Source organism: Lampetra fluviatilis, chromosome 30 (assembly GCF_964198595.1).
Source record: "Lampetra fluviatilis chromosome 30, kcLamFluv1.1, whole genome shotgun sequence".
Taxonomy (NCBI): domain Eukaryota; kingdom Metazoa; phylum Chordata; class Hyperoartia; order Petromyzontiformes; family Petromyzontidae; genus Lampetra; species Lampetra fluviatilis.
In genome coordinates, this window is record NC_136304.1 from 11,482,717 (window position 1) to 11,554,805 (window position 72,089).

The following is a 72,089-nucleotide window of genomic DNA, read 5'->3' on the forward strand; positions in this document are numbered from 1 at the left end:
GTGTACTTGCCGAAGACTAGTACCAACGGGGTCAAGATCGGCTTCTGTGGAGGAGGCTCGTGAAGGACACTACTGGGCAGTTAGAGGCAGTCACCCTCCAGCAACAACGGAGAGCAGAGAAGCGACGCTCACAACAACGTGCGGAGCACCGGGCGGCTGAATGCATCAAGTTGGCACAGTAGGGGTTACAGCCGTTGCATCTGCCAGTCATCTCAGCCAACACATTGCACCTGGGTCTGTCCTGTGACCTTTCAGCGAGCCTTCGACACTTCACATGGCCTCAAAGTGCAACTAGCCTGCCACAGGAGCTGTTCACCATCACTTAGTGGCGAATAGCGGGTAATGGTACTATCAAGAAGGGCCATCCCCCCTCCCATTCTATACATGTGTAGTGACTGACTCAGAGACATGAAGAGTAGGAGGCACTGTTTATTAACACGGCCTGACAGTAACACTTAGTAACTACAGTTCCCAGTCAGGACAGCTGGTAGACTGCCTGACTGGCGACGCCGAGATGGTGAAGACGACGGTGAAGACTCCAGCAGCACGACGGGATCCCACTCCATACGACAGCCTCGAGGTCCCCTCCCGGGGCCCCTCTTATACTGTCAGTGTGGCCTGGCTCCGCCCCCAGCCACGCCCCCTTGTGGAACCTCCTAGCGGGTTCTCGATGTGCCCCTTCCGTGACCTTTCTCCTCGATCCCTCTCTGGTCTATCACGTGGCCTGCTGTCAGTCAGGGCTGCTGTAAGCTACAGATCCCCTTCCCTGCCAGCAGCCAGCGCTATGCTGCTATACGTGACCGATTCTATGTCACTACACACCTGTTATTGACAAAGGGGAGTTTTTTTTGTCTGGTACTTGTAGTCGGGGGTTTATAGCTACAGCTCACCGGTGAGTGATAAGAACTATAACCGATAAACTGCTTTCATAATCTATTACCGGTAAAAGGTGCAATTCCTGCAATGTCCTGCTCACGTCACTCGCTGCTGGTGGAAATGCCTCTACTACTCATTCCGTACCTGTCAACCCATACGGTTTACTCCATATTCTTGTGCAGGGAAATAGAGTTTTCAGGTCCATATGGCGTACAGCCGTTTCAATACGGGCAATTTGTTTTGTCTATTTGCGTTTCTCCCTTTTTATGGGATTTTGTAGGACGAGCACTGATTCATAAGGGCACGGGGTGACCAATAAGGTCTGAATTGGTCTGTAATAGGGGAGGCACTGGTGATAGGTATGTCATTCACGCTAGCCAGGTGTGTTGAAACAAATTTTTATTTTACCAGGTAAGGCCCACTGAGCTATACATAGCTCTATTTCAGAAGAGACCTGGCTATCGTAAATGTTAGGGGCCGTCCATAAATGACGTGACTCGATTTTGGACGATTTTTGACCCCCCCCCCCGCCCCCCATCGTTACATGGCGTCACAAAAAGTCAGACCCCCCCCCCCCTCAAATATGACGTCACAAAGCTCTGCCCCCCCCCCCCTCAAAAAATAAAACATGCTTCAAATCGCTTGAAACTATTGTCATTGTAGTGCGTATTTAATGTGCCGCTGCACTCTGATGTTGTAGGAGAAAACATTTATTAAAAAGTCTATTTAATTAACTAGAACGTGTTTATATTTATTTAAAGTTGCGCATTTTGATGTGACGTCACATTTCTCAACCCCCCCCCCCTCCTCGTCACACATCGTCACAAATGTCTGACTCCCCCCCCCTAGGTGCGTGACGTCGTTTATGGACGGCCCCGTAGTTCAACGAAGTGGCTTATCGTGTGGATATTTATAACAGCAGCTAAATACTCTAATCACGCGACGTTAATTCTAAATGTTGATGGGAAAACCCGGAGGACCTTGAGAGATACGCAAATTCCAAATATACAGGCGTCGTCAGGGTCGGGATCGAACTCACGATCTCGAGGGAGATGACATCTGGAAGGGTTGGCCGTACCCACACTTTACCCCATCACCACCACCCAACACCACCATCCATCACCACCACCCATCACCACCACGTGCGCGTTGCCCCCAAGTGTGCCGACGTCATCCGCAACGTCACGAGGCACAAGTCGCAGCGTGGCTCACGGCGACGTCATCCCCCACCGCAATTGCGGTGGGGTGGGGGGAGGGCAGCCGATGACGCGGATCCAGGGGCCGGCCTAACGTGACGTCACCCGCGCGCGTGACGTCACGCGAGGAGTGTTTGTGTCGCCCCCACCCCGCGCCGAAGGAGGACGAAGCCGCAGCCTCGGGCGTCGTGGCCGCCGAGCAGAGAGAGGCTCTCCCCGCAGCAGCAGCAGCAGGAGGAAGAGGGACCGAGACTACGACGCGCGCTCTTCGCGTGTCGCGGATTCACGGTACGAGGCCACCCGCCCCGTCTCTTGGCCGCCTCGATGGCAGCTGAGCGGGCGGCGCGGTGAGGCGAGCGAGGAGGCGGACGTCTCCCGCGCGGCCCGGGGGGAGCCGAGAGCCCCCCCGGCTCCCCCGTCCACCCGCGTGAGCCACTTAGACACCGGGGGCCTTGAGACACCGGGGGCCTTGAGACACCGGGACCCTGGGACTCTCGGGCCTAAAGACCGGCGGGGGGGTGGGGGCCGGGCTGAGACACCGGGACTGGGGGGAGTGGGGGGTGACGTTGAGGGGTGACGTTGAGGGGTGATGGGGGTGACGTTGAGGGGTGATGGGGGTGACGTTGAGGGGTGACGTTATGGGGGTGATGTTGAGGGGTGACGTTGAGGGGTGATGGGGGTGACGTTATGGCGGTGACGTTGAGGGGTGACGTTGAGGGTGACGTTTAGGGGTGACGTTGAGGGGTGATGTTGAGGAGTGATGGGGGTGACGTTATGGGGGTGACGGGGGTATGCGCCCAACTTCGTGGCGCAGCGTCACTGAGTCTGCACGTCTTGTGCGGGAATCGCGCCAGGAGGCCTGGGGCCGGCGTTTTCCGGCATCGTTTTACACCAAGATCACTGCAGCGGTCTCGACTCTTCTGTGCCACATCCGCAGGATTGCGGCCTGTTATCAAACGAAGGCACCTGGCTCACCTGGCGGCCGCTGGACACGTGTCGGGGCCCTCCACAAACCTCCTGGGCGTCTGTGGAAAAAGAGCTTTAGAGCTCGTCGAATTCTTCCAGTATAAAGATTCTTAACTTGACACTTTCTGATGCGTGTCAGACAGACATATACGTTGTAACTGTGTTAAAGATAACGTGTTAGTTTTGCGAGCCTGATTCTATTTAAATGTTTTGTTCCATGCCTCGCCAATAATGTTGTCTTCCGTCAGTTTCCAACGCGGCTGGAGCGGAATGTCGTGATTTGGTTTTGAAGAGTTTTGGAGCAAGTGGCACTTCTTCCATCTCGCCTTCGGGTTCCGTAACAAAACGATGGAGCTGGCTCACAGTCTGTTGCTCAACGAGGAAGCCCTGGCACAAGTGACCGATGCCAAGAAGCCCATATTTGTTTTTGAATGGCTCAGGTTCCTCGACATTTATCTTGCCACCGCTAACAAGGTACGTATCGGGTAACATTCTCAAACGGGGTGTTATTATAGTGTTGTTGTTCAAGACCGGTGTGTAATTGAGTGTATGCGATAATTATATATATGGCTTTGAACGTTTGCAACATTAAAACATCGTGGGAGTTGCTAAGCGTTGAAATTGTATTTACACTCCAAATTATGCATTTGGAAATGTAATTTAATTTGCACCATCTCTGAACTTCCTGCAGTTTTTGAGCACATTTTTGTGTCGTCATCAGTATTTCTTTCCAGCCTGCACACATTTGCCTGTTGTGATGGTTTTTTTCGTTTACAGCAAGTATTTGATTTCAATCTGAGTTTGATTCCCTGCCATAGATAACGTCAGTGATGAGTGGTATCTAAATCTAGTCATGGGTCTGCGAGGCCAACTCCGATGTGAACGGGTACAAGTACTGTATAGGACATGCAGCTGTGGTGGTTCTGGCCACGCCACGCCTCTGCGCACTGTGACAGGTCTTAAATCGGTGCTTGCTGACAGCATTTGCTCGAATATTCGTTATGAGGCTATAAAGGCGAATCATTTGTCTTGTATAGTGTTTGTGCCTGTAGGTGTGTGTGGTAAGTGGTAGTGCAGCGGTTAGTGCGCCATGCTACGAACCCGGCGACCCGAGTTTGATTCCAGCTCACGGCCAACACGAGTGACGATTATCTGAATCTGTCCTGGGCCTCCCCTAGGTTGACTCAGCCTCAAATGAGTGGTGCGACGTGTAAACATCGTCACTGGGGAGACAATGTCGGCCGGGCATGGAGCAGGCCACCCACCCCTTCGTGTACCGTTCCAGTCTCAAAAGTGCTCGCTAACAGTACTTGCCCCAACCTTCTGTTAAGGCTTTACGGGGTGGGTCTTTGTATGTGGTCATTACAACTGTGCTGTGCTGGATGGTGTGTGCTTGGTGGCTTATGCTGAATGGTGTGTGGTAGATGGGTATTCGCGAGGGTGTGTACTGCAGGTGGTAGATGGATGATTCTATCTATGTTAATGTATCGATCTTAACTGTACGATGTTAAAATTCAGATTCAACAAGATCCATAATTCAGTTATCTGGTATTTGGCAGGTGAAATTCTTGAATAAAACATAAACCTGTTATTCTGTTCATCCCAACATTTAAGTTATATTTTTATGACCGACATATGTTCCATTTAGATTACAATTATATGTTACGTGCATATTGTGCAGTTTTTGCACATTTTAACCATTTACATTTGGATCGGAATAATGGTCACCAACAAATATATTCTTTTTAAACGCTGCAATGATATTGAACAATGTAAAAATAGAAACCCATGTATTAAGAACAATGAACATTTAAATCAATATTAATAAGTTAAGTCTGTGCAACATACCTCACTCAAAGAGTTGAACAAAACGAGTGATGCAATTATCATGAGAGAGAATGTCAATATTAGATTTGACAAAGATAAACTACTGACGAAATATTACATTTTAATATATATAAAAGAGCGATTGATTTTAGGACATAATGGAAGTTAATTTATGCCTGAATTGTGAGCATAATATATAAATCCATCAACCATGAAGGTTCTATCTTGCTTCATATTTTTTGGAGAAAGTACAACTGATACTGAGTTAAAGGAAATGTTCCATCACTTACTGAAAATTTTAATATTTTTGTATTCACAGATAGACACAAGGCAGAACCAGAACCGGCTGGTGGAGCAACTCACCAACTTGATGAGCGAGGCCCCTGGGCCACCAACTCGTAGACTCATCGCTAAATCTCTGTCCACCCTCTACAGCATTGGCGACACGTTTTCAGTCTTCCAGACCATTGATAAATGCAATGAAATTATACGCAGCAAAGATGACTCGCCCAGTTATCTGCCAACAAAACTGTAAGTCGTTGATTTGAAAAAAATATATATTGTTGCACTGTTTTGGTGTGCATTTTATAATCCTGTTAAATTAACCTCATGGTGGTACCCCGGGGTGCCATAGTACACCCCGGCTTTCGCATAATGTCCGTGATGCAGTCACTGTTAGTCTGTTGATGGTCGGCGATGCGGCAATCTTACTCATCTGGACGAGCTGTACACGATGCGCTATTCAAAGTTTAATTTTTCGATGACGTATTTTTTATGCTAATGTTTTGCGTTTTCACATCGAGGAGTAGCACTCATTTTGGATTGATTGGTACCCGAGTCGCGGAGTTAAGTACATCCCTTGAAAAAATAGTGTCTCAGAAAAAAATATTTAATTGTCTTGGCCATTTTGCATTATTTGGTACCCTGGGCTACAGCCATAATGATCAAATAATAAATACCTAAAATAATGAAGAATTATGTCTTCAGTTACGTTGAAATTTTAAACCTGGATAGATTTTTTGTGGACCAAACCATTCAGCTCCACCCCCAACCCACACCTCGGCACACATTTTACATATACAGCCTGTCACCACACACTCCCTTTACCACAGCTCTCACCACACACCCTGCCATTCCTTACCTCGCATATGTCACCATACACTCTTAGCCCCGGTGCCAAGCTCAATGCAAGTGTCAAGTCAATGAGGGATCACGGCAGATGTGATGCATCTCTAGCAGAATAACAATGAACTGGCCCAGGGTTCATAGTCAATTTCACTTTGATTACCTCAACTACAGAGCGTTATATGTTTCGTTACTGGTTAAAACCAGGAATGTATATTTTTTTGTTTAGTTTCAGAGTAACAACTTCAATTTAGTTTTGGTTGATGAAAAATATCGTATAACTCTTGTTTTCAGTTAATTTGACTTCCTGGTTTCTAGGCATCAATTGGGTAATTTTCTCGGTATGTTCCTGTTTTAAACATATTGGTACAGGTAACTTGGCTCCCTCTCTGCTGCTATTATTGTATATTGCCACAATTTACATTTGTTTATTATATGACATTGTGTTTGTTTTATATAAAGGGTTGGTTTCTGTTAGTTACCTCCCATTCCTAAGCATAATGAATATTGTTTCTGAGCAGTAGTTCGAAGCTCTCTTTGGGCTTTCCTGAATCTTGCAAGGTGACAGTAAGTGTAAAATGTAGGCACTGATATTGACCGGTCACCACAGGTCTCCCTTAAAGCAGAGGAATACTGGTAAAGTCACGTAGATAGGTTTAAAGAAAATAACAAAAAACAAAAACGATGACGTTTCGATCGCAACACAAGCAGTCGTCTTCAGGAAAAGGGGCCCTCTTCCCCCACCCCCTTTTTTACGAAAGCTTTAAGTCAAGATTTCAGAGGAATACTGTTCATCTTAGCTAGTTTAATGTTTACATGTTTGACTAATGCAATATCTGCCACGATTATTTTTACAATGTTGTCGTTTTATTATGAACGATGTGTTCCTTTTTAGATCTGCTGTTGCCTGCATTGGAGCCTTGTACGAGAAGCTGGGCCGCATGTTGGGGAGCTCTTTCCCAGACACGATTGGGAACCTCATCAAAGCTGTTAAGAGCGCAGAGGTGCAATATTAACAGTGACTTTAAATTGCACACGTCACAGATATCTTGTCAGCATTATCTATGCTTTAATGGCTATTGTTTGAATGCTATTGTTTTTGTATCACATGATTAATATGCTATTCATACCGTCACTGAAATTTGATAGGTATGTGAAGTGTCCAATTCATCTTGGTTCTTTCGGTAAAGTCACGTAGAAGGGAAGTAATAAAATAATACAAATAAAACATAATAAAATAATGTATTATTTTATTTAATTAATTGTTTTATTACTTCCCTTCTACGTGACTTTACCGAAAGAACCAAGAAGATGAATCCCTGCAGTCACGAAAGCTTTAAATCGAAATGTCCAATTCATGTTTTTTTTATTGTAGTCTCTAACTGTGGCTTGGTAGAGTAAGATAACACCGTGGTCATGGTTCCCCTCACAATGCTGCCACTGCTACACATCTCTTGCCCTGCATTTGTGTGCATAGCCAATCTGTTTAGAGGCATGCCACTCTTTGCTGGCAGGTTTCTCAGCTGCGCATGTTTTATAAATTAGAGACATACGATACCTCTTTAAAACCACTACCAAGCACATGCAAGGCTAAAACAAGACTCAGAATGCAGGTTCCAAGACCGATTCCTGAAGTCACGGCTTGTAATACAAATGTTATTTTACTTGTACTATATCGTGGAAGTACTGAATTGCAATTGTAATCGGATGTATTATATGCCACAGCCGTGTCAAACATTGAGTTTGTTTATCATTTCAATAGTAGACCCTTGGTTAACAGTGACATCGGTTAATGTTTTTCGGTTAACATTGCGCCCTCCCATAGGACCCCCATGGTTTCGACAAATCGTAAAAATATTGATTAACCATACGTTTATGTTATGCACGCAGGCGCCAATTTCGACCAATCAGAGCGCTCGTAATTGGGCTGAACCATGCCCTCAGCCAATCGGCGACGTCCATATATGAGCGTTTATACCTTGACTGTCTTTGTTTACATTACGTGTTCTGTTTTAGCAGTGGAAACAGCTCTCTCTTCGATTAACAGTTATTTCGGGTAAACAGTAGTTTTCGAGGGACGGATTAAAAAACGTTAACCGGAGGACTACTGTATACACACAATTTTTATTATATTGAGGCCATTTGGTGGCCCAGGTGACACAACTGCTTAATGTGGCAATCAGAATGGCAGAATTTTTGAGGAAAAAAGTGGTTTAAAGGGACATTATGAATTCCTTCTTTGCTCATTTAATTGAGGTGCGTGTCGTCAATGTTTTGTTGTATTATCAGTCGCAGGGTCGAAGTGAGATTATGATCAGCTTGCAGAAGATTCTGAGTGGTCTTGGTGGAGCAGCAGCTTCGTGTCACAGGGACATTTACAAGTCGGCTCGTGTTTGCTTGACTGATCGCTCAATGGCGGTTCGGTGTGCAGCTGCAAAGGTATGTACTCTATGTGAATGTGTAGCAGGTAACCGAGTCTTTATAAGCATTTATTTCCACGTGTTATGATTACCATTGTCAGCAAATAAACAACGCAGTTGTCAGCACTACCTTAAAGGAACAAAAATATAATCTGTGGCGTTTTTTGGCAATGGCCCTTCATAGCACATCAACAAGGGGTCATTGCCTGAAACTTCAACAATTATATATGTTTTTGTTTTCAGCAGTGTAGCTTACAAGTGTGAGATATTTTATTGCATATTGTGCCTGTGCACCACTGCCAACGCAGCATCGCCAAATAATGAATTGCATCTGCAGTGTCTCCTGGAGCTCCAAAATGAAGCGGTGTTTCTTTGGAGCAGTGAACTTGAGAACATGGCGACAATATGCTTCAAAGCGTTAGAAGGATCCAATTATGATGTCCGAGTAGCTGTGTCTACACTCCTTGGCACCGTCTTGGCCACGGCTGTTTTACCCAAGCATGCGGCAGGTAAGGAAGCTTTTTTTGCTTAATACTTACAACTGTAGGCGTTTCCATGTTTGCTACTTAAACACTTTAGGACCCTTTGTTAACCCACCGCTGGATTTTTGGAATTTTGTTTTCACGTCTTATTGACGATGGTGATGTTTAAAATCAGTCTCTATTATCACTAAATAAATACTGCAGAGAACAACACGTTGGAAAGCTTTATAACATCCATGCACATGATGTGTGTTCCTTGTTACTACATTCAACTTGTATCCATCTGAGTGAATTGTTTCATTTATTGATTCCAAATATGATCTATTTTGGGACTCCCAGAAGATATTGGCTGTTGATGGTTGGGTAAATTTTGCCGGGTAGAATTAATATTTCCAATAGCTCTGTTGGCAAAATATCTTAATCACAAATGGTTCGATGATAAGCTGATATATTATATTATAACAAGAACTAAAGACTAGCACAGGGCATCTCCAAGACTAGGTTGTACAGGTTCTCAAACAGTATAGGTTCAGGTCATCACTTAGTTGTTGCATAGATAAGACAGGAGCTGGCAGTCAGGAATCTAAGTAGGAAGTCAGCCAGAAAAGTTTTTCTACTAGAGTATGATATTTAGGGATTTTATTTGCAATTAGCCATCACAAAAATAGTTGGTTGCTTAAGTTGGTGTTTTGATTTGTCCTGAGATCCACGAAAAATACTTGGATCACTATCCATGTATCCACCACTGCTGGTTTATCAGAACAATGCAATAAACAAATGTTTTAAATATAAAATTATTTACATTTGAATGAATCGGGAGGAAGAATGAAAGGGGCTGTGAAGAAGTAGATGGAAGATTGAAGCAGAAGGAGGCACACAAACCAGAATGACACTTTTAATTGTGTCCACACAAAAAATGTTGCACAATAGTTTACTTAATCTTTGGGTCTTTCGGTAAAGTCACGTAGATAGGTTCAAAGAAAAATTACAAAAAACTGACGTTTCGATCGGAACGCAAGCAGTCGTCATCAGGCTGAGAAAAGAGAGGAAAGCTGCTGAGGCAGACTGTTTTAAAGGTTTGAAATTGGTGTAGCCCAAGGGTCATAAACGAAGTGGGCGGGGTTATTGATGTTAATGTAAGAAATGAGCATGTTAATGTTACATCGGAGGATGACCTCCATGACGAGCGCGCGGAGGTGGCTAAGCTGTGCGCGGAGGTGGCTAAGTTGTGTCTGCGGCAGTAGTTACATTGGGGAAACTAAGCGACATGTCTCGAACCGTGTTCGTGAACATGAGGCAGTTCTGAAACACGGTAGGACCAAACACCTCGGCCGTGGCTGATCATTGTTTTAATGCAGTGGGCTCACATGAAATTGATTTCTCCAAGACGAAGGTACTCTGCAAACCCACAGGCTATCAACAAAGATTCGTTCATGAAGCCATCCATATTTATAGACACAGACACAATTTCAACCGAGAAGATGGGTACAAACTGAGCAATCATTGGAAGGACGTTATTAACCAGTTTAAGTCATAACTGGCTGTGATGTTTCCATCTTGCCTACCGATGTTAGTTATTTGTGGCTCTGATTTTACATGAACAGGTAAAATTTCTCAGCCACCTCGTGCGCCGACGTGGCTGCGGCTCTGCGATCTTACATTACATGCTAACGTCTCTCACGTTAACATAGCCACCTCCGCGCGCTCGTCGTGGAGGTCGTCCTTCAATCTACTTACATTAACATAAATAGCCCTGCCTGCTTCGTTTGACCCTTGGGCTACACCCATTTCAAACCAGTCTGCCTCAACAGCTTTCCTCTTTTTTGCCTTATGACGACGGCTTGTGTTGCGATCGAAACGTCGTAGATTTTTGTTATTTTTGTTATTTTTCTTTGAACTGATCTACGTGACTTTACCAAAAGACCCAAAGAATATGAATTACTGCAGTCACAAAAGCTTTAAGTCAAGATTTAATAGTTTACTTGTAATGGTGATGCAGTGGCAAAGGATGCGATATTGCATGAGGATAATATGTATATTTGACCTGAAATTTTTTTTTCTCATTTGCAGTGATGAGGCAAAATGTACGCAAAGCAACCCTGGAGGAGGTGTTTGAACTCCTGGCCACAGGGTTTTTGCGTGGGGGCTCTGGCTTCCTGAGAAGTGGCGGAGAGATGCTCAAGGGTGGAGGCTCCATCCCTCGAGAAGTCCGAGTTGGTGTCACCCAGGTGTGCTACTGGATTACCGTGGTTAAATTTGATTTGTTACACAGATGAATCCGTTGAGCCACTTTGCCCGGCTATTTTACAAGGAGGAGATGCGTGGTGCGTGAGCACGGCGGCAACAAAAAGCGGTTTTAGTAAATGCCGGTTTTCATAGTTGGCCACCAACGCGCTCTGACGATACACAAACGAACACCGTTCTAGTGCTGGGACTTCAACTTGGACAATTGATGAATGATGTAACTCTTAAAACAGGGGCGGGGGGGGGCGCACTTCTGCGAGCCTTCAACATTTTTCGAGAGTGAATGACCATAGCCCTGGACATTTCTCAAGTATTTTATTGTGTCTCATCTGCCACTAATTTCCAGGCTGCCATTTGAAGTCGAATCTGAAATGTAATTAACGTACAAGTAAACCCTTGGTGTTCGTGGGGATACGTCCTTCGAGATCGGCGCAGATATTTAATCCACGAATATTAATACTTAAAGCTTCCGAGGAAAATAGTGTTAGGGGGCATAAACGTATCTAATTATGTTTTTAAACATATAAACTGTATATATATATTAATTTATACATGTGATTTTACTTACCTTTAATAATGATCATAACCATTTTTAAGTGCTAAAACTTATGAGGCTATTGGAGGGAGTTGGAGGATCTTGGTGGTTCTTTTAGGTATTTGGTGGATTTGTTTCGGGGACCTTTTGGATGAAGAGAGCCCAGTCGGTGATGCCGTCTCTGGATATCCAGGGAAGACAGATTTCAGTTGATGTACGGGTTTGAATAATGAGTTTAATGGGGTGCATCGAGGGCAAAATGGAGAGCAAAGTGGTGTAGCGGAACAGCACGTTTCAGGGTAGATGTGGTAAGCCAGGCAGTAGATGGTGTTACAGTAATCAAATATGGGCAGGATGGTGGCATTTATAATGAGCCAAGAATGTCTGTGTGTCCAGCGCGTGACATCACTCTATGTCGGCCAGCCCCCCTCATTAATAATCATGAACAGATGACGTACTCCACATGGACCCCCCCCCCCCTCATTAATAATCATTAACAGGTGACGTCCTCCACATGTAGCACCCCCCCCTCATTAATAATCATGAGCAGGTGACGTCACTCCACATCGAACAGTCCCCTTCATTAATAATCATGAAAAGATGACGTCTTTCAAATGGACCCCCCCCCCCGCCATTAATAATAATAATTAGTAGGTGACGTCACTCCACAACCCTCACTACAAAGGCAGAACCCTCACGTCACGTGATCTCCGTAACACTCTTGAGACAAAAAGGACGTCATGATAAACAAGGGATTATAACCTTTAAATGAAATAAGTCTGTCACCACGGTCTTACAAATTGCACACAAATTGATGCAATGAATATCACATCGCGGTCTGCTTTTTGCTTTAGATTAAGTTTCAGATTTACTGAAATACACCCGTCCCTGGACGGGCAAAAGGATAGTTAACTATATTCAAGCAGAGTTGAGTTAACATCACTAGCCCCGGCCACTTCTTTATGACCCTTGGGCTACACTCATTTCACGTCGTGATTTGTTTTATTTTATACCTACATGACTTTACCGAAAGAACCAAAGAGTATGGATTCCTGCAGTCACGAAAACTTCAAATAAAAATCAGACATGTGATATTGGAAATAAACCTATTTTTCAACGGTTTTATTTAACTTGTTTCTCATTTTAAATTCAACTAAATGACTTTTTTGCACATCATCCTTGGTAGTAATGGTACAATGATATTTCAATGTATTGCGTGATAAATGTACACTAAAGTGCTTGTGTAATGCTTGTGATGTAGACTTTACAATAACGTGGTTGATTTTACGTAATTGAGTAAAACAAAAAAAGTTAATTTTGTTTTCGCAGGCATACGTTGTGTTTGTCTCGACGATGGGAGGACCGTGGCTGGAAAGAAGCTTCCCCACATTTCTGATGCACATCCTGGGGCTCGTGGCCAATCCGAGGGCAACTCAGAACCATGTGGAGGCCGTCTACTCCCGCCGCTGTGTGTCCTTCATTCTGCGCTCCACTGTGGGGACCCTCCTCGGAGAAAAGGCTCAGGTGGCGGCAGCCAAGGATATCTGCCAGGCCATTACAAAGCAAATGAAAGCACTGGGTAGGTAGTTGTGGAGCATTCTGATACGCTTCTTAAAATCCCGTACAATGTTTTTCTTTTTATCATTTGCCTTGACTTCATTAAAACTTAACACATTTGTGCATAGCACTACATAAAAAGGAAATATATAATAGGTAACGTTTTTGGTATTGTCCCTTCTTTATAGCACACAGATAGCACAGACCAGAGATAGAGTAGATAATATTTGAGACTGCAATCTACACAATGGGGCTCTGATAAGAATAACAATTTAAAACAGTTTTAATTGGCATATGAATAGTTGCCTGTATTGATATATTGATATTCTTAGGTTTTTTCGGTAAAGTCACATATGTGACTTTACCGAAAAAACCTAAGAATATGAATCCTTGCAGTCACGAACGCTTCAAATCTAGAATTGATATATTGAGTAACACACTCACAAAATAAGAAATGTATTCACGCACAATTATTTGTATTCAAAGCAACATACAATTTTGCTTGCACATTGCATTATGGGTAACCTTGTTGAAGTGGTATATCTTTTTGAAGAGGCCTATTGTCTACTTCATTAGCATTTTAGTGATTTAATCTATCCTCAACAATCTGATCCTCAATCACTTGGAGTTATTTCTTAGTTGTCATCAGAATGGCTTCTGTCAAGCACGGTCTACAAGTATGTATGTATGTATGTTGAACTTCTTTCACGTCGTACATAACCAACCGTGCTCATTGGAGGTGTGGGAGAAGGACAACAAACTAAACACAAAATGCAGTTTTAAAGAAATGAGTTTTATATCTAGATTTAAAAGTACATAGCTTCAGTGGCATCCGAATATCAGAAGGGAGAGTGTTCCAGACGGCCACAGAAGCGCATCTGAAATGGCGCGATGCGGTCACCGTCTTTGTCCGATGGAATCGCTGAAAGCTAGCTCATGTGACTTGTGTTTGGAGTGCAAGCCTTCAACATTTTTCGAGAATAAATTACCATAATCCTGAATATTTCTAAAGCATTTGATCGTGTCTCATCTCCCACTAATTCCCAAGCTGCCATTTGAAGTCCACTTGAATCTGAAATGTAATTAACGTACAAGTGAAACAAAACACAGGCAGTACACTTTTTCCCAGTAACCCTTGGTATTCACGGGGATTTGTTTGTGGAGAACGGCACAAATTTTAAATCCGCGAATATTAATACAAGGAAAATAGTGTCAGGAGGCACTAACGTATTGAATTACTTTTAAAGATATAAACTGTACGTATATATTAATTAATACATATGATTTTACGTACTTGTATTATAATGATCATAAACATATTTCAAAGTGCTAATATCAACAAAGACATTAGTAAATCAATATTATATTAGAGTATGTAATTGCAAAAATTGTAACAAGGAAAGCACTTGCATTGTTAATCAGTGCGGCGGACAAAGACCGACTGATGGAGAGTGGTGGGGGGCAACGTTCGCGCTCTCGCCGCTCTCACGCGAGCACTACTACTTGTTGGCCGCGAATATTTAAAATACAACCACGAATTTCTAATCACAACGACTGCGCAATAAATTTGTCGTGGAATACGCAAAAGCGCGATTGTACAACCCGCGATTATTAAGGGTTTAACCGTATTCGACCTTTGACCTTTTTGTTTTTTTTTAAGATGCAGCGGCGAGTGACAGCAACACAGACAACAAGGCAGGCTCCGTGGACATGTGTGCCTCCCAGCACATGCTCGTGTGTGCACTGCAAGAGCTGGGCAGCCTCATTCTGGGCCTCAGTGCCACAGCTGCTCCCTTGGTGCAGGAGACACACACAGGTAATATGCATTTTTAAATGTGGGAAACTCGTGAAGAGACGTGGAGCTAAATATATTGTACGATATCTGTTGCTGTGTTTGTTATGTTTTATTTATGTTTGATTTTCGGAAATCTATTTAATACAATTGTAGTGGGTAATCAGGAGAGCGAGACTTACTGGAGGCAACACGTTTATTTATAACGTTAACAGACCCTAACACAAAGGGGTAACGGCCACTTCCACCCGATACACTACGGAGGTATCTCCTCCGGACTATCGTGCCCTCACACTGGTTAAGTTTCAATCCTACACTGGTTAAGCTTCAGCCCGACCCTAGCCAGGGGTTCGGGTCCGGTCCTCTGGCTCTTCTCAGGGCAAGTCTTCGGGTCTTCAGTGGGCAGCTCCAGGTCTTCAAATGCTCAACAGCCTCCGGACCCGTTCAGGGGTCCGGTTTTTATATCCGTTCCCGGTGTTCCCGCCCCTGGCCACGCCCACCTTCTAGATCCTTCGAGAAGGTCCTGGGCTGGCCGTACGACATCCCATAAGCCCCCTTGGGTTCAACCGGAGTACCATGGCCCGGCCTGCTCCGGGCACTCTTCTGCACCCTGTTGACTGGGGGCTGGCATTGCACTCGGGGAGCAGTGGCATCGCCCCGTAATGCCACTACACAATTATTGAGTATCAGTTATCGACAATTATTCAGTAACATATTTAACGTATCCTGCATTATTGACAACATTAAATTATCAAATCAAGAGGTATTAGACATGTTCAATTATCAAGCATGATTATGCTGCATTGCAATATGTTGTCGATAAACTACTGTTGGTGCCAATTTAATTGACAATATAAAACACGCAGCTATTTTACATGTTCAATTCTGGTTGGCGAGTGTGTATGTTGCCGATAATTGAGGATATATTCAATACTCTTTGTTTTTTTCGGTAAAGTCACGTAGGTAAAGATAAAATAAATAAAAAATGAAAACAAGTAAATGTAGTTGTTTTCATTTTTAATTAATTTTATTTTTACGTACGTACGTGACTTTACCGAAAAAACCAAAGAGTATGGATCCTTGCAGTCACGAAAACTTCAAATCTAGAATATATTCAATACGTTAGTTAAATATATTGTCGGAAATTAAATATAAAAAGAATAATCACATAGCAGATAATCCCATGCTTTAGCTATGTTTTATGGGCAAGTTTATGCAATTTCAGAGTTCCAGGTGAAATAATAGTGATTCATAGAATATTTATTCTTAAGCTCACAGTGCATGCAATAACTTTGCATGTTTAAGAGGCAATTTTTTTCAATTAATTTCACTCAACTTGAATCATGGTCCTGGATTTCCAGTTTTTATTATTACTCTACGTAAAGTAGAATAGTGAATGAGGCAACATTATTCAGCATATTACCATATTTGATCTCTACCATAAAAATGTTAAAGAAATATTTATGTATGTTGAATTTCTTTTGCACCATACGCAGCCAACCGTGCTAATCGGAGGTGCGATTATTGTACCTAAAATCCGTTTCTCTTGTTCTTTTGATGGCATATCTTGAAGAAATCTATATCTAATGAACCCTTGTCCAATTCCAGGTGTTGTGGATACAGTAATTTCTGTCCTGCTCCATCCAAGTATATCAGCACGCTTGTCAGCAGCCTGGTGTCTCCGCTCTGTGTCCATCGCATTACCATCTCAGCTGACTCCTCTGCTTGAGCGATGCACAGAATTTATGAACAGCTTAAAGAACTCTCCAGATGCTGTTACAGGATACAGCTTTTCCATTGCAGCCCTACTGGGCAGTGTGCAACATTGTCCTTTGGGAGTTCCTCACACAAAGGGAAAGGTAACACTTTTGTAATATTAATAATGTCATTCATTCTAAAAGTTTTAAGATTTTAAATATCTCCATATTCTCTGAAAATTGGTGAATACAGATGTTCTTGTCCAACAGTCCCATAATATTGTGGGGTTTTTTTTGGACAGTTTCATTAAGGACTGTTCAGAGTACGTTGGAAAACCTGTGCATATGAGGGGAATAACAGTGGTTCACACGAATGGTAGAGCAACCCACATGCAGTACTGTCAGCTCCTGGATACCTTGGGAGTTCTACAAAGCTACGTGAGCCAACCCTTGCTTCCAAAGCATGCGGCCAACTCACTTGGCTCTTACTGCTTGTCTACCTGAGCCAGACAGATAAAACATTTTGGTAACATTTGATAATTATCAATAATTATCACATTTTATAATCATAATTAGCAAGGCAGATAGGACATGTTTAAAATGTTTTTGGCTATGAGACCTTTACCAGTGGCAAAATATAGTAATAGGTTTTAACCCTTTCAACTGGTACAAAACTTGACACCTTTATACAAGGCATCATGTTTCATCATCAGAGTTGTTTCTTTTTGTTTGCATTTTGACTGCTTTTGTTGTGGTTATTGCAAACATGATGCCTTGTATAAAGGTGTCAGTTTTGTACCAGTTGAAAGGGTAAAACCTATTACTATGTTTTTGGCTGTGGAAAAGCTGTCTTATTGTGGTTGGTTTGTAGGTTTACAAGGTCTGATGAGATTGGGTGCATTTTAGGCTAATGTCAAATCAACAAACCTGCGAACTAGTAGAGTGAGCAAGCTTTACTTAGTTTTTCCACTCTTCATATTGCACATTTTCAGGTTTAAGAAATGACAATTTCTTACTGGCATGTTTGCATGTGTGCTATGGAAATAGGACACGATTTGTTCTACAGGGCATTGTTATATGCTAAACGGAGAGGTAAATCAATGAACAAGAAGAGTTAATTAGGGAACTAGACATCAATATTACAGATCCCATGTCCTTGTCTGTAACAGGATTTATAGATATAATGATCACACATCAGACAAGTATGTAAATTTTATATAGAAAACATTATTTTCATTTATAACTAGAGTCTTACAGATTCTGAATGTGATCACTTCTCAAGATTATGAGCAATATAAATATAAAAATGAAACATGTCTCGAAAACACTCAACAATGAAGTCCCAGTACAGGAGTCTTATTGAAGGCTTGCGACTAAGCAAACATTCCTGGATAAAGGGCATTCATGTTAGTGTGCATAGAGATGTAAGCATGTATTGTCTGTTCACAGATATATTTGTACATTTACGTCAGCTTTCAACGTTTAAGTCCTACCTCTGTGTTTTGCAGATGGTAATGAGCATAGCAGAGGATTTGCTTCGCACAGCAACGCAGAACAGCCGCTTGTCTCTGCAGAGAACCCAGGCAGGGTGGCTTCTCCTGGGCGCCCTCATGACATTGGGTAATCGATCAGCAGCACACATTTGCACATCACTATTGTACGTGTTACCTGGTAATTATTAAAACATCATTTTCTGTTCATTGTTTGGTGGGTGGAGGTTGGATGGAACATAGGAGTTGGGTTAGGATGAGGGTGGATAGGCCAAACTAAGGAGGGATGGTAAAGTGTGTGTTAGAGTCTTGTTCTTGGCTTCTGCAATAAAGCAAGGTCTGAACGCACGCCACGGCCCTTTCTACATTGATAATTTTTATTCAAATTGTTTGCAAATATGGAACAGCTGCCATTGATATAAAATCATATGAGTGGCTAAAGCAGTTATCCATTTCTCATTGGGAGGACCAGACTCCCGATGTACCTTGGTCTCCGCCCGACATGGGATTTGGCAGCCCTTCGTGTAGCCAATGCCGGCTGTGTTCGTTTTCCTCAGCAGAATGGCATAAAAATTGAGTGTGAATTTTGGCGATACGTTTTCCCCACTGGTATACACTCAACCAGTGCAATATTTTACCCAAACTCCAAATTGCATTTGTGGTTCCGTAATTTTCTTTGATGAACTAACCACTCCTTGCCGTCTAAGATTGTTCGCTGTCCCAATTACATTTTGTTAAATAACATGCATGTACTTTTGCAGGGCCGTCAGTTGTGAGGTATCACCTCCCGAAGATGCTGCTCTTGTGGCGCAATGTCTTTCCGAGATCTCCAAAAGAGATGGAGGCAGAGAAGACCAGAGGGGATTCCTTCACTTGGCAGGTCACCCTAGAAGGCCGTGCAGGAGCACTGTGTGGTACGAATCACATGGCCAGTCGTGTGCTATAGTGCGTTGTATTCTGTCTCATTTTACCGTTCAAAATTCGTTTAAACCTGTAGGGGGAATATTTACCATATTTACGTGGAAATATTTTCTAATTGCTCACATCGAACAAACGCAAATATCTTCACTTTGAGCTTTCGTGACTGCAGGAATTCATATTCTTTGGGTCTTTCGGTAAAGTCACGTAGATAGGTAAACTACGACTTTTCGATCACAACACAAGCAATCGTCATCAGGGTAAAAGATCTTATAGGTAAGTGGAAACCCTCCCCGTAGAGGCGGTTGAAACACAAATATGTTGTGTTTAGAGGCCGATAAAAAAATGTCACATGTCCTTCAGTGAATATATATATTTACCCTGTATATCTAGAAAACAACTCATTGCAGTATTTGTGATAATATGTAACCTAATTTTAACTAACTATATCAAAATATTAAGCCACGACACATTTGCCAACAAATGTGTATAAAATTAGACGAGTGGACAATATTTCTCAATACATTTGTCCCTCTCACGGAAAAGTATTTTTTACACAAACCAACAGCCCCATGGCCTGGAGTTAATGTCAGCAGTATTGATTCACTACAAGCAATCTCGAGACCGGTTTCAACATAGTGTCTCATTATTAGAGTCTGGCTTGCTCTAAGCATTGCTGGTGAACTGCTGAATGTTAAAAGCAAGGACCCTCTTTTAAGATATGCATCCTCGTGCATTGCAAAATTATGTTATGCATGACTTGAATTAATCATTAGCATCATGGAAAATTGTGTAAAATATACTTACATTTTGTATGTAGAGTTATAAATATATGAATGAGACATGTCCTGCTTATGTTATTTATATTCTTCACAAAGACACGAATGATTTTCTGAGTTATGTAAGTATTACATTGTTTTGTTTTGAACTCTGACCCATATCTTAAAGAGAACATCCTTGTTTATAACATCTAGCAATTAACTTTCATTAATTAATGCAAGCCCAAATGTATATTAAGTAATGGATCTTGTTTCGGGTGTCCTTTAGATTATTATTTTAATTCAATAATACGTCCGATGCGCCCTCCGGAAGAATGTTTTTTGTCAGTATTTATTCAAACGCTAGACTTGTTTTTATCTCTCAGCATGTTGAATCGTAATACCAGTTTTGCATATTCATGTTGGCTTGCCAGGAGAAGGCAGTACAGAAAAGTTTGGACGAATTTAATTTGTTCCTTCTCTGTGGGATAGCCTCACACGCTCAGGATTTGTCCCTGGTCCGGTTTCCTCGCACACACATATAAACACTCATTAATCAGCTGAAACATCTTCATATGAAGAGGACCACAGAGCTTGGTGCTGGCTCGGTGCCTTCCAGCTTGTCTGTTGTTCCTCAGCAATTTTGACTGCAATTTGCATGATCAACACTAAATTAAACTAAACTAAACATTATGATTAACATTCGACCATTTATTGTTGAAAGTTGTTGATGTTTACTCTCTCAGCCATGCGTAGCTTCGTTGCACATTGTGGGGAGCTGCTAACTGAAGATGTCATCAGGAGACTACTCAACCCGATAGAGTGTGCCATGCTCATGATGACGCAGTAAGTGACAGATAGATTTTGATTCGGTTAAAATGTGTCTTAGGACTGTTGCTGTAACATCTTAGAATGTCTTTTGCATGAGTGGTTATATCAGATTGGTATTTCTTAACGCCATGTTCCATATTTGACATTCAATTGCGGTTACAGCAAATATTTCACCCTCCTGGCAAACTCATGCCCACTTGCAGGCTGGTGCCAAGTCTCGTGGTCCACCGAGTTAAGCTTCCATTAGGGGGTCCCCTATGCTAAAATTATGCGCTTTGAAACATGTTTTTATGTTATGGATGCAAAATTTATTTTAATTCAACTATGATTATAATAGTTATTTTATAGCAATGACCAACATTGGTATGGGGTGTTTAAATATCAGCTTCATAATGAATATTGTGCCGACTCAAATTTAACAATGATTGTGTTTGTAGAATTTTAATGACAATGCATTTAGTTGATAAGATATTGACACTAACTTTATTTAAAGCTGTCCCTGAACATATATGTACCGGCAGCGTGGCTAAATTATCTTCCTGCTTTTTTTTCAGCATCCCATCTGTCATCAAGACACATGGTGCACACCTCAAGGCCAGTGCAGCCATGGTCAGGCTCAGGCTGTATGATATACTGGCTCTCCTCCCACCAAAAACATACGAAGGTAAATAGACTTGTTTACCGCAAAAGCTCTGGTATCTGGCACTTGACCATCCGAAATTCTCTCTTTGCCGGCATCTGTCATAGACGGCAATACAAATCTTCCCTCACAAATCTGGAAAAATTCCGACAGCCATCCAGCATCTTGCCATGCACTTATTATAGATCTCTTGTTTGCGGAAGCTTCAGGATGCTGCCGAGTTGTGGCGCTAGTGGCAGTCTGTACATACAGTACTGTACTACTGTATCCTGTACTCTAACAGCCCCACTGCTTCTCTGCAATTAACTTAGAATGCTCTACAACTGGCTGGTAAGTACCTCTGTAAAAGAGTACGTAATTTCTTATAGTTACAATATAGGCTTCGTTTCTTTCTTGAATAGTTTTATTCACTTGGAAAATTTGGTGAACCATAAGTATAACTTGTATAACCGGCATATTTGATTAACCGACACCCTCCATTCCCCATGGAAGCCGAATAACAGAGAATTTGCTGTATATGACCATACAAACGAAAAATTGCACGATTACAGCCGACAAGAGCGTGAGGTGCGGACATTTTTGGAACGTGCTCCTCTGAAAATAATGCAGTAGCGTGCAATCTACACGTAACATCTTCTTGTTGCAGGGAGCTTCAGCGCCTTGCTGCGTGAGCTTGTAGCAGAGTTTACTCTAACCGATAATGCTGCCAACACAACGACATCACTCCTACGCTCCCTCTGCCACTGTGACGACAGTGTGCTGCTGGGATCTTGGCTGCAGGAAACTGACCACAAGCTCATTGAGGATCAGGTAAAGGAATACATAGAGGGCAGTACCGATCGCCTTTGTCATCGCGCCTTCACCAGTTCCCCACCACCACACCTAGCCTCACGACTCTACCCTTGCACTGAGGCTCACGGTAGAACCCTACGCAGCAGCAGTAGCGTCGCTCAAAATCTGCTTTGGACACCAAGGGGGTCTCGAACTGTTATAGCCTCACGTCACTCTACACTGCACGACTATACACTACACTATACAATACTATACACTACACTAAACTGTTACAGTCTCATGTCGGTTCTCCGCTGTCGTCGCCTCAGTGTGGAACTGTATCCATTTGCACATCTGCAACATGAAACGCACTCTGACTTTGAAGAAACATCTAAAGGCCTATCTGTTTGGTCAGGCTTTCCAGCAGCCCTGAGCTTGGCTCCATGCCGTTGAGTTGTTGACTTTGTCTGCAAAATGTGCCACGTTATAAATGGCATTATTATGAAGGCTTTTAATAATGCCATTCTTTTATACAACAATGCGCAACAAATGCTGATCTACATGTCATAGCCGTGCATGTTTTGAGCATGCTCTTATCTTTCTTCCATGTCCCAATAACTTCCCTCAATTCATTTTAACTTATTTGTGCCTTTATTGCTCATCAATGCTCTCACTATACTCGCTTTCTCATCAGCAATAATGTTTTTATTATCCCGTGTTGTTTGACAACTATATCAAATGTTTGTATCTTGATATAACAAGCACACATTAGCACATTGGATAATACTATATTTAATGTTTAACTATTATGATGTACTTACATGGGATAATCTTGTTGATTGATGATGTTTGCATTTTCTTCTGCTTCACTGAATGTTTCAAGCTCAGAGTGTTAACAATTTTAACTCGGCTCAATTAATCTGGCCAGGTGGCTCAGCGGTTGAGTGAGTGGATTGCAATCAGAAGGTTGCGAGCTCAATTCTACTTTGGATTGACTCAGCCCATCATCCCACCAAGGTTAATAGATGAAGTTTCATATTGTGGGTATTTTTACAGCAGTTATCCTATGGAGAGACTCAACCTGCCATCGGAATGAGGAATTTCCACAACAGGAGATGATAACTGCCTCTGCTCATTTGATTTGGAATCACTTTGACGTCTGATTGTATGAATATTGTAAATATATATAAAATATGTATCTATATATCTGTTGTGTATTTTAATTTATACTGTTAATTTTATTCTGTTAAGTTGCAGCCAAACAGTGCCTCTGGCAGTGGTGCGTTGGAGCATGACCCCTCATCCATTTACCTGCGGGCGGCGGAGGGGGAGGCCGTGCCCGGGCCGCTGCCGCTTGGCGTGTCGGTGATCGATGCCTCGGTCGCTCTCTTTGGGGTCGTCTTTCCACATGTTTCCTTCAAGCACCGGTATACTGCCTTCTCTCTTAACCCTTCAATGCATCGTACTATATTTGAATAAAAGTTTTGCTGGCCAGGGCTGATGAGGGGGCGCCACGGTGGTGAGATGTTAACTGCCTCGCCTGGTATACAGGTCGTTGGTTCGATCCCAACCCTGATGCCTGCTCTATAGTCGGAGTTTGTGGTGTGTCTCTCTCTGTGGTGGTGTGGATTTTTCTCCGGATCCTCCGCTTTTTCCTTCCACATTTATAATCATGCGTTAAGAATATCTGGCTGTTATAAATTTCCACATAAGCCACTTTGTTGAGCTATCATTTGTGGCCAGGTCGCTTCTGAAAAAGAGCTGTATAGCTCAGTGGGCCTTACCTGTAAAATTCGAAAATTTCTTAGGTTTAAAGAGTTTTGTTTATATTCAAAATAAAATGTATGGTCAGGCCTCAACATCCGCGTGGGTTAGGTTCTTGAAAATCTGCACGAAAGTAGAATTTGTGAATATAGATGCTCTGTGAGTATAGGTTTTTCCCTTTTTTCTGGCAACAAAACAGGTGTTAAGATATTAAAACACCAAACTGAAACCTTTTACAAGGAATCATGTCTGCATTAACCACAATACTTGTGGTCAGAATGCAAAAAAAACATACTGATAATATATGCATTGTCTTTTAAACTGATTGGTCCACACCAGAGACAGCTGTCTCTGGATGAAAGATTCATGTAAGTTTTATAACTTGTTGTAACTAGCAGATTACACAATCATGTGGTGTTTGGTTGTGTGCCATTGACGCTACAGTTCTCAATTACTATGGATGTACCCTTGCCGTCACATTTTGGGGTTTGTATTACTGCAGTGATGTTGGAATCATTAACGCATTAATGCCGTTTCGTTTCAGGCTGCAAATGTTGGAACACTTTGCTGAGTGCATCAAACAAGCCAAGGGCATCAGACAACAAGCAGTACAACTAAATATATTCACAGCTGTGCTCAGCGCCCTTAAGGTACTACATTTACGATATTACGACAACTTGTCGAGTGTACATATTTGACAAAACAGACGAGCCATTGTCTGACCGCAAACTGGAATGCGTGGGGCACAGCCTCGTGTTACCTTGTATGCTTGAACAAGTGCGGTGCCTTTAGCTGACTCCTGAAGGCAGAGGGAGTTTTAATGCTTTGTATGTGGACCGGGAGAGAGAGTTCCAGATGAGTGGAGCAGTCACACAGAAACACCGCTCAGCCGAGACATTTTCTGATGGACCGAGTTATGCTTTTAAATGACTAATAACTACCTCATTCTCAAATTTTAAACACAAAGTTATAAAAATGCACATTTTGCATTATAAGTGTGCAGGCAGATCTATTAGAACGCGTGGGGGGTTACATTCCTGGAAAATGCCGTGTTGGGAAAAAACGTGTTTGACAAATAATAGGCCTTAGGGGGAAAACAGGGTTGCGTTCTGCACAATTTCCTCTCTTGTTATTGTACTAAATGATGGTGAGTTGCTCTCAATGTCTTGTGTGTGTCTACACTCTTTATTTTTTAATTTCACCTCAACAATAAGCCCCCGTCCCCATTATTATTTTCCGTACTGCTGCACTCACGCCCGACGCTCGCCCCTGACTTGAACGTTAATGATTCACCATCTAGGCATCTTTATGACTCGAGTCCTCAACGAATGGACGACTCGATGCGTGCGGCAATATGCGAACATACCGTTGTGCGTGTTCAGTGCTACATTATTATACGCACAAAAAACATGCAATCACACAAGAACATACATGGTAAATAAATCGTTCTCACAGTCGATTAATTCACACCTTTCCAATGGATGCAACACTCTCGTGGCACTACATTTCGACATGGAGAGGAGACAATCTCAGAATAATATATTCCACAGATATCAAACGATGAACATGCAAATACACTTTGGAGCTCACGTTGCTTTAGTTTTAATTAATTTTGGCAATTCACATTATTTTATATGATTATTTTGGCTTACACTGATTTAGGTATTAGCCTTAGGGACATTCAGAAAACTCCTTTTTATTACATTCCAGTCCCAATGTTCTTGTCAATTGTTCCCTGTCCTTGTGCAAGGGAGACCTGTCGAAATTACAATGGAACAGTTGAACCAGTGGCAAATTACTGCAAGACAAAAACAGTACGAATTACATAAATATGCAAAGATAGCACTATCTTGTGCAGCACAAGTGTATGACTCATTTCAACTAAAAACATACAAATGTTAGGCTGCATAGCAACCATTCTGCAATAAACATGTGAAGTATTGGAAAATGACGGCAGGAAACTCCTTGACGGGAACACACTTCTTTTATTAAATCTTGACTTGTAACGATACAACGCGTGGCCTCTCTTCTTCACAATGCGGTCACCATACAACGGTACAACTCGTGACCTCTTCTCTCTACCCTACGCTTCTCTTGACTCTCTTAGATTCTGTGCTCTGCTGGCTCTCTGTGCCTCGTGTAGACTCCGCGCCTCGGCTACACTCTTCTCTCGTCTCGTGTAGACTCTGCGCCTCTGCTACACTCTCCACTCGCCTCGTGTAGACTTTGCATCTCTCTCTCTGGCTACACCGTATGCATACTCGGCTCGTGTAGACCTTTCTCTCTCTCTGGCTACACCGTATGCATACTCGGCTCGTGTAGACCTTTCTCTCTCTCTGGCTACACACTATACATCACTCAGCTCGTGTAGACCGTTCTCTCTCTCTGGCTACACACTATACATTACTCAGCTCGTGTAGACCGTTCTCTCTCTCTGGCTACACACTATACATTACTCAGCTCGTGTAGACCGTTCTCTCTCTCTGGCTACACACTATACATTACTCAGCTCGTGTAGACCGTTCTCTCTCTCTGGCTACACACTATACATTACTCAGCTCGTGTAGACCGTTCTCTCTCTCTGGCTACACACTTATACCTTACTCTCCTCTACTCTCCATTACTCTCCTCTCCGGGCTCTATCTCTGCACCTTCGTCTTCATTCTTAGATGGTTCCACTTCTGCCCCCTGCTCCTCTGTGCATCACCTTATATACCTCTTCTTCCCGGGAGACGGAGCGGATGCGGACCTCAACGTCGGCACCGCTCCTCAGTTACCCAATCCCCACGCGCTATCTCTACGATCCGGTTCCGCTCAGCGCGTGTTTCCACTCCCTGACCAATCACACCGCGCTGCTACCCGATCGCTCCCTCTGGGCGCGTCACCGGCACACAGCCAATCAGCAGCACTACCCCCACCCGCGCACTGACGCCTGCTCCTCCCCGTCAGCGCGCGTCACCACACACACACCCGTACATACGCGCTGGCACACGACGTATACACCCAGCGCGTATCACCACTACACATGTATGCATTGCTTATCAGAGTCTTGGCTAGCAGTCAGTTCTGATAACGTTTTTTCCGGAAAGGTAATACAACTTGTGTATTATCGGTATGCGAACATGTTACTTTGCAGGGCCTTGCAGAAAACAAGAGCTCTCTGGGCCTCGAGGAGGTAAAACGATCTGCCCTTGCACTCGTGCTGGGAGCTCTGGACAATCCGAACCTGATTCTGCGCTGTGCCGCTGGCGAGGCCCTGGGCAGGATGGCGCAGGTTGTGGGAGAAGCCAGCTTCATCGCCAAGATGGCTCAGAACAGCTTTGACAAGTACGCAGCACAAATGTCACAAACGTTGTCGTTTTCATGTCCATATTTTTATATTTGCCATTTATATTGATAATTGCCATATTGGACAGCAGTGGGATGACTAACCTAACAACTTGTGTGCTTGTCAACAAGCCAGTGTACGATAGCTTAACCAGTCTATTATTTTATATAGACATATATGACGCCTTATTCCAAGGCGCTTTACAACAATTATAAAATTGTACCTAAGATGATAATAGTGATTGAAATACATAGTGGGGTTATTAAAAGTGGTGGTGCAGTTTTAGTGACAGGAGAACAGGTGGGAGTGGTTAAGAAGGGGTTGGGGTAAGTGTTAGGGTTAGGGTAGGCCTGGTCATAGCTGGGGGGCAGGTGTAGGGAGTAGCACTAGTGCTAGTGATTAGGGTTGGGGTAGTGATGGGATAGTGATAGGAGTAGGGTGTAGTGATAGGCGTTAAGGTAGTGATAGGGGTTGGGCTAGGCCTGGTCGTAGCGGGAGCGGGAGCAGGGAGTAGCAGTCGCAGGATGGGCTAGGGAGAAGAGATGGGGGTTTTTTTAAGGGAAGCACGGAAGCAGGTTAGTGATGATGATTGCTTTATGTGCTGCAGTGGGAGTTTGCTCCAGTGAAGGGGGATCAAGAAGGGAAAAGGAACGAGAGCGAGACGACGCAGGGCGAGGGAGGCAGAGAGAGGGAGAGTAGAGACGGGGAGCATAGAGGATGGGATGGGACAGAATAGTAAGAGATGACACGAGCAAGATAATGCGGGGCAAAACCAAAGAAGAATGTGTAGACCAGAGTGAGAAATGTAAACAGACGGCGACAGTCGACAGGAAGCCAGTTTTTTGTATCTGTCGGGGGAAGCGAAGGCGAAGACAGGAAGGCCATGTAGTCAGCATTGTCAAATTATGCCATCTCCTCTAGTTCAGTTGGATTGCAACTGAACAACTACTTCCCAGGTAAACTTTGCTCGAGAGATAATTATATAAATCACTGTAGAGTAACACAATTACATTGGTAAGAAAATGTGTAGCGAGGTTATTAAATGTTATGCAAAATACATTTTTGTCACCGTGTGTGCCTAATATTGATTCATTTAACCGTACACTGTCAGTTACAACATGTAGAGTTCAACTGCAAATATAGACAAAAGGCAGTATATTTCTAACTTGCATTTTTCTACTGTGCAGGTTGAAAGCAGCTCGGGATGTTGTGTCACGTACTGGCCATTCTTTAGCTCTGGGCTGCTTACATCGTTACGTTGGTGGAATTGGATCTGGGCAGCATATCAAGACGAGTGTGAGCATCCTGCTTGCTCTAGCACAAGACAACACTTCTCCAGAAGTGCAGGTGAGATTATTGTCCTTCGGTATTATTCATGGGGTAAAGACAAATGAAACTGACGGTGGGATTATTTTAACGCTCATGGCACCACTTCTGGGTAACCCCTCTTTACTGAAATAATAGCAGATAATAAGAGTATTCTTTGGTTCTTTCGGTAAAGTCACGTCGAAAAAAATATATAATAATAAAAATACTCACGACGTTTCGATCACAACACAAGCCGTCGTCATCAGGCGGAGAGAAAAGGGGAGTAAGCCTCTAAATGCAACTGTTTATAAAGTTTTAAAATGGACGTAGCCCAACTGTCAGAAGGAGTGGGGGACATGAGCCGTGGAGTCGCATGAACGTACGAGTTGAGCTGCCAGCGGAGTAGTCTTAAGTGTGTCATCAGCATGGGTGGGGCAGCTAATGTTAATGTAGGAAAAGACAATGGTGGTATTCAACACCATGCAATATAAACCTTGGTGTTTGTAATGTTATCTTATGTTCCTTCAAGTAAAACAAACAATTATCAACGATGTCTCTTTCCCACCATGCACTGTGCTGATAAATAATTGCAGTATTTGTTCTGTCAAATTCTCTATGCGACTGCTCCTTTACAAAGCCAAGCAAAATATTTACGTAAGTGGAATGTGTAAGGAATGGGCACAATTTTGATTGTGTAAGAAGTTACTTGTATTCATGTACAGTTTATAATATTAAAAACCAACACAAATGTGGCGATAAATATGACCCAAAGCAATGTTGATGGGGCTGCATTTACAATTGTTTGTTTGCTTTCCACAGACCTGGGCCCTCCACTCTCTAGCGCTGATTGTAGACTCGAGTGGACCCATGTACCGGAGCTATGTTGAGCCGACCCTCTCCCTAGCCCTCACACTGCTGCTCACAGTGCCACCCTCCCACGTAGAGGTTCATCAATGCCTGGGACGTTGTCTGGGAGCTCTTATCACTACACTTGGACCAGAATTGCAAGGTAAGGTAATGAACCAGTTTGGTTGGCCTGTGCTTTTCATAATTGGATTATTTTTTGTCTATATTGGAGGAATCCGATGAGCTATGAGAGCATAACTGTGGCCAAGAAGACCCGGAGCTTCGTATGCAGTGATAGGCCAGGTAGCTTCCACACACATCCTTATGCAGATTATGAAATAATAATGCCACTCGTACTCTGCCCAGGTATGGAAACTCCTCCACTCTTTCCACTGCCCTGTCACTCATGGGGAGTTGAGAGGTTGGAGTATTTGATGACATAAAATACCAAGGAATGTGCTTTGTTTTGGTGGGGCTGATGGTAAGGCCCCATTTCTTAGTGGAATTTTCCAGGTTTGACAGTAAATCCTCCAACTCCTCAGAGTGATCAGCATTTGACAAATCATTAGCCTACCTAACATTCCCAATCAAAAGGGTTAGGGTTGATCTAGTTCTTTTTTTTATTGGTCTGCATTATATTAAATGCTTGTAGTGCTGATAAATGGAGACACGCTACGTGGTTGGAGGCAACCCGTTTATTAACACTTCTTTATATCGGGACTTTTACGGAACTGGTTCTATAATTGGTGTAGACGTATCTATCACTAGGTAACCCATTACACACAAGGATATTGAAGATCCACGACCCGACGACGTGACCGGACCCACCGAACGTTACCCACTGAATCGACCTTCGACGATCTCGGCGCTTCCCTTTTATTCTGTTCAGCGTGGCCTTGCCCCGCCCTCTGGCTACGCCCTCCTTCTGGCACCTCCCAGAAGGCCAGCTCCCTTGACTGCCCAAAACACGCTCCCTAGGGCCGTTCGTGTGCCGTACCCATGTGGGTGGCAACAGCGCTCTAACCCAATTGTGGCAGATATACCATCATTACACGCGTGTTTGTGTGTGCGTGCGTCTGTAACGTACCGGAATGAGGTCATGCGAGATTGGGGTGAGGTGGAGGGTAGGAGTTGGTGACGTAAAAGACGCTGGGATGTTGGGTACAGGAGTACTGTGTCGACATCACGAGAGATATTGGCATGAGGTTGTGAGAAGAGTGGGTGATGGCGTTACGAGACCTGTGGTGGGGTGAGGTGGAGGAGAGAGGGGTGATGACGTCACGAGATACTGGGGAGGTGAGGGAGAGGTATGATGACGTCACGCGACACTGGGGAGGTGAGAGGGGTCATGACACTAGTGAGGTCGAGGAGAGGATGATGACGTCATGCAAGATTGGGGTGATGAGGGGTTGATGATGTCACAAGTCGTAGAAGGTGCTGAGGAGAGGGGAGGACTGATGATGTCACGCGACACTGGTGAGTTGGAGCGGACGGGTGATGACGTCACGCAAGACTGGGGTTAGTTGGTGAGGAGAGGAGGTGACGTCACGCGACGCAGGGGTTGCTGAGGAGAGTGGTTGATGATGTCACGCCACACGGGTGATGTGAAGAAGAGGGAGTGATGACGGGAAGAGATGCAGGAGTGGTGAGGACACTGGGTTGATAACGTCACATGAGATTCGGATGAGAGGGGGTAAATAATAGTAATTTCTTTTCGGAAATTTTTTATGAAAAATCTATATTTGTGAAATCATCAGTTAATGAAATGATCAGTATCTCTACACATTCGCCATGATTTTACCATGGAAGTTCCGCGGGGTCCTGCTCGTACTTCGATATTCTTACAGTGATGCACATTGTTGTAGCATAGAGGATGACATTTAGAAGAAATTAGTGTGCTGCACCAGATGCAGTTTAATAACAATGCGTAATGGAACAGTTTGTAAGACTTGTGTGCGACTTGCGTGTGTTGTAGGTGCAGGGCTTCTGATTTCCACGGCGCGGTCCTCCTGCTTGGTGGGATGCGCGATCATGCAGGACCACTCGGACTCACTGGTGCAGGCCCAGGCCATATCGTGTCTGCAGCAGCTCCACATGTTTGCCCCACGTCATGTCAATCTCTCCAGCCTGGTACCCAATCTCTGTGTAAGTAGCCTTTTCATTCAAGCAGATGACATCCTATCCTTAATTTTCTTTTCTTATTCAAGCTCTCTTAACACAAGGTACGACGGTTTATAAAGAGTGCTTGTATGGGTGACAGCCATGCGCAATAGGTTGTTGTAGGCTGTGGGCCTCTGTGTTGGGCAGGAGAGGGCAATACAGTATCTATCTTCAACTTCACCAACCCACACTGGCTAGCGCGGTGAAGTATGGTCAAACAGTTCCCACGACGGCTTGGGAACGAGCGAGAGCGGGATCTACCGGCGGTGCGAGGTTAGTGCATCAGCCCATAAGCTGTAGGGTTTTCCTTTAGCCCCCTCTTCCCCTCCCCCTTCCCTCTGTCCTTGGTCCTCCCTCAGTATGTTGTCTTTCCTCTCCCATCCCCCTTCTTCCCCCCACCCCCCTCCCCCATTATAAATGTTCACCCCCCCCCCGCACTACGCGGAAAACCCCGCTTGGCTGGGCTAACAGGCCCAACATCCCCCCCAGCCTTACGTACAGTCCTGTCGCGCCAAATCAGAATTATCGTGGATTTTCTGTTCCCCCCCCTCCCCTTCAATGTTGATCAGCGTATTGTACCGGGCTCGTGTTGGGTGCAGTAAAGCCATATTAGAAAAATAATAGTTCCCACGACCTCCTTTGTAGATTGTCCCTCATTCACTAGTGTATTCACTAATATTATTCTTCATTTCTCGCCGCTTTGTGCTATAGGTCTTTAAGGCCTGTGCTCAACAGCTGAGATTTTAAAACGTTACAATTGTTAAATATATGAAGTTTCGACCCAAAGGAATGCTTAAGGTTAAGTGCACTCTCAGAAGGCCGTGTGGCTGATTGATGTGTACAAAGTATTTTATATGTTATGTGAGGGGGAGTGATGTGGGAAGTATGGGTATTGTCTGCTTACTTTAAATGTAGCTTAAAAAAAAACATGCATTTAAAATACAGGGTGCTTCAAAAAATGTTAACACTTATATGGGACTATCGTTTTTAATGGTGTAGTGAGTCCAACTGAGTCGCAGACGTTATTCTATAGAGGCAACACATCTATTATATCAACACGTAATACACAAAGGGGTAACTTCCCCTTTACCAGATACAGCCTCGGGTGGTGACCACCCAGCTAACTACTCTATACGTAGGAGTTACAGCTACGAAAGGGTCGGACCCTCACTCGGGTCCCTGGCCACGTGTTGGTGCCTCTTCAGACGTAGAGCTTCCAGCTTGTAGACGTGGAGCTTCCAGCTTGTAGATGTTGAGCTTCAGCTTATAGAACGAAGCGATCCCGGTCCCTCTCAGAGACCCACCTTATATTCTCCCTGGTCGGGGCCGCTCCGCCCAAGGCCCCGCCCGCCTTCGCGAGCGTTCTAGATCCCTCTCGAGAGCGCTCCCGGAACACGTGATCACCCCCTAGCCCCCCCCACCTGGGGGCCTCTCTGTGGATACTCCGGATCACGTGTCTATGGGGTCATCCAGAGTGCCATGGCCCGGGGCAACCCTGTCCCTGGGCTGACACTCTCCCGCTCCCTCTTGTGGGAAAAAAAATATATAAAGATAAACAGTATTACTTAGAACAAGCCGTTCATGTTCGAATGCCATTCATGTTTTTACGTATGTTCTTTGCGCAGGTGAATTTAGGCAGTCCACACCTGCTGCTGCGTCGTGCCGCTGTCGCTTGCTTACGCCAACTGGCTCAGAGGGAGGCTTCGGAAGTCTGTGAGTACGCCCTCCGCCTGGCCAGGGACACGGAAGCCCAAGCTGGTGCATACAGTAAGTCTCCAGTTATTCACATGTTCTGTCCCATTTGATAATATCGAACCGAATTTATGAAAACAGATTTTGTATGTTATAATTGCCACGTGTTTCTTTTAATTTATAATTGACTGTGCATGTTGTCATGCATGTTTGGAACTATTAAACATCGTTTGTGATCACGACTCGATTGTGTCATCGCGGCCTACTGCTTCCTGTTTATCTGGTGTGAACCCATCATTATCACTCATTGAATTATTTGGATGACAAATTGCACGTTGGAATTACCGTACATTTGCATATCCATGAGTTTTCTTATTTCAAATAATTGAATCTCCAGCACATTAGTTTCTACATTACGACTACTTAACTTCTGAAATTGATATCAGTGATAATGTTTGTGTGCATTGTTCAGTGTTTTGATGGTATGGATATTTCAAAAATATTATACATTTTCTCCATTTTCCAGATATTGCCATTAGTGAGACCGGTCTGGAAGGTGTTTTGTTTGGAATGTTGGACCGTGAAACTGATCGTAAGCTCTGCTGTGACATCCGTGATACTTTGGGACACATGTTGTCATCGCTTGCGGTCGAGGATCTCTCTCACTGGCTGAAACTCTGCAAGGATGTGCTTGCAGCATCTACAGGTACAGTCAGTCCAGCCACAGCTGGCAATTATATAGTGGATTTGTGCAATATGGTAACACCACAAAAAATAATAAATTTTCGATCAACATGATAGTAGGTAGGCTTTCGCGAACAATATCCATAAGAGATACATTTTGTTGTATTACTCTCCAACACACCAGTATGCTGAACAATAACGAATTGGATTTTTTTTACGTGACAAACCTTACTAATTGCCTGTGTCGGGTGGTCGCAGTTTTAAGGACACATTCATAATTACGCGATCTAACCAAAAAATAACCACTTATGGATAATAGTAGATAATCTAAGTTTATAAACCTAGAGCTAATTAATACACTTGGTAAAAATGTGTTTGCAATGTCCTTTCCCATACTATGAATATGGTGTGCTCAGCATTCAATTTTTTCATATGGCTATGATTTTGCCCTTAGGATATGCAATAGCAGTGTTTGTCATTTGTAGGCAAGCACACGTGGATTATCGCTTAATCTGCATGTTATTTAAATAATTTTGATTAATCCACAGGCAAATCCGCACAATCTGAGATGCAGCTGTAATCCATTTTTTTGGGGGGAAAACATTTGACATATGTTTGTTGCATGTTTTATGAATGTCCTAGTTTTCTGGTTATATTTTAACTAGGGAATTATTACTGATTTCACAGTGCTTTGGATACTTAAATTTGCTCCATTAGAAAGGTCTTATTTTTTTCATAAAAATAATATGTCTTAATCGAGATACGTTTTGTCTACTAAAGGTGTGGAAATGTTGGTGCATGCTTTTGTTAGATCACTGTAACGTGTTGTTCGCTAGCCTCCTTGGTTCTAAATTACGTCTGCTCCCACTGATTAAAACTGCTGCAGCTAAAGTGCTTACTCACGCACATCACTCAGGTTCTTAAATCACTGTATTGACTTTCTGTTAACATCAGGATTTATTTTTAAATTACGCTTACTCCCTGTACAATCCTTCATGGGCCTTAACTGTTGGCACGTGATGTTCCTAGTCGCACCTGACATCCGTGAATGCTGAACTTTTTGTATTTTCTAGAGGTCGTCTAAAATGAGAACTTTATGCTAAGTCATATCAGATTCCTGCTGGCATAATCTTTTTTATTTTATCAAATTTAAACAAATGTGTTTGAGTTAGTTTATTGACTAATGGTTTTCTCAGTTTTTTTGCACAACGCACCCTGCAATACTCTGCATTATGAGTGCTATATAAAACACATCACATTGTATTTAGCTTGTGTTGTCAGCTTACAATCTTATTTTTCCAGGCCTCTGCAAAATGATTACGGTCTTAATAAGCTCTCGCTTGCCTTGAATAACCAAATTCTCTCAATGTGACTTTTAATTGCGTTTCAGAAATAGGCGGTGGGTCTAAAGTTGATTCGACTCAGCAAGAAGAGGGAGAGAAGGGGGATGGTATGGACGATGATACCATGTTCAAGTCCTCGCACACAGAGGAAAAATCCCGGCCGCAGATCGCCCCTCGTTGGGCCACACGGGTCTTCGCTGCAGACTGCCTCTGTCGGATCATCGCACAGTGTGAGAGTGGGGACCCTGCCCATTTTGACTTGGGCAAAGCAAGAGACAAGAAGCTTAAGGATGCCAAAGGTAACTTGACACCATTGTCTCCAGGTTTGCCCAGCGATGGTAATAGCAGTGCAGGAGATTTGGCGTCAAGAGGGATCACTTGAGCTGCCAGCTGGTTGATGTCAGCTCTAGTCTGTACAGTTTGTGGAGAGTCGGTGGGTGTGCTGGTGAGGATTCCTCAGCATACTTAAAGGAGGTCCTTGTTTTAGCTGAGGTTTTATGCAGTTTGCAGATGTTTCGTTTATTGGTGTTATTCATCGGTTGTGTTGATGTTGGGTCCTCTCCTGCTTGTTCATGCTTGGGTAACATTGCCCCTGCTGGCTTTGTGATGTATTGCTGTCAGCGCAGGTGAAAGTGACAGGCTGTAGGTTTAACATACACTCCACATGACTGAAACCTCCTGATTTGTCTCAATACGGACATGGTTTTGCATCACAAAGACAAATAGAGAATGCATTTTTCATTGCAGGTGATTATTTGGTGTTGTACCTTTCGGACCTCATACGTATGGCTTTTATGGCTGCTACTGACCACAGCAACCAGCTACGCATGGTTGGCCTGCAAGCTCTGGAAGACATCATCAAGAAGTTTGCAGCAGTAGACGAACCAGAGTTCCCAGGCCATGTCATACTTGAGCAATATCAAGCGAATGTAAGTTGCTGATTAATCACTGTGAACTAAGTTGCTTATTATAAATACAAATTATGCATATAAAAAGTGTGGTTTACTATATCAATTAATATGTAACCATTAAACAATAAGATAAGAAATGCTCAACACACAGCCTAACCCAGAAATGGCACTTGTAATATGAGTTTCTGAAATATTTCTGTGCATTTTGTAGGTTGGTGCAGCCCTAAGACCAGCATTTTCAGCTGACACACCTTCCGACATAACCGCCAAAGCCTGTCAGGTAAGCTTGGTGTCGTTTGCAAATGTACACACTTCACACTACATGTATAGCTTGCAAGGGTACACACAAGTATTGATGCATTCACATATATACAGGCATGTACACACCTGCATAGCCGTATATGTTAATTCATTGTGGCCGCAGTGACATGTATGTCATGAGAACTTAATGTAGTATGTATTATAATTAAGAAGGGTGCAGCATGCCTGACACAGCGATGCACCATTGTCATCTGGGGCTTTGAAGGCATGGGGTTCCCTCAGCTAAAAAAAAATATTGTGCTCTGATTTCTTTTGTTAAGATTATGGATGCAATATGAGTGCAAGTGTTACTCCGTATAATTCCAGTGCATGATATGCCCAAGCTGCTGTTGTATTCTTTAGTACGAGAGGATTTGTTTTACAAAATGAGAACCCTTTTGCAAAAAATGTGTGTAAAAAATTACTCAGAAATCTTAGTTATAATATGCTGTTAGTAATATTGGTGTAATTAATGTAATAGAGCTGCTGTTTCCATTGGTTATATTCCAGTAATATTTCTGTGGAAAGGCGTCATGCAAAATTAATCTCAATGCCATAGAATCTGTCACAGCCTGCACGTGGAGAGGTGGGAAACCGCAGGCCGGCAGCGGGAAGGCAGCAGCTCGGATCGGCAACAACAATTGCCCACGCTCTGATCAATAAAAAAAAAACTTCCCCCTCCGTGTTTCCCTGCAGCTCCGCTCCTGCAGTTCCATGATAACCCGCCGACATCCATGGGTCGCGATTTGCGGTCCGCGAAGCGTTTTCCAACCGACCGCCGTGCGCTGCGGATTACGGGGGTTGCAATCCGCCAATAATCCTCAAATTACGGGGAATCACAGATTGGTGGAGTTGTGCTGTAGGTGATGCGTTAACGTGGAGGAAACGTTGCTGTATGCCCGTCGTTTTGTTTTTTTCTTAGGTGTGTAGTTCCTGGATCTGCAGTGGAGTGGTGAATGACTCGAATGGGCTGCAAAGGGTCCACTCGCTGCTGGTGTCCTCGCTGAGCAAGGTGTTGGCTGGCAAGGGTGGCGCATGCCAGCTGTACAGCGAGAGCTCTGGAACCATGGAGAGACTCGCTGTGCTGAAGGCCTGGGCAAAGGTATGCTCTGAACTGCTCTCATCTTAATACTTTAAACTGGGTGGCCGCAGTCATAACACTCATGCCTCGCAGTTGGAAGGTCCTGCATTCGATTCTCGCCTTGGGCGTGCCTTTGTGTGTGAAGTTTGTATGTTCTTCCCATGTCCTTGCATGGGTTTCATCTTGGTTCTCCGGATTCCTTCCATAGCTAGAATGTACACAATGTTAACTGGTTTTGGCCAAACATCCCAATGCTGAAACATGACCTGCAAATTACTCCGTTGGGATTAGGGATGGCAACTTTGCTCCCTGCTGCAAAAACATGGCATAACACTCCTGAAAAGTGTCTTGAGACTTTCCTGGGTAAGCACGCATAGTAGTAATAATAATAATCATCATCATCATATTTGCTTAATGTATAAATAGACACCTCCCTGATAACACAACCTTTAAACAAACTTCATATTTGTATATGTATGTTGAACTTTTTTCGCACCGTACGTAGCCAACCGTGCTAATTGGAGGTGCAGGACACTGGATAGGAGATATGGGAAAACTGCATAGTTGTGTGACAGGCAGCATTTGCAACAATATTGATGAGCCCTTTTGGTTTTCACATACTCTGACAGTATTGTGAGACTACATTCACATTTGCATTTTATTATAGGAATACTATGGGAAGTATATTTTGTGAGCATGTTAATGTAAAAAAAACTTCAACAAATATATTTTTACCAGGTAACGCCCACTGAGCTGTTATGCAGAAGTGGCCTAAGTACAATTGATAGCTCAACAAAGTAGCTTATCGTGTGGAGATTTCTAGCAGCCAAATACTCTTAAGTGTGTGTTTTTAAATGTGGAGGGAAAAATCTGAGGACCCGGAGAAATTTCCACGCCACCACAGGGAGAACATGCAAATCCCAAATATACAGGCATCAGAGTTGGGATCAAACCCACGACCTACTGTATACCAGGAGAGGTAGTTAACATCTCATGTTTGCATGTGGAATACGTTTTTTTTCCAATGTGTCGCTGCTATTTTTTTTTTATCTCAGGTTTATATTGTCGCAATGAAAACTCAGCAAGATGCCACAGCTAAAGTATCAAGAGATACGGAGGAGGAGGAGGAAGGGAGCAGAGAGGCCGAGCAACTTTCTGCAGATTCTCTGCTCAACTTGGTGCAACCAGAGATCCCAACCCTGAGCCGCCTGTGGCAAGCAGCCCTGCAGGACCACGCACTGCTCACTCTACCGCTGGAGTTCTCCAGCCAACTTCCTGCGGAGGGTAATAGGAGCAGAAAAACATTTTAATAGATATGATTTATTGATGTTATTTCCCATCAAGTGTTTTCATTAAAGTTTTAAGTTGTGCTATTGGAATATTAACAATTGTGTAATGCGGGCGTAAACGACCTCCCGGAAGTGACGTCATGGGGGGAGGAGTTACGTCACGTGGGGGAGAGGGTAGAGGTCTATAAGGGGGGTAACCGGAAGCAGTCGGGAGTGATCGGAGACTGGGAAAGTGTGAGGCCACGCAGGGCGAAGGGTGAGAGAGAGAGTGGCGAAATCGCCACACACCCGGGCCACGAGGATCGGCACCGTCGGCCAACGGTGACCGACCCCCGGGCAGCAGGAGCAGCGAGGAGGCTGCAGAGAGCAGCGGGTCTGCAAGGGAGGAGTTGGGCAGCAGGGGTCTGCACGACGAGACAGCAGCGGGTCTGCTAGGAGGGAGTTGGGCTACGTGAGCGACAGCAGCCTGGGGCTGCAGAGCAGAGAGTATATAGGGGAGTGCCGTGAGGGAAAAGAGATCGAACCCAAATAAAGGACACAGGACAGAGAGAAGCGTCCGAGTCTTTTATTACAATTGTAAAAAAATCTTGATTTGAAGCTTTCGTGACTGCAGGAATTCATCCTATATAGACTCTTGTTGCAGCAGCTCTTTCTCCTATGTCAGCAGTTCTCCTGCTGTATCTGTTCCACCTGATGATGGTCGCTTGTGTTGCGATCGAAACATCGTGATTTATTTTATTTTATACCTACGTGACTTTACCGAAAGAACCAAAGAGTATACAGTAAAACCTTGGATTGCGAGTAACTTGGCCTGCGAGTGTTTTGCAAGACGAGCAATTTTTTTAAAATAAATTTCAACTTGATAAACGAGCGAGGTCTTGCAATACGAGTAGTACGTACAGTATACGCTTTGTCTGCCGAGCGTCACGTGATCACAACTGAGCCAATGGTTCTTCTCTCTCTCTCGCTGCGGGATTGTGGGTAATTGTCTCCCATGCTTGGTCTCAGGCGACGTGCCTCACTCATATAGTCAACATCCGTGCGAGCGTATACTGTTTACTACAGTGTTGTGACCACGTGTGTGTGCGTAAAGCATTTTTTTAATTTTGTGTCCAAGTGTAGTGACTGTTCTTTAGTAACTGTACTGCAACAATGCTTTTTGCCTCCTCAAAAGGAGGCAAAAGCAAGTGTCATTGGATAGGTTCCTTGTTAAAGTCGCACAAAAAGAAAAATATTCCAGTGAGCCAACAGATGGCAGGGATTCCGTTAGTGACAGTGAAAGTCGTCCTACACAATAATCCTCCTCTCCTCTCTTGTCTCCCTCACACCAGCCGCAATTAAATGTAATTAATAAATTTGATTACTTTATATTAAATTTAATTAATAAAAATATACAAAGGTTTTTTTGTATTACTAATTTTTATATTAATATTTTTGGGTTGTGGAACTAATCATCTGAGTTTCCATTATTTCTTATGGGGAAATTCGCTTTGATATACGAGTGCTTAGGATTACAAGCACGTTTCCGGAACAAATTATGCTCGCAATCCAAGGTTTTACTGTAATTGTAAAAAACATTACTGGATTCATTCATTCGTTGATACAAATTCTTTGGGTCTTTCAGTAAAGTCACATAGATAGGTGCAAATAAAAAAAATTATGACGACCGCTTGTGTTGCGATCGAAACGTCGTAGTTTTAATTTTATTTATATCAACACATTTGATTTTTTATTAATTAATTTTACTTTTTATTAATTTATTAATTTGAACCATCATCAGGCCTGATGACGACCGCTTGTGTTGCGATCGAAACGTCGTAGTTTTTTGTTTATTCAATTTTTATGCATTTGAACCTATCTACTGACTTTACCGAAAGACCCAAACAATATGAATTCCTGCAGCCACGAAAGCTGATACAAATTGTAACACACTCAAATTTAACTTAAAAAGGACGTTCAAAGGCATGTCCTGTTAATGTTTAGATTTCCTCAATTACATTGGGAAACACGGTCTGGCTAAAGTAAAAACGCAACGCATGCAAGCTTGTGCCATATGTATAACAGGTATACAAAAAAACTATTGTTGCGTACATGTTGTGCCATGCGTATTTTTTTTTTATCAGGTGGCGCATTCTATACCCCGGAGACTATAGATGCGGCTCGAATGCACTACCGGGCAGCATGGGCGACGATCCTGCGCGCAGTGTGTCTGTGGCTTCACAGCAGTGGCTTTGCAGTCGGCGAGCTGGAAGATTTTCCAGTTGCACTGCCTGGCACAGAACTGTCATCAGGCCCTGAGGTTCCAGTTTGCTCCCCTGAAGACCTCAACACAGATCGCTTTCACCTCATCATCGGTAATGTTATCTCTTCCCGTAAAGGAGATAGGAATTTTCACGTTTGTTAACTGTGAATTTGCGTTTAATTTATTTGTCGCACGGATGTCCCCGCTGTATAGCCAGTTTCCGAGTTACTTTACAAGGGAGATCCGTGGTGCGTGAGCATAGCAGCAACACAAATAAGAGACAGATATCAATATTGTACGGTTCGTAAGAAGGTCTACATACATACATGGTCATATTGTACAACAAACAAACAAGGTATGTAATGGTCGTAAGCATAATGCACAAGAATTGAAAAAAAGCTGCAAACACTATGAGAGCAAGAGGTGCCAGAAAAAGTGAGGTGCATATGTAAGCTCACTCTGTTTGTGGCTTAATAGGGACATAAAGCAGGGGAGTGAAGGAAGGAAACCAGGCTGTCGGAGTAGCAAGGATGAGTCCAGGAATGTGGAACAGCAACTTGGAAAAATGCTATCTCGATTTTCGTCTTTTGTTCATCTCTCTTTTTATACTCCTCTCTATGCCTCTTTTTTGCGTGTCTCAGCGAGTCGATGTACCTTTTAACTAATGGTCATGTAATCTGGAAAAACAAACGTAACCTCTCTGGCAGGTGGCAAACACGGGTGTGTTGTGAGCAGTGTCCTTAAGACGCTGAGGGCTAATGGAGCACATTAGCCTGATGGCATGCTCACATCCACCACACTTATCAATGGGGGTCTCTGGATGGGTGTGAGGGGCTGGAAACCCCTCCACCATTAATTTATTTGCCAAACAAAATTTAAAAAATAGCTAAATTAAGCTTCTGCGCCAGAGGGCCTGGGGGAGACTGGTGCCTAGTGCTTTACTCTATAACCGCACCGCTCGCTTTGATGCTGCTGTGGAAGAACACACACGTATAGTAAAAGTCATTTTTTTGTACACTGCATAATATTTACTGTACATATGCCATTCACCTTATCTTTATTTTCATGGTTACTTTTACGTGTACGATACTGTACACCACTTACATTTCTGTCATGCTATACATTTACCGTACAAGTTATGTTTAACACTAGAGAAAATATTAAATATATTTTATGTTAAAATACTTCCTGTTTAATTTTTGGATTAATGAACCAAACCATATATGAACGTATTGGCAGTGCACAGTATAAAAAAAACTAAATTTTCGTAAAAGAATGTATTTTACCTGCAACCCCGGTCATTTAAAATCTTGGTGGGTGCGTCAACATAAGGTCTCGTGATGTTGAGGCAGTCAGAAGACGAATGGCAGTTACATTTTTTTTATTAAGAGATTTTTTATGAGGGACCAGGGTGTTATGCAACACTGGTGTACTGCCAATACGTCCATTTTTCCCATGTGCCTTTGAGTTTGCGAATCGTGGACGTAACCAGACCCGCGATGTGCAAAATTTGTGTTTATTGTACGAAAGACTGTATAACCCTATCCATTGTAATACATTTCTTACAATCATTCCTGATCATAAAATTGTTTCAGTTTAATTTTATTGCTGCTTTTTTCAGGTATAAGCATAGAATTTCTGTGTTCACCAAGAGTGGAAGAACCAATTGAATGTGTCACAGAATGTTTGGAAGCTCTCAAAACTTTGCTGGACTCACCTTGGCCACGAACTAAAATTGGCAATGATCAGGTAATTGCGGTGTTAAAAGTGTGTCTGCACAATAAAGTCATTACATCAAATACAACTTTTTCACTGGGAATACTGCCTCTTCATAGATAATTTGGCCTCCGAGTGAAAGGGTATGAAATATACTGTAATTTATCAGTGAGGGTGGTTTTATATAATTTAGTTCAGAACTTATAAATGTTGTAGCACCCCGTAATATCTTCTCATACAACTATGCCATCGGATCGTTTTCTTACACATGGCTGACTTTGTAACCAAGTGGTTCGGGATAATACTGTGTCCAAGGAATGAGTTTGGCACCGCTGAGATCCTGGACTAAATTCCAGATAGCCCCCACCCCCCTTATTGAACCAAATTGTTTGGTGATGCTGCTGCTGCATTGACAATAATGCACAAGCACAATTTTTAAAAAAACGCAACGTGGTGCTATTGACGAATGTGCTGAGTTCTTCATTTAACCAAGTTGTGTGTAATGATTTTCCGTAGACAAGGGATGGCTTCAGTGTTGGGGCATTGGATAGATAAGGGCTGATGATGATGATGAGAGGCATATACATGCAGGCAAACGTTTGAAACAGGTCTGCTGGCTATTGCCACCATAATTAAATTGTTACAGTCTGCTCATTGTTGACCCAGTCCATTCTGCACTCTCAAAAATCATTAGACGTGAATGAGGCTGATATTAACCTACACTGGAAACCTGCATCATCACAACTTGCCCTTCATGGTCCAGTCAAAGCTTACAAAATCAATGTATTGCTTCCATAATAGTTTGGTAATCTCTTATTAATGTAGGTCTCCTATAAAAAAAAATTAGTTTTGCAAAACATCATTGCAGTGCCTAAATAAGTAATCCATTTATCTGATCTATAAAGTTAACTGTCAGATACAAGGCATCTGATCTGTATAGACGCAGCGCAGGGCCAAGGTGATATGTAGTGGTGGTGGTGGTGATGAGGCCATTAATCCCCTGCCACCTCAACCTTCGTGTTGTGCCCACCGTGTTGGGTTTTTGTTTTTATTCAGATGCTGGCTGTGGAGCTGCTGAATGTGCTGCACAGACTACTGCTCACACGCGACGTGCCGGTGGTGCAGTTGGCTGTAGTTGACGTTGTCACGCAAACAATCCGCGCCACCCTTGAGCATATCAAGGAAAAACGAAGAAGTGCTGAAGGTGAGCTGTGTGTATGTTTGTTTTTATTTTAAAGAACTCATTGAAGTAAATGTGGATTATGTTAATTTACATTGTCCTGTGTTTTTAAAGAAATAATCTGGCGGGAATTTTTTTTTCAGTTTAAATAGCATCAGTAACTGCATTCTTATATTGGCAATAATGTATGTTGTTTGCCATTTGTTGCCTTTCACTTAATGGTGATGGTTTGATGATGATGATAATAATAATGAGTCACATTGCAAATGGAGTTGTTTCCTGGTAAACGCAGACAGAGTCCGTGATTAGCATGCCCCATATAAATGTGGATAAGAGCAATCCCATTGTGTCTGAGTGGAACTAAACATAAACCAGTAGTAGTAGTTGTACGAAGTGATATTAAGACAGAACATTTGGATAGCCGATGGCGTTCAGGAATAGATTTGAGGTTGGTGCAACAGTAAAGTATATATTTGTTCTTAACGTTGTCGGGTGGGTGTTGTTGTTTTACAGTCGATGATGGAGCCGCAGAGAAGGAGACCCTCCCAGAGTTTGGAGAGGGAGAGGAGACCGGGGAGCTTGTCCCCGGGAAGTCGTTGGTTTTTGCCGCACTAGAGTTGTGCTTGTGCATTCTGGTGCGGCAGCTCCCGAGGCTAAACCCGAAGCTCCTGCTTGCAACTAACGAGGCTGTCATCAAGCCCCAACTCTTGTCTCAACATGGAGCAAAGCTTGTGTCTGCAGCATTGCACATCTTAGCAGAGCTTCCATTATTGTGTTCCCCAGCAGGTACAATTATATTACATCATATTTTATAACTATGAAAAGATTTAACTGAATGCTTGAATTATAAATTGGACAATGCTACCATAATCCATCACCATATTGGTTATGATGCATCGTATGCATGCAGTGTGACATTGATGTCCCGTAACGTTATTGATAATCAAGCGGCGAACCCTTCCCACTCGCGGGTTTCACTTTTGCGTGAAATTTATTGAGGTCCAGTTTGCCAATTGCGCCCCCTCTCCACCACTCCCTGAGGAGATGGCTCGACCATTTGCAATTGATCGCGAGATTCCTGTACGCATCGTAACTGCACTGCTCGCGACGATGCTGCTACCTCGGAAGAACATACGCGGCGCTGTCTTATCCTGCATCTTGTCTGCCAAGCGGCCTATCGTGGGACCCAGGCCACCACGCGGTGTTCCCAGCCTCCAGTGAGGAGGCAATGATGTTCCGCCACACGATTTTCTTTCTGTAGTGTACATTACTGTACACGGATACATGTACAGTAATGTTTTCATTCGATTCATTTACCGTACAAGTTATATTTAATGCTAGATATTATTAATATTTTATGTTCAAAATACTTTCTGTTTAATGTTTGGATCAACGTAGGGAAAACATTTAAAACAAAAGGAGGGTGGTGGGTGGGTGTTTTATTACGAATCGTGAACCAAACCCTAATTTTACCATCTGCCTTTGAGTTTGTGGATTGTGGATTTGCCGATTGTAGCTATTTTCAAGAATGTAACCAGACACATAATGGGAAAAGGTTTGCTGCATGTAATGTGTGGTGAATCGTACATTTTACAAAATGATATCATGCAGGTTATATATATGACGTGCATAATGTATAATTGTGGCACCCCCCACACATTCTTGAGTTGGGTAGTTAGTTTAAGATTCAAGTGCATTTTTGTTGTTTGGTAATGTTAATGGTTGTGATGTGTTCCCGGCGCTGGCCACTTAAGGAATTACCCGGTCTCCGAGTAGTTGCGAAGTGTAACTGCATAACACAGGTGTGACTGGCTCGTTTGTGTTACAGGAAGTGTGTCGGTGTTGCCCACGCTGCTGTTCCTGATCACCGGAGTTCTCCAGGAGACCGCGTACAGCACAGCAGATGGACAGATTTCCCTTCCAGTCGGTGCAACTCTGCAGGCACTGCGAGCGCTCATCACGTCTCCACTTTCTCAGATGGAGAAGACCAACCTTCAGTGGACCAAACTTTTGCGTAGTGCTCTGGCAACAGTCCTCGATTTTTCGAAACCAGGTCTGTCGGCAATTTACGTGATACGCTTTCATTTTAACATGTCCATTCAATTACACACTTTGATATACCTTGAAAACACTGCTGTAGCCATCAACTACGTCAGAACATAAACAAGCTGATGTGCACATCTCCTTCATGAATGGAAAATTAAAGACACAAACCACAGTGCTAATGTGGACATGTAATCCAATGTATGGACCGCACAGTAAACCACTACTTTGCGTTCATTTAATGGAAGAGGAATAGCAAAACTGCACGAACTGAAGTTGCGTGCAGCACTGCTATTTTTGCTGGGTCAATAAGCACTAAAAGCACATGATATCACTGTTCACAATTGTGGTTTAAATTTGGTGTTGGAGTATTTTAGGAAATAATTTGCGGTCAAAATTCAAAGCAATATTTTTTACTTGGTCACCTCCAAAAACCATTGTTTTTTTTGGATAATAATACAAATGTTATATTTTACTTGGAACGTTATGACCATGAATGTGGGGTCAAATTTCAAAATGTAATTATTTTTATGAGGTGATCACGACCCTAACAAGTAAAAAAGATCTCACGTGAAAATTGTTTTTCTTTTTTACAAGCTTGTATATGGTGTCAAAAGTAAGAAAACATTTAAAATCATTATTTGAATAAGGCCACCTCAAAAATGCTTCTGAAAAATGTTTTTTGGCTATAGATTGAGACATGTTTTTGTTGTCAATCACTCGGTGTCATTCACTCAGTCACATGTTTGTATTCCAGCCCTTTGAAGGCAGGATTGGTAGATGAGACATGTAATTTTGTGTGGAATACACTAAGAAATTAACTAAATATCCCAATTGAATACTAAATTTGCTTTTCCTGAGATATTAAACGGTTTGTTTCCTGTTCTTTTTAATAGTGCAGGCGGTCTCCGATTTACGACGGTCCGATTTACATGAATCCACATTTACGACGTTTACATAATACCACCATGGATAACGATTTACTTTGCAGAAACTTTATTTCCGACATCTTCCGACATTTCAACAGTCAGTCTGGTGTCCGTTATGTGGCGTGGAGCTTTTGTTATTCTCAGGTGTGTTTGTGGATGTGTACTATTAAAGCCGGTTAACTATGGCTGATGAAAGGAAAAAAAACATCGCAAAGCGAAGCTTCCACTGTGTCTACCGTCTATGGAAAAATGGGGTTTGATTTCGGATGACGGGGTTTTCAGGAACGCATTGCAATGACCGTAAAAGCGGAGGACCGCCTGCAGTGTTTATTCTCCACTCACACGCTCCGTCGCCTTGGCTTCCAGATGTAACCAAATTTGTTTATTGCTCTGCAATTCTGTTTTGATATTCGACCGCAACTTATCGCTGCGCAGGTGCAAATGTGGATGAGGTGAGCGTGCTCGCGGCCCTCGCCGTCTTCCTGCTGTCGGCAAGCCCCGACGTCCTTGCTGTGCGCAGCCTACAGCTACCGTGCATCGAACGATTCGTAGCAGCTGTCAAATCTAAGGACCCCAAGGTAAATGACCCGGGCCACTCTTGCAAAGGAGACGATGCTTGCCTCTCCAGTTCTCCCCTGCTTAAAGTAAAAAATGAACACTCTTAGCTACGTTGGTCACATTTTTCGTGATTTTTAGGTTTTATTGGAAGTCTCATTAAATTTTGTTGAGATAATTTCTATAAAATGCACCATTCCAAGATAATCCAAATTACATTCAAACGTTACATATGGCAATTATACAAATTGAAGATTATAGTGATTATACACGTTCAAACACATGCTATCAAATTGTATTTCATTAAAAATTATAAAACAGCAATATAAAAAGAGCAAACCATTTTTTATTTTGCATATCTATCGAATGTGTGGCCCATTTTTTAACAGATTTGAATATGAATGCATTTATGAACATGCCCACAATATTCTTGCGTCTCATTATTATTACCATGCCACTTATAATGAATGCATGTTGCGCCAAATCACAGAGAGACATTTCTGGCATAGTCACAAAATAAAAAGTGACAGTTTTCTTTGCACACACAGAATCAGTCATTACCTAAACGTGTCTGCTATGTTTACTAAATGACATTGGGACTGTACTAGCACTTGTCATGAATATCAACGTTTTTATATATTTAGTTTTACATTAATTGTTTTCTGGTATAATTGGTTAATTATTAATCTTGAAAATACTATTCATACAGTGCAACAACAAAATCTTTCCTTGATTAAAATTGAAAGTATTATTAACGAAGTCCTACTAATAATAATTTTCTCTTTTAATCAGGTGCAATTTAAGTGCTGCCAAATACTAGTGTCAGTGTTTCAGCACCAGAATCGGGCACTAGCAGTGCCGTACATCCACGCAATTGCACCGCTGCTGGTTGAACAACTCCAAAAGGTGGAACACAACAAGCCAGAGACTACAGCCGAGTTTCAGGCTGTTCAGGAAGGCGTGCGTGTCCTCGCTACGTTGGTGGCGGTCGCCGAGGACCAGAAACGTACGTTCAACTTTTTTTGCCTTCGTATTCAACAAAAATTGTCTTGGAGGTATTGTTGTTGTCAGTCTGTCTCTGCAAGTGAGTACATTTCATCACACATGGTCCAGGAGAGGCTCATTGTAACGGTATGAATCCAGAGGTCTTTGGGAGTCAACTTGACCTTTGTATGACCTTATATAAAAACCTATGATTGCCAGCTCATCACAATATGCAGTGTGTGCTGCTTGTTGGATAAAATACACGATTGAAATTTGCGCATTGATGCGTATGCAGTACTTCAAGGGCAACCTGTCCTACACTTGGACACTTCATCTTTTAAACGTAACAATATTGGACAAGCTCCGATTATTCATTTTTATTTATTTACAGATCAATGGGAGCAGCTGATGGTGACATTTGAGCATTCGCAGAAAAATCATGCACACTTTGACTACATCCCTCATCTGATAACTCCGATTCATGTTTCTTGTTTACGCTGTATTAACGTATATAATGTTGCTGGTGTACCATTTCTGACAGTTGTTTCTGTCTATCACCGCAGGAGTTCAGCTGCTGGCCCTTCTGGTGCCCATCCTGATCCGTTATCTTGTGGATGAGAACGCCCTTTCCGTGACTCCACTGGTCTCCTGCCAGCTTCACGAATTTGCTCTGCAGAACCTCATGCATATTGGTCCACTGTATCCAAGTGCATTCAAGCTTGTGATGGGCGCTTCAGCCGAGTTGAAGGCAAGGTTGGAGGCCGCTATTAAAGCGAACCAGGCCAGTGTGAAGTCAAAGATGTCAGTGAGGGAGTCGAGAGTTACGACCCCATCAGCTCCTTCCATCACACTCAAAACCTCTTTTGGCAATTTTTAATTCTGCCCACATCCGATAATTATAAGCACATGCTGTAAGTTAGCAATAGATCCAACACAACATGTTTTTTACATGATATCAACTGTCGATTAAAATGCAAGTAAATACTATAGACTAACAAATATTTGTGTGGTATGTCACCAAAATAAAAGCCAATAATTTTAAATTTGCATTCTTTTGTGTTATTCAGAAATGAGTGCTTCAGATATGAATAAGAAACGTGTTAAATTTTTTACGCATTCATAAGATGTAATATGGGCGTTCCTCGCAGTAACGCGTTCTATGAAACATCTTTTCCCATAGACACAGGATAAGGAGGGGTTGCGTTACCGAAGAAAATATATCGTTTAAAATCATTATTTTAGCCCTGGATTTACAAACACGTATAAATGTTATACTTCATAATAATGTTATTAACATTACAAAAATATTTAATGGGTTTAATAACGAATAATAATTAAGATTTTTAAAAATATTACTACTTCAAAAGGATTAACTTCAGGACTTAGTGAATGATTCCATGGGCTATGTCCAGGGCGTGGCACGTGGTGACGCGGCGACGGCGTCAGAATTTTTATTTTCTGTATCATTGAAATTATAATAGGTTTTCTCCCTTTTTTTCTGGCAACAAAACAGGTGTTAACATGTTAAAACACCAAATTGAAACCTTTTACAAGGAATCATGTCTGCAATAACCACAATGCTTGTGGTCAGAATGCAGACAAAAAACATACTCTGATAATATATGCATTCTTTGGTTCTTTCGGTAAAGTCACGTAGATAGAAAATAAATAGATCACGACGTTTCGATCGCAACACAAGCGACCATCTCCGACCAGCACCACCTAGCCAGTGAGCTGGAGCACGTACACCAAGCCCTCAGGATGAATGGATATTCTGACCGTACAATCCGCAAAGCTGTCTCCCCAGCCATGGGGAGACAACCATCTGAGGACCCAATCAAAACCATCACCTTGCCATACATAGCAGGGGTTCCCAAAATTATTGCTAAAATCTTAAACACAAGATCTAGATTCGTTTAAACACAGTACACAAAATCTGTGATTTAATCCCATCTGTAAAGGATGTGATTCCTGACATGCAATATCCTGGTGTCTACAAACTAAGTTGTGGCTGCGGCAGCAGTTACATTGGGGAAACGAAACGACATATCTCGGGACCGTGTTCGCGAACACAAGGCAGATCTGCAGCACGGTAGGACCAATACCTCTGCTGTTTCTGATCATTGTTTTAACGCTGTGGGCACACACGAAATTGATTTTTCCAAGACGAAGGTACTCTGAAAACCCACTGGCTATCATCAGAGATTTGTTCATGAAGCCATCCAGACCCATCTCAGGCCTATATAAGACCTTGTTTAAGTAGCTTTCTCTCTCTCACCTGAAGACGGTCGCTTGTGTTGCGATCGAAACGTGATCTATTAATTTTCTATCTACGTGACTTTACCGACAGAACCAAAGAGTATGGATTCCTGCAGTCACGGAAGCTTCAAATCAAAATGTATGCATTGTCCTTAAAACTGATTGGTCCACACCAGAGCTTTTGGCGTCCTCTGGTCTAACACCGTTTGAGAAGAGGCTCAAAAGAAATCTGTCTCTGGTGTGGACCAATCAGTTTCAAGGACAATGCATATTCTTTGGTTTTTTCGGTAAAGTCACGTATATACGTGACTTTACCGAAAAAAACAAAGAATAATTCCTGCAGTCACGAAAGCTCCAAAAATTATGACGATGCATATATTATTAGAGTATCTTTTTTGTTTGCATTCTGACCACAAGCATTGTGGTTATATTGTTAGGAACCTGGTTATACCAGCCCACAGGGGATTATTGTGTCCGTCCGTCGTGCATCCAAAAATGGGAGGGGTGGGGCTGGGTGGAGAGGGGAGGGTGGGGAGGGGCTGGGTGGGGAGGGGCTGGGTGGGGAGGATGGGTGGGAGGGGTGGGGCTGGGTGGGGAGGGGCTGGTCACCCCGTGGTGCCCTTATAAAACTCAACGTTTAACCTACTCACGCCGGCTTGTGCCCGCCCTCACAGTCGGCCATATTTGCGGAATACACCACGCCGCCGTTGACCCTGGCCATTGACCGAGCAACCAAACGTTCCTACCAGCTCCCTCCGCAGGAATGTGTTTGCAGACATGATTCCTTGTAAAAGGTTTCAGTTTGGTGTTTTAACATCTTAACACCTATGGGAACCTCATTTGCCAGTAAAAATATGATAATTGGTTTTTTACCCTTCTATCTGGCAACAAAACTGACACCTTTTTACAAGGAGTCATGTTTGCATAGACCGCAATACCTGCAGTCATAATACAAACAAAAGACATAACTGATAATGTGCACTGTCATCTGGTCCAACCCATGTGAGACTAGGCTCTAAGGAAAGCTGTCTCGGGTGTGGACCAATCAACTTCAAGGACAGTGCACATTATCAGAGTTATGTCTTTTGTTTGTATTATGACTGCAGGTATTGCGGTCTATGCAAACATGACTCCTTGTAAAAAGGTGTCAATTTTGTTGCCAGATAGAAGGGTAAAAAACCAATCATCATCTTAACACCTGTTTTGTTGCCAGAATAAAGGGGAAACCCCTATTATCATATTTTGGTACTGGCAAAGGAGGTCCCATGATATATCATTGAAATGTTTTAGTTTTTTAACTAAATGTTAGTGTTTTTGTCTTTTGCTTGAGCGCGTGACTGAAATGCACCGCGTAAGTGTGAAGCGCATCCCTGAAAGATGAACTGCGCAACTGCGAATTTGCGCTGTGGGGTGGGGGGGACACATTACACAAGGGACGCCTGGAAATGCAAAGAATGTCAAAATGCAAACACCAATCATAATTGCTCAGTGCCAACCATAGTGAACTAAAATGCAATTTTCACATTCCACATTTAAAAACTTGCAAATAGTAAAACTTGGTTCGACTGTGTTGATAATTGCTTTACTGTTAAGATTGTGGACATCTGTCAAAATCTTGCATACCCATTTAGCAAGGATCTTAGAATAATACTATAACGTGTAAAGCCCTGTGTTAATTCACTGCTGGATGAAGGCCTCTCAGGCCATGTCAGTGGCTGGTCAATGCAGGTCGATGAATGACTGACAGTGGGACCCAGGGGCATGAATCAGATCTCAATCGCCACTGATGTGAGCCAACGTCGGGAATCAAACAGGGGTCTGCTGTTTTCATAGGACAACGCGCTATCCACTGTGCCGCCACTTCCGCCGCTGCAAGGATATTGTTATTCAATTTTTGAAAGCACAGCACTTTATTATAATTGTCGCAGCTTATCATCAATGTCTAGTGCAGCTGCATGTAGAGATGTTGTGCAAATTCGGGACATGCGCATCAAGAGAATTTGAAGAAAGGGGACTTTTGTTCTGGAGAGCGAAGGAACCGAATTCGTTCATGCAAAGAGCAAAATGAGAGTTGCGGTAAAATATAAATGTAATCTAAGGCGGAGAAGGGGACGCTTTTTAACCTCAACGTGAACGCGGAACGAATCTGCGGTACGGACGGCCAGGCAGAGGGAATCCCAGACAACGCCAGCAGCAGCAGAGACGGAGCGACCATCGTGAAGTGAAGCTTCACCCCAGCGGATTTGAACATAAATAGATTGTGGGTCACAAGACATCAAAGAAACAGTTTGTAAATATTGTAATTTACAAGCTGTTTTGTAATAACCACGGGTTATCCAACCCCTCATGACACTTTAACACGTAGCAGGCTTTCGCGACCAATATCATCCATAATAGAGGTTTTTGGGTTAGATCGCGTAAATATATGACTGTGTCATCAAAACCCGCCACCACCCGACACAGCCAACTAGTCAGGGTTGTCACGTAAACAGAACGTGCCAATTCGTCACTAGTACAGCGCACCGGTGTGTTGGAGAGCCAAGCCACAACATTTACAAACTGAGTACGACGTTTCGCCAGTAATTACAACTAGCTTCATCAGGTGACAGCCAGATTTGTGAAGTCTTACTGTCTTCTTGGTTCTTTTGGTAAAGTCACGTAGAATGGAAATAATAAAATAATAAAAAATAAAACATTACAAAGTAATTCTCACGACGTTTCGGCCACAACGCAAGCAGCCGTCCTCAGGTGAAGAACAGGACAAGGAATTGGTCTAGAGCAGGTAATGGATTCTTTGCTCCGCTGCAAGTCTCCTACAACCACTCCCCCATTGACATAGTTTGTTGCTTCCTCTTAGTATCTTTCACGCGACGGTCAATGGTATAGTGTATAGGCTGATTGTATAATAATAAATAGTATACAATTGTAATGTTTAATACAATGTATAAGGTAATATATAGTATCGTAATTGTATAGTGAATATACAGCAGTGTGATATACAGTAGGGTGGGTAGAATAATACATAGTGTAATATTACAATGTATAGTCGAAGGTATAGGGTGGTGTATAGTAATACAGTATATAATTTAATGTTGGGTTTGTCTATGGCAGTATATAGTACGGGGTAGACCCGTGTGATGTAAGAGAATAAAGTTTAGCTGGAAGCATATTATATATTTTGCGACATAGAATTGTAATGTATTACTTACTGTTAGTAGCTCAGCTTATTGGAGAGTATATTTAGTATACTGATGATACTATGTAGTTTATACTTTAGTTTTTTACGTGGTGGTTCAGTTACTGCAACTACATACTATTAACATTTCTTCCCTTTATTAATGCTACCCCTATCCCCTCCCTTTGATGCTGCTAATCGTGCATAATGCACGGGCATAATATGACTTTGAAAACCCCCCGCCCACCTCCTACGCATTTCACAAGTAGTACTAATCCCATATCTGCATTTCCCATAAATATGCTAAATTCCTCTTGATATGCAAATTATTTTGTCAAGGCGCTCTTCACCCTCCAATCCAGCTTAAATATACGCTCCAAGCCTGGGGTGTTTCATTCAGACTCTTCCCGACAGACCTGTTCTTCACCTGAGGACGGCTGCTTGCGTTGTGGCCGAAACATCGTGAGAATTACTTTATTATGTTTTTTTTTTCCATTCTACGTGACTTTACCAAAAGAACCAAGAAGATGAATCCCTGCATTCACGAAAGCTTTAAATCGAAATTTAAGTCTTACTGTGTATATATTCTTTGGGTCTTTTGGTAAAGCCACGTAGATATAAAAATAATAAAATAATTACAAATATTAAAATCTTACTGTTTCGTTCCTGATATAAAGGCGTAGATATGGTGACCACCCTTCTGCACTCTTGCACAATGTGGGGGGGGAAGGGATTACTGAGGCAACTTACATTATGCATGTACATTATGCGAGCCCTTTGAACTTTTTCTTCCTGTCTATTGTGTTTATTAAAATAGCCCTACCAATGGTAATCACTATTGAAGTACGCTGCCCTTTGTAGGCATGTATTTGAATAATGTATTATTTGATTATTCGCTTCCACGCAGCACTAAGACGGTAGCTATCCGAACGGTTAAAGTTATTTTGATATCTTCCAATTTCGCTAGATTATCTAATTAGTCTTGGCCAGCAGTAGCTAGTTTTGCACAAAACTTCACATTATCAGTTGCACTATCAGCAGTAGCAGAACACGCGTGCCAACGAGGACACTCAATTGATTTTGATAATGTTGAAGTTTGAAAGTCGTAACACAGTGTGACCCTGGCACTTCATGGCAAACATAGTAGCACATCGAAACGCTATCGCCAAGTTAAATATGCCTCTGCTTGTTTGTACACGATTACCTACCAACAAAGTCTTGGGTTTATTTGATAACGGTTTTGCTCGACTTGCCACAATTATACCTCGCACCGTCACCCGTGGGTGATTCCTCTTCACGTGAGCAACGGGGTGCAAGTCTTGGGGCTTAGCAAGCTGATGATTTCCATCAACAGGTACGAAGTACTGACCCCAATATCAGACGTTCAGTGAGAGGATCCACAAGACTGGGCCCAACACAAGGCAGGCGTCCACCTCACAACCTGCAGCATCCAACAGAAGGAAGGAATCAATAGCCAAGTGTGTGGTGGCATTGTCACCACAGGACGTGGTGACCTCTTGACCTCCACCAACAAAGAGTGTCTGTGTGTGAACGGTGGACATGAATGAGAGCGGTGGATGTGTACAACAGCTGATGTGGACGTTTGTAAATGTTGTCATCGGCTGGAGAGGACGTGAGCTTGAGATCCGTGTAGTGTTTGGGAGAGCGTGGCGCTCTGGATGCCTCTCATCCTGTGTGGGGAGAATGGTTCGCTGTCGTCCGTTGCTTTGGACAGAAACGGCTTCGGTTGGGAATGTGTCCATCGGATACAGTTCTGCTGAATATGACAATTATAAATGGAACATTTCCTGTAAAATGTAAACAAATAATTTCCTTGTACAGAAATAGACGGATTTGATAGTGTTAAATACATATAACGTTTTCTTTCATTCGCACACATGTATTTCTCTTTTAAATTGCATTCTACGATTTGTCAGATTCCAATGCTATATATAGCCAAGCTTAGGATAATCTGGGTAGCAGAGAGTGGCGCACACTGTAATAAACTGAGGCTGAGCAGCAGCAGATCATCATCACCACGATGGACATTGAACAACGGCAACGATGAGGGTCGCGTGAAGTATCCAGCTTCCTACGATCCTAACAGCAGCAACAACAGCAGCACCGTGCTGGCCGCATCACTGGACGAGAGACAAAGGCGGCCATGGGGGAGTGGACGATTCTGGAGCGACTGCTCGCTGCAGCCGTTCAACAGCACGCGACGATGATAGGGAGGTAAGGCTCAGCTGGTGGTGACTGATATAACCTCTGCAACGTACGTGATCATATTGTTCGCATTATTGGAAGGTGGGAAACCCAGATGATGTTAGTTGCGGATAAATACGTTCTTGGACGCCCACCTAAAGAAATGGTCATCGTGTTCGCTGGCTGCCTCAGTCGGTGGCACTCTTGAGCGGCGGCAGCATTCCATGATTTGAACACAAACGTGAAGTAAACTTTTCACGCGGCCTCCGCAAGATGTAACATCGTTCAGAACGATATAGTCATATATAGTAATCTCTATAGTTATCCTTCAGTTTCCCCCGGCACTCGCTCCTTCCTCTTAACAGCTCTAGCGGTTTTAGTGTCTCCTCTGCCTTATCGCCGTTTCCCTCCTGTCAGTGCACTCCGAGCATGATCTTCACACCAATTTAGGTAAATAATTCAGTCAACTTTTTCTACGTGACATTTGCTTTGATATTCATCTTGGGGCCCAACTTTTCAGCTTCATTAATTTAGCGTATTTATCATATTTCCTGTTCATTCCTGAGGGTTATTAACATGGACTCTGTCATCGGCAAATGTGCAATTGTTATGTGTGTGCAACTTAATTGTATGATTTCAATTGTCTGGAAAAAACAGTGAAGAAGAGATACCATTGTGCGTAGCCTTTGTCGATCACGCAAACGCATTTGACTCACTGGCCAAACTGAAACACAGATGTAGAGTATACACATTTGAGATTGCATTAAAAAACAAATTCAAATGATGAGAGTCACACAAGGAGACGTGCTTTCACCAGCAACATTAGACAAATAAAATAAACTCCGTACAACATGAAATATTCTATTCGAAACTGTCACTTCCAATGAATGGGGTTTAATTGAACTGAAGGGCGGTGTGAGATTAGCAAAGTAATTGCCACTGCGTCGAGCCCGTTTGGCAAAGCGCGTTGGGCAAATCTGTAAGCGTGGCAGCGGGCACGGTGGAGCGTTCCGTCTCGACGCCGCTGCCGTCTTTCATTGCAGGATCCTACTGACCGTGGTGGTCATTTTCCGCATCTTGATCGTGGCCATTGTCGGAGAAACCGTCTACGGTGACGAGCAGACCATGTTCGTGTGTAACACTCTGCAACCCGGCTGCAACCAGGTCTGCTACGACAAAACCTTCCCCATCTCCCACCTCCGCTACTGGGTGTTTCAAATCATCATGGTCTGCACGCCGAGCCTCTGCTTCATCACCTACTCGGTGCACCAGTCCACCAAGCAGCGGGACCGATTCTCGATCCTCAACCCGCCCCTGAGCGATGCGCGCGAGAGGCGCGTCTCCTCCACGCTGCACCAGACCCTGGAGGGGGGGCAGGAGCCGCGGGCTGGGCAGCCCTTCTCCGTGCTTCGCCCTCACGCACTCGGCGAGGCCGAGCGGCGCTATCGACCCAAGAAACGCGACTACAGCAGGACGTTCAGAACGAGGATGAGGGCCGTCTTCGGCTGCCGCTCGGAGAGCCGTGGACACGGAGGAGGAGGAGGCGACGGTGGTGGTGGTGGCCTGTCGCGGGAAACGAATCCTCCGTCGGTGGTCACGAGGGAGAAATACGGCAGATTCTACAGACAGGAGAGCATCTCTCGCTTTTACATCCTGCAGGTTGTCCTGCGCAACGTGTTGGAGATCGCATTTCTCATCGGGCAGTACTTCTTGTACGGCCTCTACGTACCATCCGTGGTGGCGTGCGAGCGTCACCCATGCATCAGGCAGGTGGAGTGCTACGTGTCACGGCCCACCGAGAAGACGGTCTTTCTGCTCTTCATGTTCGGCGTCAGCGGCTTGTGCTTGGTGCTCAACCTCGCAGAGCTCAACCACCTGGGCTGGCGCAAGATCAAGGGGGCCGTGCAGGGTGTCCGGACTCGCAAGACGTCGTTTTGGGAGATTCGGCACAAGGACTTTGAGCATGCAATACGGACGCCTCGCTTCAGTCGCACGCACTCGAGCGAATCTGCCTACGTCTGATTACACAAAGCTCACAACGTCTCCCCCCCCCCACCCCGAAGTCAGATTTCCCCTTTGCGCACTTGCCATGGCACGAACCCGGTGCTGCATGCTTCTCCTGAGCCTGCACCAAAGCTTTGCCCATCGCGGGGTTTCTCGTCGCGAATTTGCCGAGGTTACAGCTCGCCGATGGCGCGGGCCCCCCCACTCGTCTCCCACGACTCAGCAACATCGCGGCCCCGCCCCCCCCCCAATTCACGCGCTCTCAGCATCCAGTGGAAGTTGCAGGCTTATTTTCTTAACGTGCACGTGTCCAGTACTTTAGTGTTACACTATAGTACTGTATTGTAGTGTTACACTACATGCATTCTATACATTTACGATACGCGTTTTAGTCAAAACAGTAGAAAATATTAATCATAGTTTACGTTTTAAAAAATACTTTCTGTTTCACGTTTGGGTTGATGTAGGGCAGGGGTCGGCAACCTACGGCTCCGGAGCCGCATGCGGCTCTTTACGGGCTGCTTCTTGACGATATGTACGTATGTACATAGATGCATTGCGGCTCTTGAAATACTGAATTTTGTACCGAATTGGAAAGAAATGGCTCTTCTTGTTATTTTGGTTGCCGACCCCTGATGTAGGGTAACATAAACACAATGAGGGGTGGGTTTTGTCGTATTCCGAACCGTGGACCAAACCCTCTGGTTTTACCATCTGCCTTTTGAGTTTTGCGAATCGCGGATTTGCCACTTGCGGATACTTTTAATAACGTAACCCCCCCACCCCTGGATGGGCAAATTTGGGTGTACACGATGACCACAACGACCACACTTGCGTACCAGAACACACCGCATAGCCTGGCCACGACACGTTCGCCTCCCCGCTCCCTGTGAGTGGGCGGGGCGCGACGTCCCCCCTCCACTCCCCCCTCCTCCTCGTCGGCCGCCTCTCGCCGGGCCCCCGCCGATCGGGTGATAGCCCCCCCCCCGCGCTAGCGTACTCTCTGAGCGACAAAGCTAATTGGCTGGCTCACCACCGCCCGGGGTTATCTCGCGCACGCCCACGTACACCACCACGAATACGAAGGCGGCTGCGTGCACGCGCGCGCCCCTGCAGGCGCTTGTTTCACACAAAGGCGAGCGCTAAAGGGCTGCGCGAATTTGCGCGCGCGCCTCGCCGTTAATGCTATTGTTGCGGCGCAAACACGCACAGAGCGTCGGCGAGCGGGTTTCACTCACCCCTTCCCGCCCTAATATTCGAGCGGCGAAACTGCACGGACGCGTGAGCGTCGGCGGCAGTTTATGGTTTAATACACGCGCGCCTCGTCCACACCCTCAAATTACCAACACCCACACACACACAAATCACACTCCACCAATACTCTGTACTAATGTTTATTAACAGCGCGTTTAAAGAAAGTCTGTATTGCACCCACATTTAACACAATATTTGTACTGCACTGTGGTCAACCCGATAAGGTCGCTCCTGTGAATGTAACATAATATTGTATCCACTGTTGTCATGTCAGTTCACTCAACATTGGTGATGCATTATTTGCATGGTAGCTGGGTGGCTGTAGTTGCTACGAGGCAGCAGAGCCCTTTTCCAAGTAACGGTTGATCGCGCAGTGCCACAATCGGGAAGCTGCCAGAAGAAGCCAAGACTCAACTCCCCCGTCACCAACCCCGCGTGTGTGGAGTTTAGCCTCGACACCGCTGGCACTCGCGGAGCAAAAACCTCTCCACCTTGCGTTCATGGCAGGGACTTTGTGGCGCGCCATGGCAGGGATAGCCGGCACCTGGAGTGGAGGAGGCGGGGGGACCAGGGGCCACGAACCGAAGAGGCACGGGGCTACCAGCCCTGGACCGCAGCTCATCTCTGCGACTACCACGAGTTGAAGGTGCTAGAGCCTGCCAGGGATGGAGCCTTGCTCCTGAGTGTAATGCCACGACCACGAAGCTGCCCGGAGGAGCAGGGCAGCCTCATCCTCTACCACACGCACACGCGGGCATAAGGCCACAGTTGGGACTTGATGGGCCAGCGTTTCTCTCCCTGAAAGTGTTCATCCTCGGCAGCCTAGCAGCAAATATTCTCCGAGCAGCGCCGAACCTATTACTACCCAATCCCTAAGATGCACCCCCACTCTATTACTTACCTCACAGACGCACTCACGGTGTCGCACGGACGTGGTGGGAGTCGGAGGGACGGCGATCAGAGAGGGCTCTGCCTAGGGTCGACTCGTAGCGACACTTTCTCGCGTCTCACGGACACTGTGAACGGCTGGCAGTCGGTCCGGACGGCTGAATGGCTGGAGAAGTCCCTTTACCGTTTCCCGCTCCCCCCTTTTATGCCCTGGGATTCCGAAAATGTAGGGTTACGTGACGTTTCAGTTTCATTTATTTGGTATAGCCCTGTGAGCCATTCGGCTCTTGAATCGGGTGCAACCGCAACAAACAAAAACATGAATAAGAAAACATCTTAAAGTAACTATGCGCAAACAGAAAAATCCAGGAAAAAACTGCAAAGTCTTCCAGAAAAAAAAGCACCGTACACCAACGCTGTGCAAAAATCCCAGTGGGATGTGAGTCAAACAACAACAACTACAAGACAACTTAGATTAAAGCCATCATTCTAACTCCATACTACAACAAACAAACATGGCCAAACCAAAACACTTTTCGAAATCACCAAAATAAAGCCATAAGCAATGTAACAGTGATCATAGGAACTGTGACCGAAATTTCACAATAAACGACATAAACAACATGTACTACCAAACCCTGTAGCCATAGCTGGCTGCATGAGTCACTTCACAACAGCAGGAGCATCAGTAAGAGTATCAACATTTTTTAAATGCACCTTTTAAATGCACGTCATCCTGCGCAGCCAATCGGGCACCTACCTTTCGATTTTCTAACGTTTCGCAGCCGTTACCTAGGGCATTACGTCACGCTACCCCCCCCCCCGTCCATTGTCTCCGCACCCGCATTCCTCACCCCTGAACTCAGCCGGTAAACCCTGAGCGGCCGCCCGGCTCAATAGACACCCGCGGTGTCCACGGGGATTTCTCTCCCACCTCCTCGTCTGCGCTGCCTGCGTAACATTTTACCCTGGCCACTCCCCCGTGCTGTGAGCGTTTCACTGCGGTTAGCCCAGTGAACTTCTGTGCGCCCAGATAAGGTTAAGCCAATTTAAGGGGGGCCGCAATGTAATTTGGCCTGGGGGGGGGGGGTCGGCCAATCTCCTGGCACCGGGAAACCGTTGGACATCTCCGCTAGGGGCTCTTCGGGTGAAAACCCATGGTGCCAAGCGATCCCCCACCGGGACCCTACGTGTGTGCGTGTGCCCAGCGTGTGTGTGCGTTCGGGGTTGCAGCGCTTGCAGAGTGGCTTCGCGGTCGTGGCACCACATTCTCTTTCAAGCGAGGCAGAACAAATGTTGAAGAATAAGTGTTAGTGAGCATAGATAGTAGAGGCAAGTTGGTTGGGGTTTTCCACTCCTCAATGCCCCCCGAATTCTAGTCTTTATAAATGGTAGTGAAGTCCTATCGTAAATTTTCTGCCTTACTCTGTCTTAGAAACCACTCCAATAATGACTGATCTTTACTCCGAGACCAGAGGGAGACTCGTTGGGCCAAATTAATATCTAATGCACCGCTCAAGCCCTTTACCAAGCTAATATTCAGGACCAACCCCCTAAAATCTTAGACACACAAAGTAAATTGATTGGTACCAAAGACCAAAAAAACCTCACATGGTTCTCATTTATGCTCTGCTAAATACCCGAACACCAGGAATCGCATAACTTCGCAAATAGTCTTGGGTATTCTCCTATTTAAATCACAACTTGATGCTAAACTGTTGATTCTGCATGACTTCACTTGTGATTGTATTTGGCACATATCCTTGTCTGTTTACATCATAGTACAATAATAACTCAAATCTATTTTAATGTTTCTTTAACTTTTTTTTACGATTACACGTTTTTAAAAAGTAATTTGTCCAAGTTAATTTTAATTCCAAGAAATGTACTTTAATATTGGTTTGTGAACTCATGCGGTAAGGTTTAATTTATTCTCGACCATGGTTGTTTTTGCACTGATTTCTATTTGATTCATTGTTGTACTTGCTTTTGTCCTTTCCATGACCCACGACCCTAAGGTGCTACCCAGGTCCCTCATGCAAATAAGACGACCTTACTATTTTGCCTTCTCACATGATAAAAAAAAATAAACTTGGAGCTTGGATTGTCTGACATGTATCACACGTTTTGTTTCAGACACACCGAACCTATCTCACTTCCTTGCAGTAGATTTCTGAAGGAAAAAAAGTAACTTTTCATTCAGAAAGCATCGAATTACATCTCAATTAAAGCATTTACATCTGAAGACGAATAGTGTTGTAATATAACAACTGATAGCGGACCCTGGCCTATCAGATCATGTTGCTGTATTTTTCTATTTTTATTTTACCCCTGCCATCTCTGCTTTGCATAATTCCATCAATTTCATAACATAAAGGACAATACTCTAACACTCGTGTCTGATAATTTACTCCATTCCCTGCGTTAGTCAACAAGCTATCTTTGTATTTTATTGGATGATCTCACTCGGTTGTACAATCCAACCCTTTGTGATATTCTGGATTCCTTGGCCTCCTCCCCTTAAACAAATAAGATTTCGAATGGCCCTCAATCAGGACAACAGTGCGTAAAGCTGAGCAACACTTGGAGAAAATCAGGCCTTGCTGTGTGCATCGGCGCACTTTTGGAGCGCAACAAACTGGCTACCGACATGCCCTGGCTCAAGCCAGCTCAGTTGTTTTTCTTAACTCATTCCCAGTCGCCCCAACAATCCAGGATACTTTTTTTCTACCATTACTCAGATGTTAAAACACCCTCCACAAGCAAATACAATTGTCTCCATCGAACAATGTAACACACTGCTTGGGTAGTTATTCCTCGACACAATTAAAGCCACCCGTCATAATCTGCGTGTGTTATCCTTAAACAGAGCCGCCACCAATTCTGCCCTCCCTTGCAGGGCACTATCCTGGCTTGCTTCAATACATCCGATGTTACAGCTCTGGATGCCAAATCTCGACCCACCTTCTGCTCTCTGGACCCTTTTCCAGCCAAACTACTTCGTTGTAATTTCACCATGTTCTGTCTATTTGTTACCCACCTCTTGAACATACCACTCTGCTCTCGCTCAGTCCCCTCTCTTCAAACACGCTGTTGGCACCCCTCTCGTCAAGAAACCAGGGCTTGATTTTGAACGACCTAACAACTATCGCCCTTTCCAAAACGATCTACCGATTTCCAGGAACCTTTCCAATCTGGTTTTCGGCCTGGGCACAGCACTGAGACGGCCTTGGTGAAGATACTTAATGATGTATTGACTGCCACTGACAATGGGCTCACCCAGCATTCTTACTCTTAGGTTTTTCGGTGTCATCTGGTCCAACACATGTGAGACTAGGCTCTAAGGAAAGCCGTCTCGAGTGTGGACCAATCAACTTCAAGGACAGTGCACATTATCAGAGTTGTGTTTTTTGTTTGCATTATGACTGCAGGTAGTGGTCTATGCAAACATGACTCCTTGTAAAAAGGTGTCAGTTTTGTTGCCAGATAGAAAGGTAAAAAACCAATTATCATATTTTTACTGGCAAATGAGGTTCCAATGGTGTAAATTCTTACCCGAGCTCTCATACTCTGATGGTGCATTGTCTTTGAGTTGTGCGGCCTTTTGACGTCATCTGGTCCAACCCATGTGAGACTAGGCTCTAAGGAAAGCTGTCTCGGGTGTGGACCAATCAACTTCAAGGTCAGTGCACATTATCAGAGTTGTGTTTTTTGTTTGCATTATGACTGCAGGTATTGTGGTCTATGCAAACATGACTCCTTGTAAAAAGGTGTCAGTTTTGTTGCCAGATAGAAGGGTAAAAAACCAATTATCATATTTTTACTGGCAAATGAGGTTCCAATGGTGTAAATTCTTACCCGAGCTCTCATACTCTGATGGTGCATTGTATTTGAGTTGTGCGGCCTTTTGGCGTCATCTGGTCCAACCCATGTGAGACTAGGCTCTAAGGAAAGCTGTCTCGGGTGTGGACCAATCAACTTCAAGGTCAGTGCACATTATCAGAGTTGTGTTTTTTGTTTGCATTATGACTGCAGGTATTGTGGTCTATGCAAACATGACTCCTTGTAAAAAGGTGTCAGTTTTGTTGCCAGATAGAAGGGTAAAAAACCAATTATCATATTTTTACTGGCAAATGAGGTTCCAATGGTGTAAATTCTTACCCGAGCTCTCATACTCTGATGGTGCATTGTATTTGAGTTGTGCGGCCTTTTGGCGTCATCTGGTCCAACCCATGTGAGACTAGGCTCTAAGGAAAGCTGTCTCGGGTGTGGACCAATCAACTTCAAGGTCAGTGCACATTATCAGAGTTGTGTTTTTTGTTTGCATTATGACTGCAGGTATTGTGGTCTATGCAAACATGACTCCTTGTAAAAAGGTGTCAGTTTTGTTGCCAGATAGAAGGGTAAAAAACCAATTATCTTATTTTTACTGGCAAATGAGGTTCCAATTGAGAAATAAAACAATAAATCACGACGTTTCGGAGGCAACACAAGTCTCCGTCATTAGGTGGGACAGTTACAGCTAGATTTACTGGTTCAAGTTCTGATGGGAACCGAGTGCTGATTTTGATACTATCGACCACGTTGTTCTTCCTTGAATGCTTGGAGAAAATAATGTATAGGGGTGAATGGTACCGCACTATGCTGGATAATAACATATAGATTAAATAGCAAGCAATGTAATAGCTTGGGCAGCTCTGAAGTCCGCAAATAACAGTTCCATTTGTGTCCCCTAGGGCCCTGGGGTTCTGCATATGCATGACCATTCATCAATTAGATCTCAATTATCACTGTTATGCCGATGACACTCAACTTTTACAGACACCGCAAATTGAATCTTTGAGAACACATCACCCCCTGAAGGAGATACTAGAACCCCAGTTCTAGCATCACTTCACTGTTTGCAGTGACATTCCGTATTGAATTCAAGATCCCTATTTTTCTTCACATCCAAGGGCCCTAAATGATCTCGCACCTCCGTGTAGTTGAGAGATTTCTGCGCCCTACGGCCCAGCAAGAACTCTGAGCGAGGTTCTTCTGCATCCCCAGAAAGGGAGGGCTCAGTCCAAGGGTCGATCATCTGGGTCTTCGGCCTCCGTGGCTCCTGTATTTCAAGTCCTGCCTAAAAAACTTCTTTCAGAAGGCATCTTTTCCTATTTTAACTCAGAACCACGTCTTAACCACACACCCCTCCATTGTAATTGTACGTATGCATGTTAAACTTCTTTCGCACCGTACACAGTAGCTATCCGTGCTAATCTGAGGTGCGGGGGGAAGGACAAACTAAACACAACAAGCAGTTCTAAAGAAATTAGTTTTCAACTAATCTGAAAAGCGCTACATAAGCTATAATTATTAGCAGTATCACTCGGACAGGAACAACGGGGTTGGCTTTCAACACCGCAGTCCAGCAGTAGAGACAGCATGGCCTCTGCTCGTCGTGTACCCGGCCCTTGTGTACCCCAGCCGTGCACTGCTGGTAATCCCGAGATGGGTTCATCTCTCTCCGCACCCCACAGGCTGAGGCGGGTGGGGAGGGGTTTGTTTGCTTTTGCACCTTGAGTTACGGAAGAGTTCAGATTCACCTTCGGTAGTAAGTTACCTCGCGGGGCTGGGTCTTTGTTCACCGAACGGTTCTTACGGCACCGCGGTCCGTAACTCAGAATCGAAGTTCATTTATCTGAAGGCGGTTTCAGGTCGAGCTCCGCTTTCCTTACAGGGCCCGAGGGCCGTGTCACACGGAACATCCCCATGTCTCTCTCTCACCTGGGAAAAGGTTTGCCTGCTAGGCTGCCGAGGATGAACACTTTCAGGGAGGGAAGCGCTGGCCCATCGAGTGCCAACTGTGGCCTTACGCCCGCGTGTGGTAGAGGATGAGCAGCTTCGTGGTCGTGACATTACATTCAGGAGCAAGGCTCCATCCCTGGTAGGCTCTAGCGCCTTCAACTCGAGGTAGTCGCAGAGATAAGCTGCGGTCCAGGGCTGGTAGCCCCGTGCCTCTTCGGTGCGTGGCCGCCTGGTCCCCCCCCGCCTCCTCAACTTCAGGTGCCGGCTATCCCTGCCATGGCACGCCATGAAGTCCCTGCGCATGAACGCAAGGTGGCAAGGTGGAGAGGTTTTTGCTCCGCGAGTGCCAGCGGTGTCGAGGCAAAACTCCACACACGCGGGGTTGGTGAGGGGGGAGTCTTGGCTTCGTCTGGCAGCTTCCAAATTATGGCACTGCGTGATCAACCGATACTTGGGAAAGGGTCTGCTGCCTCGTAGCAACTACAGCCACCCAGCTACCATGCAAATAACGCATCACCAATGTTGAGTGAACTGACATGACAACGGTGGATACAATATTATGCTACATTCACAGGAGCAACCTTATCGGGTTGACGCCAGTGCAGTAGAAATATTGTGTTACATGTGGGTGCAATACAAACTTAGAAAATCCATTGTGTTAATGCATCGACAGTAACTCATTCATGTTGAACGCAAATACTTTTTAAAACACACTTGCTGAGCAGAGGCGCACGAAGCCCCAAAATGTCAAGCGGCCAGCAAACCAGCAGCAGCTCCATGAAATGTTGTAACGGTAGGGAGTTGTACACGTTTATTGAATTGAGCGATGTCATAACGAGCTAAGGAAAAGAGACGATGGAAGTCCTGCCGTGGGGCAGGTGCGAGGGAAGAAGCAGGGTTGTGATCACGGCGCTGACGAGACGAAGAGTTCGGGAACAACAAAAAGCAAACCGTCAAGTCCCGATAACTCTTGTGGACCCGTATTTCCCTGTAGCACTGAGGTCTGTACAGGGGGAAGATAACGATGCACGTGGAAGGGGGACACATCGTAACGCCGTGATAGTCTGCCATAAACATTAACGTGGCACTACAAGACAAATCACCCCGAGTTCAAAAACCATGTTTACTCTGTTAATTATTTCAAATGAGAAAAGCACTCTGATATATAATTACACATACAGTGTTAATTTGTAAGCGGTGTGTAATAAGTTGAAGTTACTCAAGGAAAACAGAAATGGTACCCATTACTGTTATTTACGCAGGGCATGGGCACGGTTTATCCCGATTTAGACCAGATGCCAAATCTTGCTCTCAATGGCATCTGTAATGCCAGAACCAAACTTCGTGTTTATCTCGTACTGAGTGAGGACCTTGCTGAGTTTACCGGGTTTGGCTCAGAGTTCAGCTAATTTTCACTGGGCAAGCATCACTCCGAAAATCACAAGAACAACATGTTCAACTCATACAGTGGGTAACACACCAGAACTGGAGTATAAAAATAAGTTTGTAGAAATTAAACAATATATACGTAATTTAAAATACTGGTACACTATAACATGTATGTCTTCATTATGAACAACAAATAATGCAGTTTCAATAAGGAATGCAATTAAACTTAATATGACATTGCCAAATCTGTACATTTAGTGTTTCTATGTTTTGGTTTTCCTAAAGAATACCAGGAACACTGGAAGATTTATCTTATATTGACCTAATGATTACGCATTTTCACCTGGAGCTTCAAAGCTGCATGCTATACTGTTATTGGTCAACAACACTTACAAATAAAAATATCAACTTATTGCAACTTATACTGAAGGCATTTTCATTTGGTCTCCAGAGCCTTTCCAACAATATTTGCTTAAGTTTCTTAAATGAAAAAAAAACATTCGGACTGCTACTGGAAGTGTGACACTGACGACCAATACGATTCATAATTACGTATCTTTCCAGCGTAGTGTCATTGCGAAGTCAAACTCTGGTGTGATTGCCTTTCTACAGACCGGATTTGCTGAAAATAATGCCAAATGGGACGTATTATGGTCATGTAAAAACTTGATGTTTGGCTTTGTCGGGTGGAGGAGGATATACCACGTCATTTGACGTTATACTTATGCGATATAACCCCCCAAACACCTATTATAAATACAGCACTATGTAAACTTTGCATTGTTCACTAACATTTACCCCAAAATAGCACAGTAACATGCTTAATTTGAGTCATTGCAGTATTACGGAAGCTGGTATAATGCTGCAAAAGCAATTAAAGTGATCGGCCTCAGAAAAGCGATCGCTGGAAAATATTTCTCACGTCACAATGTTAAGTGCTGGGTGATTCAGGCCAGATCTATACACATTCAGAAATTCCAGGCCTTCAAATATATATTTATCACTGACAGAAATATCCTGACATTCAGACAATTTAGTGACTTGCAATCACACGTGCAGCTAAGTGTGAGTGCGCGATCACGAGTCCTCCACTCTTAAGAATTTGCCTTTGGGGTTAGCGATGCCGTCATTGTGATGTCATTCCACGACATGGCGCATCACGCTTCCCTCGTGACGTCACTACATACGACGTCCTCTCCTCGTGGGGCCTGGAACGTAACACGTTACATTGCTCATTAAATACAAACACATTTCCGCGTGACTTTTCCTCCTGGTTCAGTGTCGCTGTGTTGCGATCTTGTGTCTATCGTACAGGGACAGATTTGAGAATGGGTCTAAATCAAATAATCAACTTTGGTCAAAGACTGTGGATGCCTTTCACAAGTCAATAGCAATCCTCCATTGGTCCTTTGCGCAGGACGTGTTTGAAACCAACAACATGTGGGTAATCCTTGAGCTTTGAAAGATACCTGAATGTCAAATATGACGGGACCCAATGAAAATGTTGATGGAACAATTTCACGGAACCATTTTTTTTAAATCCATGGCGCGTGTAGAGTAATCTATGTCCCCTATTTGTACTGTGTTGCAGGCTATCACACGCGGGCAGTGCAGAACCTCTGAGATGTACATGATTTGGGCAAGCTTCGTGAATCCCATTTTAATTGAAAAGCACAAAATAACCCCCCCCCCAAAAAAATACTGTACCAATTTTACCTCACAAATAGGTTTTGAGTCTGTGTAAATGTTACTATTTCAGCTCCAAGATCACAACTAGTTTCTCTGAAAATGAGATCCCCTTCTTGTTAAGCTAGCACCATCATTTTCAGATAGATATATGCTTAAATGTCAATAAAAATGTAAACATTCACAAACTGGCAATTTCGTTAAGTCGGCTTTCTTGAGTTGTTAAACGTCTGAGAGATGAAGGGACACATGTTCAAACTAAATCATGGAGACGAACAAGAGAACAATGCAGACAATTATAGGCTTGAAATACATTCTCAGCCAATATTTGTAAAACCAGTCTTGTACTCAAAACAAGTATGGATCATAAATGTGTTTAATGGTGTCGTCATTTACAGATGTTACCGTGAAATGTGTACATTTACGCTGTGTGATTGATGGCCAACACTGAAAGAGTTGCACTTGCTATATAACACAGCATCATTGTATGCAGCCATTACTATCTTCACTTGTTTGGGATTTAATCTTTGCTGTTTTTGAAATGTACAACATTGAATGCAACATCTTTAAATCAAAAAGTAAAGGAATTCATAAATATTTAAATAAACAGAACAAAGATCCCCCCGTGTAGCCTGAACAGACAGTTGGGGCAAGTGCTGTTAGTGAACACCTATGAAGGCCGGCACGACACACAAAGGGGTGGGTGGCCAGCACCACGCCCGGCCGCCTTTGTCTCCCTAGTGGCGATGTTTACATGTCGCACCACTCATTTGAGGCTGAGTTGACCTAGGGGAGGCCCAGGACCGATTCAGATAATCGTCACTGGTGTTGGTGGCCATGAGCGGGAATCGAACTCGGGTCGCCGGGTTCGTAGCGCAGCACGCTAACCGCTGCGCCACCGGCCCCCCACAAATAAACACGCACGCGCGCGCACACACACACACATGTCTAACGTAACCAGTGAGCTGCTGGGTGAGTGGACCACTGTGCAGGCATCTACTGAACACAGGTTGCCACGGGGACCGCTGCCGATCGAGGAGGTCGCTATTGCGCAATGAGGAAATGTACATCCTTACGAAGCAGTACTTGTGCAGTAGTAGGTTTGTAAATCAGGAATTCAGTTCATGTAGAAAATCCCCCAATAAAACGGTCGGGTTTCTGCGTTGACAGGATCACTATCATCATTGTGGGAGGGGTCAAAATTAAACTGCACCAATGTTGTACTATACTGCACTAAAATCCACGTGCGTGCATGTGTACTTACAAACCGGCACATTGCCTTTGCTGTTACAGTAATTCACAAGATTTGTAACCTCTCAGTACAAGTTAATTATAAGTTATATGTGTACAATAATTATATTTCATATACCATAAATATATAAATTCAAGTGAACACTATTTAAACAGCATAAACATCGTGTCCTTGTGTTGCCCCGTGTTATATCATATATATTACTCCCTTGACAAAAATATGAGTATCTGCAGATAATGCTGAGCATCGATGTAGCACTCTGTATGCAGACGGAGTTTGAGAGGGCCCAAGAGCCATGCACTTACACTCCGTAAAGGTAACGAATCCTGCAGCAGCAGCAGCAGATGATGATGATGATGTACAATCAAGCTAATCATTTAATTTAAATTCCTCTGAACATACTTCTTGAGAAAGATCTACCACACACTAGATTAGTATAATATGTACTCTATTTATATACTGTATATATGCTAAAATTATCCTTTACCTAAACATTGCATAAATGAGCTAAAGCTGTCGATGAGCATGTGATTGGCTCCATCAGTTAGAACGCATCAGCACCCTGGAGGCGTTTAGAGGCATCAAACCAATTCAAGCGGCTCTGGGTGTGCGCTAATCAAGGGACAAACAGCTCTCTACGCTAACATGTTCACGCAGGTTCATTATTTGACTTGAAAACTAAATGTATTAAATGAATAATCCCTGTCGAACGTGTCAGACATTTCATAGGGAACCCCAAATTTAGTAACATTGACCTATTTTGGATTATAATAGCGTAATAAGTGTAAATATATCTATGAAACATTCATTGTTTTCTACCTGATTATTTAAAGCAAGGGGTTGCTAACTAACTATATAGTAAAGGATATACAGTAATAAATAATTAAAGTACAGCATGTAGTATTTGCAGATACATGGTGGACATGCAGTGCATGCACAGCGCGCTGGCTGGGGATGAGGAGGCAGGGAGGGGGGTGATCACAACCTTCCGATGACCATCACATCAACCACCTCCCCCTTATGCAGTTCCAGGTACTGCTCAGTCTTGGGTGGCAGCATCAGCAGCCCGTTGGCGCTCCGCATGCTCAGCACGTGGCAGTTCATCTGGTTACCTGCAGGGACATTCAAGGCCGCCACACGTCAATGCTGTTCGAAAACAAATAAGCAGGTGGAGAGTTCAGGCCGTGGCCATACTTTTTAACATTCGTCTTGCTAAAATCCTGGTACGTATGTACATATGTTGAACTTCTTTCACACCGTACGTAGCCAACCGTGTTAATCGGAGGAGCGGAGGAAGGACAATACACTAAACACAAAAACAATTTTAAAAACAGTTTTCAATCTATATTTAAAAGTGCATAGCTCCAGTGGGTTCCTAATATCGGAAGGAAGAGCGTTCCAGTCGGCCACAGAAGCAGATCTGAAAGCGAGCTATGCGGTGACCATCTTCGTTCGACGACGAGCCAAAAGCCTCTGCGAGGATGGCCAGAGTTCGCGTGATGGTTTATGCTCCTTGACGAAATCAGCGAGGAATCGTGGTTCATTTGTGGCAAGCACTTTGTGTGTAATGAGTGTGACCTTATAATATATTCGTTCAGCAACTGGAAGCCAATGCAACTCAGCGAGCACTGGACGGACATGGTCAGATCTTGCAATAAAATACCATAAGTGACCTCAAGTGTAAAATCTTTAAAGTGCCCAAAAGTACGC

At 43.8% G+C, this 72,089-nt stretch overlaps 3 protein-coding genes across 6 annotated transcripts in view; 2 read left to right on the forward strand and 1 right to left on the reverse strand.

Annotated features, from left to right (window-relative positions):
• The first annotated feature begins 2,195 nt into the window (after positions 1 to 2,195).
• HEATR5B (HEAT repeat containing 5B) lies at positions 2,196 to 49,523 on the forward strand. 2 transcript variants are annotated; one of them, XM_078870617.1, is made up of 36 exons: positions 2,196 to 2,360; positions 3,287 to 3,512; positions 5,185 to 5,396; positions 6,886 to 6,994; positions 8,280 to 8,429; positions 8,748 to 8,919; positions 10,963 to 11,120; positions 13,001 to 13,250; positions 14,889 to 15,044; positions 16,629 to 16,879; positions 18,226 to 18,337; positions 18,969 to 19,121; positions 20,630 to 20,729; positions 21,269 to 21,378; positions 22,001 to 22,164; positions 23,377 to 23,552; positions 24,434 to 24,539; positions 27,026 to 27,216; positions 28,405 to 28,564; positions 29,345 to 29,534; positions 31,347 to 31,516; positions 33,157 to 33,298; positions 33,750 to 33,929; positions 35,298 to 35,549; positions 35,998 to 36,179; positions 36,373 to 36,441; positions 37,384 to 37,563; positions 38,598 to 38,826; positions 40,955 to 41,185; positions 42,695 to 42,822; positions 43,846 to 43,993; positions 44,483 to 44,755; positions 45,798 to 46,022; positions 47,377 to 47,519; positions 48,289 to 48,502; positions 49,044 to 49,523. In XM_078870617.1, the coding sequence occupies exons 2-36, from the start codon at positions 3,387 to 3,389 to the stop codon at positions 49,355 to 49,357; spliced, it is 6,126 nt and encodes a 2,041-aa protein (XP_078726743.1). In that variant the 5' UTR covers positions 2,196 to 2,360; positions 3,287 to 3,386; the 3' UTR covers positions 49,358 to 49,523. The 2 variants fall into 2 exon arrangements, with proteins under 2 accessions (XP_078726743.1, XP_078726744.1); XM_078870618.1 differs by having other exon boundaries at positions 14,895 to 15,044.
• Positions 49,524 to 55,912: 6,389 nt separating this feature from the next.
• Positions 55,913 to 58,187, forward strand: LOC144943334 (gap junction delta-2 protein-like). The gene is made up of 2 exons (XM_078870710.1): positions 55,913 to 56,149; positions 57,163 to 58,187. Exons 1-2 carry the CDS (start codon positions 56,079 to 56,081, stop codon positions 58,139 to 58,141), a joined length of 1,050 nt encoding a protein of 349 aa, XP_078726836.1. The 5' UTR covers positions 55,913 to 56,078; the 3' UTR covers positions 58,142 to 58,187.
• An 8,667-nt stretch (positions 58,188 to 66,854) lies between these two features.
• GPHN (gephyrin) overlaps positions 66,855 to 72,089 on the reverse strand; it is a 69,786-nt gene continuing 64,551 nt past the window's right edge. For all 3 annotated transcript variants that reach the window (XM_078870622.1, XM_078870621.1, XM_078870619.1), the window contains one exon: positions 66,855 to 71,491. In XM_078870622.1, the coding sequence (XP_078726748.1) occupies positions 71,358 to 71,491 (134 nt within the window). In that variant the 3' untranslated portion in view covers positions 66,855 to 71,357. The remainder of the gene's footprint in view (positions 71,492 to 72,089) is intronic.

Coding starts and splice junctions, on each gene's coding strand:
- HEATR5B (XM_078870617.1), top strand. CDS start 3,387: ATGGAGCTGGCTCACAGTCTGTTGCTCAACGAGGAAGCCCTGGCACAA. Junction 13,251..14,888: donor AAAGCAAATGAAAGCACTGG/GTAGGTAGTTGT, acceptor TTTTTTTTTAAG/ATGCAGCGGCGAGTGACAGC. Junction 16,880..18,225: donor TTCCTCACACAAAGGGAAAG/GTAACACTTTTG, acceptor TGTGTTTTGCAG/ATGGTAATGAGCATAGCAGA.
- LOC144943334 (XM_078870710.1), top strand. CDS start 56,079: ATGGGGGAGTGGACGATTCTGGAGCGACTGCTCGCTGCAGCCGTTCAA. Junction 56,150..57,162: donor CACGCGACGATGATAGGGAG/GTAAGGCTCAGC, acceptor CTTTCATTGCAG/GATCCTACTGACCGTGGTGG.